Source organism: Phacochoerus africanus, chromosome 8, assembly GCF_016906955.1.
Source record: "Phacochoerus africanus isolate WHEZ1 chromosome 8, ROS_Pafr_v1, whole genome shotgun sequence".
Classification (NCBI taxonomy): Eukaryota; Metazoa; Chordata; class Mammalia; order Artiodactyla; family Suidae; genus Phacochoerus; species Phacochoerus africanus.
In genome coordinates, this window is record NC_062551.1 from 51,791,852 (window position 1) to 51,852,799 (window position 60,948).

The window sequence follows — 60,948 nt, forward strand, 5'->3', positions numbered from 1 at the left end:
TAAGGATCCGGCATTGCCATGAGCTGTGGTATAGGTTGCAGACGTGGCTCGGATCCCACGTTGCTGTGGCTCTGGTGTACGCCAGTGGCTACAGCTCTGATTCAACCCCCTAGCCTGGGAACCTCCATATGCTGCGGGAGCAGCCCTCAAAAGGCAAAAAGACAAAAAAAAAAAAAGTGAAACCATGCCCCTGTTCTCATTAAATTTTCTTTTTGTTTTGGAAAATACCATTGTTTTGAATTTTAAATATATTATTTATGTTCACCTAAAATTGGTTTTTAAAATTAATATTGCTTAAATTTCTCAGTTTTAACCTCTAATACAGTAGGTATGGATAAATATAATCCACATCAACAAAAAATCTTTAGAGTCAATAATTTTTTTTGGCCGTACCTATGGTATGCAAAAGTTTCTGGGCCAGGAATCGAATCCAAGTCATAGAAGTAACCCAAGCCACAGCAGTGACAACACTAGGTCCCTAACTACTAGGCCATCAGGGAACTCCTCTCATATTTTTTAAGAGCATAAGGGGACCTGAGACCAAAAAGGTTAAGAATCACTGAACTGGAGTTCCCAATGTGGCACCACAGGATCTGTGGCATCTCAACAGTGCCAGGACACAAGTTCAACCCCTGGCCCAGCACAGTGGGTTAAGGATCTGGCACTGCTGCATCAACTGTGGCTCAGATCTGATCCCTAGCCCGAATTCCATATGCCGAGTGGCAGGGAAAAAAGGGGAGAAAAAGATTATTGATTCTCTGAGTTTTTCTGCGAAATGGCAGTTTGGGTTTTGGGAGGTTTTTTGCGGGGGGCGGTGGGGGGGGAGGCGCGCACTCACGGCATAGGGAGGTTCCCAGGCTAGGGGTCAAATCAGAGCTGTAGCTGCTGGCCTGCACCACAGCCACAGCAACATGGGATTCTGTGACCTACACCACAGCTCACGGCAACACCAGATCCTTAATAACCCACTGAGCAAGGCCAGGGATCAAACCCGCAACCTCATGATTCCTAGGTGGATTCGTTAACCACTGAGCCATGACGGGAACTCCTATTTACTTATTTTCTCACCAGAGATAGAATTTGAGCCACAGCTACAAATTATGCCGTAGCTGTGGCAATGCTGGATGCTTAACCCATGGCCACTGCACAGGCTGGAAATTGAACCTACACCTTGGCATCGTCCCCAGCCACTGCAGAGACAATTTCCAGATCCTTAACCCACTGGGCTACAGTGGGAACTCTCAAGTTACAGGGTTTTGTTTTTGTTTTTGTTTTGTTTTGTTTTTGGCTTTTTAGGGCCACACCCGTGGCACATGGAGGTTCCCAGGCTAGGGGTCCATTCGGAGCTACAGCTGCCGGCCTACGCCACAGCCACAGCCACAGCAACACCAGATCCGAGCCACGTCTGCAACCTACACCAGGGCTCACGGCAATGCCGGATCCTCGACCCACTGAGCGAGGCCAGGGATCGAACCTGCAACCTCATGGTTCCTAGTCAGATTCATTTCTGTTGCGCCACGACAGGAACTCCAAGTTGCAGTTTCATCTCTTACCTTCCCATCTTTGCATCTCATTTATTTTGCTGGTTTTACGGCTTTGCAAAGACTGTTGGGACTATGTCAAATGGCAAAGTTGATTCTTATATACTCCCCATCACAGCCTTCTGAGATGTCTTGTCTTGTTGTCCCTATTTTATAGGAGAAACTGAGGCACAGAGAGGTTAGCCTCTTGACCAAAGCCACACAGCAAGTAAGCAAACTAACCAGGACTCCATCAAAAGCTTGTGTTCTCGAGCACGGCCTTAAAAGAAAACTCACTAAGTATCCTGTATTTTCTCAACAGGAAAACACCTTGCAAGTTCCCACAGTGACCCCGGGATCTTGGAGGAGGAGGTTCTGGGGACCTGAGTTCTGGTTCTGGCTCTGCTTTCTTTCTGAGCCTCACTTTCTTCGTGTGAGGAGACAGCATCTGAAAGACACAGGAACTCTGTCTTCAGGGTGGAAGGCGACGGGCCCCCAAACACTGTATTCATTTCCTGTGGCGGCCTAACAAGTTCCCACAAACGTGGTGGCTCAACACACCAGAAATATATTCCCTCTCTTCTGGAGGCCAGAAATATTAAATCAAGGTGGGGCCAGGGCCGCATCCCATGAAGCTTCTACAGGAAGAGCCTTCCTTGCCTCCTCCAGCCTCTGGGGGCTCCAGGTGGTCCTGGGCTCGTGGCCCCATCACTCCGGTCTCTGCCTCCATCTCACGTGGCCCCTTCCTCCGCCATCTGTGTTCCGTGTCCCTCTGCCTTCCTCTTATTAGGACACTTGCCATCGGGTTTAGGGCCCACCCGGATGATCCAAGGTGATATCACCCTTCTTCCAAATAAGTTCCCATTCACAGGTCTCAAGGGGGCTTCTCTGGGGAGGGACAGAGGTGCAACCCTCTACACAGATCAAAGCAGAAAAATGAGAACAGGACCACATGGGGCAGAGTTCGGGCCGGGAGGCATCCAGAGCTGGGTGATCGCACACGCCCCTTCCAGCAGAGAACGGTGAGGCACTTGCCCCTGAGAGCCCAGAGTGGTCTGTGTGTCCCACGCGTGGACACATGGCGGTTAGAAGTTGGGTGCGGCCCCCGTGTTCTGGACATCTTCCAGAACAAGGATGGCTTTTTTTTTCCTTTTCTGGTTGTACCCATGGCACTTGCAAGTTCCTGGGCCAGGGACTGAATCCAAGCCACAGCTCCAGCCTATGCCACAGCTGTGGCAATGCCATTGCACCAGGTCAGGGATCGAACCCACACCTCCACAGCGGGCCAAGCCACTGCAGTCAGATTCTTTATTATTATTATTATTATTTTTTTTTTTTGGTCTTTTTGCCATTTCTTGGGCCGCTCCCGCGGCATATGGAGGTTCCCAGGCTAGGGGTCGAATCAGAGCTGTAGCCACCGGCCTACGTCAGAGCCACAGCAACGAGGGATCCGAGCCGCGTCTGCAACCTACACCACAGCTCACGGCAATGCCGGATCGTTAACCCACTGAGCAAGGGCAGGGATCGAACCCACAACCTCATGGTTGCTAGTCGGATTCGTTAACAACTGCACCACGACGGGAACTCCAATTTTTTTTTCTTTTTTTTTTGGATTCTAACCTGCTGCGCCACAGCAGGAACTCCTACTTTCTTGACCTTAAGCCATGCTCTCCCCTGGAGGCACACCATCACATGTTAAATCTGGACTTCAAGGAAGCCACACTCCTAGATCCATGGTCAAGCCATTGTCCACTGCTCTGATGTCCAATGTGGCAGCCACTTGGCTACATGTGGCTTTCAAGCACTTGAAATGAGGCTGGTCCAAAGTGAGATGATGAGATGAGTCATGAGAATAAAATGCACACCAGATTTCACAGACTTAGTGTGATAAAAAGAACGTAAACTATCTCATTAAAAACTGCTGAGGAGGAGTTCCTGGTCGTGGCTCAGTGGAAACGAATCTGAGTAGCATCCATGAGGACACAGGTTGGATCCCTGGCCTTGCTCAGTGGGTTAAGGATCCAGCATTGCCGTGAGCTGTGGTGTAGGTTGCAGACCCAACTCGGATCCTGTGTTGCTGTGGCTATGGTGTAGGCCAGCAGTCCTAACTCCGATTTAACCCCTAGCCTGGGAACCTCCCTATGGAGGTTGGCCCTAAAAAGCAGAAAAAAAAAAAAAAAAAAAAAAAAAAAACCAAAAAAACATGGGAAGGTAAATTGGTGTAACCACTATGGAAAACAGGGTGGAGATTCCTCAAAACACTAAGCATAGAATTACCATATGACCAGCAATTCTACTCCTGGGCATCCATCCAGAGAAAACCACAACTCGAAAAGATACAGGTACCCCAATGTTCATTGCAGTACAATACACAATAGCCAGGACAGGGCACAACCCAAATGCCCATCAACAGAGGAGTGGATCAAGAAGATGTGGTACATATATGCCATGGAATATTACTCAGCCGTAAAAAAAAAATGAAATAATGACATTTGCAGCAGCAGCATGGATGGACCTAGAAAGTATCACGGTGAGTGAAGTTCGTCAGAGAGTCAGACAGACAAAGGTCACATGCCATCACTGATGTGTGGAACCTAAAAAAAGGATACGAATGAACTTATTTGCAGAACAGAAACGGGTTCACAGACTCTGAAAAACTTACGGTTACCAAAGGGGACAAGTGGGGGGAGGGAGGGGTGGACCAGGGGTTTGGGATGGAAACGTTCTAAAATTAGGCGATGATGATGGTTGTACAACTATAAATATAATAAAAATTCATTGGAGGATTTCCCATCGTGGCTCATTGATTAACGAACCCAACTGGTATCCATGAAGATGAGGGTTTGATCCCTGCTCTGGCTCTGGTGGGTTAAGGATCTGGCATTGCTGTGAGCTGTGGTGTAGGTCACAGATGCAGCTCGGATCCTGAGTTGCTGTGGCTCTGGTGCAGGGTGGCAGCTACAGCTGCAATTCGACAGACCCCTAGCCTGGGAACCTCCAAAGGCCACAAGGTGGCCCTAAAAAGACAAAAAAAAAATTCATTGGATTAAAAATAAAATAATAAACATTGTAAAAAAGAAAAAGAAAAGGAGTTCCCGTCGTGGCTCAGTGGTTAATGATCCGACCAGGAACCATGGGGTTGCGGGTTTGATCCCTGGCCTCGCTCAGTGGGTTAAGGATCCGGTGTTGCCGTGAGCTGTGGTGTAGGTTGCAAACGCGGCTCGGATCCCACGTTGCTGTGGCTCTGGTGTAGGCCGGCGGCTACAGCTCCAATTCGACCCCTAGCCTGGGAACCTCCACATGCTGCAGGAGCGGCCCAAGAAATGGCAAAAAAAAAAGGAAAAAAGAAAAAGAAAAATCAAACCAAACCCTAACAAAAACGTGGCCCTAAAGGATGCTCTGAAGCCCCTACGTCCATCAGGAGCAGGTGAAGAAGCTACTGAGCAGAGATCACAGGGCTGTGGAGAATCCTGTGGCCGCTTGTTATATGAAGTATATTTTTATTCACAAGTTATATACATGTGTGCCTCTATAGAGAAAATTATAAAATAAAAACTTACAAAATGGAGATAAAAATTCTCAAATAACTGGATGAGCCAGGCTGCATGAGATCACGAGTTCAAATCCTGACTCTGTCCGCTCCCTGGCTGTGATTCCTTCCCTGAGTCCCAGTTTCTTCATCAGGAAGCTGGACGTGTTTGTTCTTGTGCCCCGGGGGGCTGTTGGGGGAACTGCTGTGAGACCCAGCATTGGAAGGGCAGGGCTCACTGCCCGGCAGAGAATGAGCTCCAGCAGCAACCAGGTTTCTGGAGAGGCAGGGACCTGGTTTAGGTCGGCGGGAGTCACGCTAGGTTTCTCAGCAGACTGGATGGTTGTGTTGGACCTCAAAGCATGGAGAAATATTCACTAGGTGGAGAAGGATGGGAAAAGTGTTTGGGCGGAGGGAAGAGAATGTTCCCGTTGGGAAGTGCGCAGGAGCACGATGCGTTTGGGGAAAGGCAAGCTGATTGAGTACTGTTTGAGGGCACAGGGACCACGTGCTGGGGAAGGGGCGGGGCAAGAGATGGGGTTGAAGAGGCAGCAGCATTCAGGCCTGGAAGGTCATAGGACTGGAGCACTAGTCAGGAGAGCAGGCTTTCAGCAGGGGGAAGATCTGACAGGAGCAGGTCTGTGGTTTAGCCAGATCCTTCCAGATGGGAAGGGGCAGGAATGGGGTGGGAAACCAGGGAGGAGTGTAGGAAAGGGCTGTGTGGGGATAAGGGATGCAGGCGGCAGCCGGGCCAGAAGAGGGAGCGAGAAGAGGGAAAATATGAAAACTTCAGAAGAGAGAACGGAGAGAGTTCCCATTGTGGCTCAGTGGGTTAAGGATCCGACGTTGCTGTGGCGGTGGTGTGGGCCAGCAGTTGCAGCACTGGCTCAACCCCCAGCCCGGGAACCTCCTTAGGCTGCCATGAAGGTGCAGCCATGAAAAGAAAAAGAGAGACAAGATGGAGATGTGTGATGGGCTATGGGAGAAAAGGGGAGGAAGGTACCAGGATGAGGCCCAGAGCTCTGGGCCAGGAGGCATGGTCATTGTGGGACTGTGCCTGAGCTGGGGATCTGGAAGAAGGAGGCACCACTATGGCTGGCAGCTGTTGAGATCAGGGTGAAATTCTGTGGGCCATCCAGGAGGAGGCACCCAGGAGACTTCTAGACACGGGTTGAGAGAGTGCAAGAGATGGCCAGGCAGATGCTGGGAGGCCAGGAGAGCTCAGAGAGGGCTGAGATCCTGAGAGGGGGAGGCAGTGGGGGTGCATGAGGGTAACCTCACCATCAGCCAGCATCGGACAGCATCGAGTTCTCATCCCAGTCTATGCCTGGGGACAGGAAGTTGAGCAGACCCAGGGCCCCACAGGAGTGTCTGCCCAGTGGGAGGTGGGGGGGTCTAAATGTATACAAGGAGTCCAGGCCTCCATGGGGGCAGTGTGTAATGAATGGGGCTCCAGCGGGGCACAGTGATCCATTCCCAAGGACTGAGGGGCAGTGGAAAATGTCAGGATCAGTTCCTGGGCTGGGGTGGGGTCACGGATTGGAGGGGCAAGTGAATTGATTGGGAAGCTCTGGGGTTCAAATGGTTTAGGGAAATGTATTGGCTTCCATTTTCAAAAGGTCAAGGAGTAAAACTAGCTTCAGTCACAGCTTGATCCAGGAGCTCCAATAATGCTATGAAGTCATTGTTCCATCTCTGAGTTTCATATGTCTCTGATTTTTTCCTCAGGAAGCCTTTCTTTGAGACAGCAAAGATAGTCCCATTAGCTCTAGGCTCCCATCCCATCCTCTTAGTCAACTCAGAGAGAAGAAAGGGCTCCTGCCCAATGGTTCCGAGTGGGTCACATGCTCACCTCTGAACCAATCACCATCACCAAAGAATAGCCCAACTGGAATGCTCTGATTGCCTGAGCCCGGGTCTCTCTCTCTCTCACTCACACACACACACACACACACACACACACACACACACACACACACACGGAGGACTGGGTGAGCCCCAAGACGACCGGCAGAATTGAAATTGAGAAAGGGGTGGTTTCCCTGGAATTCTTGTTGTGGCTCAATGGGTTAAGAACCTGACATGCAGGTTTGATCCCTGGCCTCCCTCAGCAGGTGAAGGATTTGGCATTGCCGCAAGCTGCGATGTAGATAAAGACGCAGCTCAGATCCAGCGTTGCAATTTGACACCTAGCCTGGGAACGTCAAAATGCTGCAGGTGCAGCCCTAAAAAGATAAGTAGAGAAATAAATAAGACAAAAATCCCTGCTCTTTGTAAGAAGGAAGAAAGAAGCACCCCCCCCCAAAAAAAAAAGAGAGAGAGAAAGGGGTGGTTTCCCAAAGAACAAGGAAAAGGCCAGCAAAGCTTTAGATGCCCAGGTTGCTGGGAGAAAAGGGACATGGGAAACAGATTTTCTCATCTGCTCATGGGGCCTAGGAAGATTACCTCACCTTCAAGGGTTAGGGTGAGGATTCCATGAATTAATGCAGATATTTTGTAGGCTGCTTGACAAAGAGTAGGCCCTGGACAAAAGCTACCTATTATTTTAAAAACAGTAATCCAGTAATGGTGATGGGTGGTATCTATATGCTGGGAGGTAATGAGCTCCCAGGCTCAGGAGAAGACCAAGTGGAAGCTGAACAATCACACAGTGAAAACTCATGCAGTTTACATTGTTCACGTTCATTCCCAAGTGGTTCTTCTCCAGGCTTATGTCTCCACGTCTATGAAAGGGGATAAGGGGACAGCATGAAATCAGAAGGTCATTTTAGAGTGTCACCTCCTCAGAAGAAGCCCTTCCCTGACGACTCTTACCAAAGTATCCTCTTTATTATAATATCTTCTCCCATTCATTTTCCTTACAGTGCCCACCACAATCTGAAAGCATTTATTTACTGTTTGTCTCTCCCATTAGAAGATCAGAACCAAGGCAAAGATCTCTTGTCTGCCTTGTTCACTGCCGTGTCCCCATCACCCAGCCCAGTGCCTGGCCCACAGCAGGCCTTTGAAGAATACCTGTCGAACGACAAGACAAATTCTACCTATGAAGGCAAAAAGTGCCCCGTTTTCTAATAGGTAGTGAGTTCTCCATTGAGGGAGGTGTCCAAGCTAAAACAGAACGAGAGTACCTAACAATCCATGATGCAAAACCCTCAGCCCAGTGCCTTTCCCGCCTCAGATCCCTCATTTACAAAATGGGTGCGGGTGGGCCAGCGGGGGCCGCGCTGGGGAGAGAAGAGGGACGAACTCCTGGCCCAGCTCCTGCCTGCGATGCCCGCAGGGGCCACCAGGGGGCGCGACGCCTCTGCCCAAAAGTCGGCGCCCAGCCGCCGGAGCCCGGGTGGATGAGTCCCGATGGCCCTGGAATATTCTGAGCCGCGCGCTAGCTTCCAGGCGGCCTGGAACCCAAGAAGCTTGTGCCGATGGGAGAATGATCCGCGGCGGGCGCTCCTCACTGTGCTGGGGGGCGGGCAGGAGGGAGGGAGGGAGGTGACTCAGGCGCGCCCCCCCCCACCTCCCCCCAGTTCTCGCGAGGGAGCGCGCACGGCCTCGGGAACCCGCGCGGTGCTGCGTCCATTTTTACCCGAGCGCCGCTAAAAATAGTCCCCGCTCTCCGAGCTGAGCCCGAAATAGCGGCCCCCAGATAAGGCAGGACAACTCAGCGCTTCCGGGGAGCGGAAGGGGATGGCAGCGGGGAGCGGGGGGCGAGGGGGATGGGGATGGGCTCAGCTGGGCCTCGCAGCGCAGCCAGGGCCGGACGATCAGCCCACGCCGATCGGCACCCGCTGTCCCCACGCTGCCCCCAACTGCGACCCCAATCCGCTTCCTGTAACCTATCAGCAGCCTCCAATCAGCACCCCCTCTCCCCTCCATTCCCGCAATTCCCTGTCTCTTGGTCCCCACCCCATCCTCAGCCTCCCCTCCATCCTTTATCTCAGACCACTGACCACCTGCCCCTTTCCTATCAAAGTAATTCTTAGTCCTGCTGCCCCCCCTCCCTGTGTCCCCTTCCCCACCTCTCAACCTACCCGTCCCAAAGCCCTGTCCCTATTCTCCCTCCCCACCCACTGCAATCTGGTGCCTTTCTGAATCCCACCCTCCCCCAAGTCCTCAGCTCCTCTCCTGTGGGGGGAGGATGGGGAGGTCACAGGAAGTCACACCAGACCTGCAAGCAGAGGGCTGGGGATGAGGCTCTGACTTCTTGTTGAGTTTCTACAGTGGATCGAGTGGGTTTAGTCCTGGGTCTCAGTAGTCTCAGGGCTCATCTGTGCCCAGGGTCAGGGATTCAGGCCAGGGCCAGAGTTGGGACTCAGGATGGTGACAGGTCTGCGTCACCAAGGTTGGGGTCTCTGTGTCACCAGAGTCAGGGCTCAGCCTGGCACCCACTGTTTGGTACACCAAACCGAATTCTACCAGGATTCTTTCCTCCCTGGCAAGTCAGTGATGGGACACAACAGCTCCAGGCAGTGGCAACAGCCAGGAACCCTGCTCTCTCTGGATCTAGGTCTCCCCTTTGCACTTGGATCCTTTAAGGCATCTTCCCATTCTGATATCCTGTGACTGACTCTCTCAGTGCCTACTCCAAAAATCCCCACAAGGATCTTAAATATTTATATCACATTTACCTAAGGTTCAAAGTCTGCATCTTTCTAGTCTCTGAAACACCACAGAACAGAAACAGCCCTGTCCTGTGTGGCCCCAGGGAGAAGAGTGTAGTAGACAGATGTTGCCTCGGTGAAAATTCAGGCAGAACTCTTGGGCTGCAGATGGCCGGCAGCCTCAAGGAGTGATGATGTCCTGACCATAGAGGACAGCAGGTTTGAGCCAGGTAGTGTCTGACTGTCCTGCTGTCTGGACAGGACTCAACCACCAGGCAAAGGGATGAAGCTGGAGGCTCCTTTTATTCTTCTTCTTGATGCGGGATCGTAGTTCCCAGACCAGAAAGCAGGGGTGAAAGCACAGGGTCCCCCCACTAGACCACCACGAAACTCCCTGGAGCATCCTTTAAGACAAGAAGAATCATGTAGTTGGATCAAAGAATTAAGAGGCTGGAAAAGTCAGCAAGGACCTGCCAGAACTGGGCCAGATGGGCCATGGTGAGGAAGCTGGACTACTTCCCCAAGGGCACTGGGGCATCAATGGCAGGTTCTGAGCAGACGAGGGACATTGGTAGGTTTCTGCTTTATCAAGACCTTTCTGACCGCTTCCTGGGGGTAGACAGAGGAAGGGAGGGGGGGAGGAGGGGCCTGGATCCAGGTAGGAGGGAGAGGAGGAGAAAGAGGAGGAGAGAGCAGATTTGAGACAGTGAAGAGACAAGAAGGACCAGACTTGGTGGCTGAGAGGCTTTGAGGGCAAGAAGGCACCCACCATGAGGCCCAGATCTCTGCCCAAGTGGCAGGGACGGTGGTGGTGTCATCCCTGACATGAGGCCCAAGAGGAAGATGAGCAGGTATGGGTAGAGGGTGCCCAGGGAAGTTTTTAAGTTTCAAAGTCAGTCCAGAGATGGTAGTTTTTAAATTAAAAAAAATTTTTTTTTTTAATTTGGGGAACATGTATTGACAAATAGAAAAGAGTATACTTTGAAAAAGTAAATTTCCCTCCTCTTTCTGATCCCCACTTCTCACCGTCAACCATTCGTGTGTACCCTGGCCAGTAGGATTCATCGAGGTCTCACAATATCCCCAGCTTGGGCCAAGCCCATCACAGAGACTTTGCTCAAATCACTCACCACCCAGTATGTAGGCCAGGCAACACTGCTAGGCCCATTTTGGAGAAGTGAAAATTGAGGCGAGGGGAGGTACAAGGATGTATCCTTTCAAAGGCCTGGCTTTGAAAGCTTTTCACAATTGAAGTAGGTTAGCTCAGAAAGGGCAGAGTCCAGGAGCCAAGTTCCAGAGCCCAGGGAACTGGAGGGGGGTGGTAGGGGGTTCAAGGGGACTGCCTGGAGGAGGAGTGAGGGAAGCTAGGAAGTGCCTCCCAGAGCCTTCTGAGGATGGATTTGGACGGAAGTAAATGACTCCCTTTGGGGGGACTGAAGTACCCCGGCAGCAGGGCAGCATCCCCTCTACAGGCCCAGAGGTGTTCATAGGAGGAGACGGAGGCTGCTTGATGACATCTCAGGGACACAGCCGGCTGTTATGACGTCTGAGTGATTCGCCTGACTGCCTGTTACGACCAGCATCTCTAGTCATGCCCGGTGGGGGGGATGAGGATTAGGAGGAAGTGACAGGCCATGGGGGGTGGGGGTGACAGGGATGCAGTCATTCAGAGACCAGGGGCTTAGGAGCTGAGGGATGGGTTCTGCCCCCTGCACTAGGGAAGGGTCTCCCAGAGGTTGGGTGAGAGGATGCATGATCTGGGACTCTGAAGAAGGTCTAGTTTCCTTCCAAGAGGTCTAGCGGAGGGTGGAGTCGGTCTGGGCTCAGAATCACGGCTGCTGGGATCAGGGACTTCTGTTCGCTGCAGTGTCCCGATCGCCTGAGACCCTAACTGGCACACAGTAGGGGGTCAATACATCTCTGTAAATGACAATCAAGTGAAAGGGGTCCATGCTGGCTGGGACTCCGTTTACCCTTCTGCCCCACAGCCCTAGCCGTCAGGCCGCCTCAGCCAATGTCGCTGCTGGGGATTTTCCTCCCCACCCAGGGTCTCGGATCCTCGCTTCCCAGTGGGCTGGGGATGAGCTAGAAATCTGAGTTCCTGCCTCTGATGGACTCCGCCCACGTCTGATGTCACAAACCTCTCTGGGATCCCAACCCGTGTCCCTCCCTTGGGATGGGGTGTGGAGAGGAACCCGGGAGTCCTAACTTCCGCCCCTCCCCAGGGCCTGGCAGTGTTACATACCCCCCCACACACACACACACACGTCGTGTCCCCAGGGATGTCGCCGGACGTCCTGGCCAGGCGGGGGACAATGGGCGGGGAGAGGCCCTCCCAGCGGGAGCCTGGAAGTGGCAAGGGCACCCTCTCCTCTGATTCACCCTTGTTTCCGGTCCGTTTTAGCCTCCTCCTTCTCCCCAGGGATCCTCATCTCCCCCAAACTCTCTACCCTCAATTCTGGTACCCCCTAAATTTCAGCTCTTTACCCGAGCCTGCTAATATCTGTCTACACTCTGCCTCCCCAAACTCCTTGCCCTCACGCCAGTCCCTGGAGATTTCTGAATCCCCTAAACGTCCAGTTTCCCACGCCTTTCTTCAATCACCCATGCCGGGGGCCCCTCTACCGGGTCCTTCAAACTACCCTCCCCCTTTCTTACCTGGCCCCCTCCGCCCCCCCGATCTCCTCCTTGGCTCCCCCAAGCTTCCCCCTCCGTCTGTCTTCCCCAGACCCCTCCCCACCGCCCTCAAACTGACCCCTAATACTCCTTCCAGTCCCTATTCCCAGCCCCCTCGGGTCTCCCGGAAACTTCCCCAGTATCCCTACGACGTACTCCCCAGATCGGGTCCCCCATTCCACCTCGGCTCCAGACAGCCGCCGGGATCCCGGACCCCAAACCCTGGGCCGCCCGCGCCCCCCTCCCGGGCCCGCTCCCACGCCCGGCGCGGGTTCCCAGGCCACCCCCCCGCGATGGCCCAGAGACCCAGTTTGCGGCGGCAAAACATTGGTCTCCGGGCAACAGGCCCCGCCCGCGCCAGGGCGGCCCACCGCGAGCTCGCCGCGCCGGGGCGGGGCGGCGCATGGAGGCGGGGCGGGCGCACCGAGCGGGGCCCAGAGCCCACCGCGGCCCGGGGGGCGCAGAGACCCCGGGGGACAGCCGCGCGGAAGGAGAGATTCACTGCCCCGAAGCCAGAAACGCGGAGAAATTCGAGGAGTCTGAAGCCACGCGGCGCTGTCTGGAGCGCAGTGATAAAGAGAGACGGCGCGACAAACAAGGATCCCGCCCCCAAATAAACACGGGCTAGTGAGGTTACACATCGGGAACCCGCGGGTCCGCAGGGACGCCCCTGAAGGCAAGACAACCTACCTCGGATCTTCAGGGCCTCTGCGCGGCCCTCTCAGGGGCTTCCCTCTCTGACTGTTTCCATATCTGTAAAACGGGTAGCGCTTAGCACAGAGGACTGCTGTGACAATAGGGTTGTTGTAAGGATTCAATGAATTCACCGACCGAGAGCTCTCGGCACAATCCTGGCACATCCTATCCGTCATTCATTCATTCATTCATTCATTCATTCAACAGATATCTGTCGAGCACCCAATAGGTGCCAGGCGCTGTGGTAAATGATGGGTATTCAACAGTGACCAAGACAAAGATCCCTGACCTGCTGGGAGCTTTCACTCTGAGCATGGGAATGGGGTGATGAACAATATACAAACACAAATAAGCACACTGGAAAGTAGTAAGTGCTGGGGAAGTGGGGAGGGAGGGAGGGTTGGGGGTGCTTTTTTTTTTTTTTTTTTTTTTTGCCACCCATGCATATGGAGATCCCAGGCCAGGGATCAGATCTGAGCCGCGGGGGACTACGAACTAGGCCACAGCTGCTGCAATGCTGGATATACCTTAACCCACTGGGGATTGGATGCATCCCAGTGCTGTAGAGATGCCATCCATACCATTGTGCCAGAGTGGGAACTCCAGGAGTGCCATTTAAATAGGGTGGTCAGGAGTTCTCATCCTGGCTCAGCATCAATGAATCTGACTAGTATCCATGAGGATGCAAGTTCAATCCCTGGCCTCGCCCAGTGGGTTAAGGATCCAGCAATGCTGTGAGCTGTGATGTAGGTCGCAGACGCGGCTCAGATCCTGCGTTGCTGTGTGGGTGGCATAGACCAGGGGCTATAGCTCCAATTCCACCTCTAGCCTGGGAACCTCCATATGCCACAGGTTCGGACCTAAAAAGACAAAAAATAAATAATAAATAAATAAATATGGTGGTCAGAGAAGGCCTGCCTGAGAAGGTGATGCTTGATCAAAGACCAGAAGTTGGATCCCTGGCTCAGAAATTCCATATGCCAAGGAGCTGCCAAAATTTGGAAAAAACAAACAAAAAGCCAAAAAAAACCCCAGCAGTTGGTGAGAGAGAAGTGGTGCAGATATCTGGGCCAAGAGCATCCCAGTCAGAGGGAACAACAGATGCGAAGGCCTTTGGGTGGGAACCTACCTGGTGTGTTGGAGGAAGAGGAGGACGGCGGTGTGGCTGGATCAGAGGAAGCAAGGGTAGGGGAACGGCAGAGACAAGGGGCGTATGGGCCGTGGCGAGAGCTTTGACTTTGACTTTTCCTCTCGGTGAGTTAGGAGCCATGGTTCTGAGCAAAAAAGGGACATGAGGAGTTCCCGCTATGATGCAGTGAGTTAAGGATCCAGCATTGCTGCAGCTGTGGCATAGGTCAAAGGGTCAAAGCTGCTGCTCAGATTAAGACTGAAACTTCCGTGTGCCACGGGTGTGGCAAAAAAAAAAAAAAAGGGCATGAACTGATTTTGCTTTAGATGGCATCCCTCTGGCTGTATGTGGGGCATAGTCTTTGTTTGGGAGGCCAGGGTGGAGGCAGAGAGACCAGTGAGGAGCCCCAGGAGTTGGTCCAGGCAGGAAATGATGGTGCCTCGGACAAGGGGCGGCAGGGATCAGATGCTGGAGGTGTTCGAACATAGAGCTGCAGAATTTGCTGACAGGCACATTCATGGCAAGCCCTCAGTAGATGGCAGCAGTTACCATTATGTTAGGGGTGCTCACAACATCCTCAAAGAAGTCCTTGTCATCCCCATTTTACAGATGCAGAAACAGATCACAAGAGGTCATTCAACTTGCCCAAGATCTCACAGCTCAGTCTGGCTCCAAAGATGGTACCTCTCTATTAGGCTGGCTATTCCCACGTCCTCAATACTTTCAGGGGCCAGAGCTATACCCAAACTTATCCATGTGAGTCCTGGGACCCCTGGAGCTATGTCTCCATCAGCCGCACCCAGTGGGAGGGTGGAGAATGCTGCCTGACCGGTGTGCAGCTTGTCAGGCAGTCACTCGTGCTGGCCCGGGACACTTGCTTAAAGGCAGGCAGGTACACGTCGAGAGGGTCCACCCAGAACCTCCCAGCCCAGCATGTGCTTCCCACACTCCATCCCCGCACTGGACCCGGCACACCCCAGTGCTGCCTGCAGCGACCTGTTCAACACGTCACACATTCGCACGCAGACGGGTATGTGGCCCTCCACCGCAGAGGGGCATTTTCGGGCAGTGTGCAGAACAGGCCATTTCTGGCTTTCTCTCTTCATTGCTTTTGTGTCTCTCTGCCTCTCTGTGTTGCTATCGTCGTCTCTCTGTGTCTCCACCCTGACCCCCAGCTCGGTCTCTCTGACCCCTCCACCCTCAGGATCCTCTAGCTGCTGGTGAGGCTGCTCTGGTCCCCGTGTCTCCACAGAACCTCATTTCGTATGTGGCCTCAGAACCTGGCATCAGGACACATGTGGGGAGGCCTCAGTTCAGCTGCTCAGAATCGCTCAGGCAGGAGCTCACACGTCATAGTCTCTGCCACCTCTTTCTCTGAGATTCTGACCCACAGCGTTTGGGAGTGGGATTGGGGCAATCCACCTTTATCAAGCTCCCACAGTGATGGGGGTCCCCTGTCAGCTTGCACTTGTCACTCCATCCAATTTTGCACAAAGGAAAGAGCAAAGGCCCAGAGAGCAGAGGACCCAGGCCAACACCCCACAGCAGCCAGCTGTGAGGCTCGATGCTGTTCCAGAATCGATGGAATCCCTTTCGGAAACAAGTTTGGGAGTTAAATAATAAATTAAAAGGGAATCACAGAGACACAGAAAGAGACCTAGAAATGGATAGAGACACAGAGAAAGGGGAGTGGGAGGGAGGCAGAAACCCAGAAAGGGACTCTGGGAGCAGAGACAGTGAGTGACAGAAGTGCACAGAGATACTGTCACAGAGACAGAGAGACGCAGAGAAAAATTGCAGACACATTAAGAGGCAGAGATTGGGAGAAAGACAGCCATTAGGGGGATAGGGAAACCCCAAGAGGGGCATATTTTCAGTGAGACAGTGTACACACGGCCCAGCTTTTACAGGCTCTGCTTCCTAGAAGCAGCCAGTGCCATAGTTTGGCAACTGCAGGCTTACCAAGCCAGGTCCCCTCCCCAGACCTGACATGTAGGATGCACATTAAACAGGTTTATATAACCTGCCCTCTGTGCAGAATCTAGGAGCTTTACATAACATAGCCCCATGAGTCATGCTGCAGACATGGGGCAGTGACCTGACACACCCAACCAGAGGGGACCCCTCACCCAGGACCGTTACCTGCAAGTGACTCTGTGAGATGTGAGAGATCACAGGTTTCACTGAGGAGGAAGCAGAAGGTCAGAGAGGGCAAGGCACTTGCCCTGGGGTCACACAGCCAGAGTCCAGTAGGACAAGGATTCCAACCACGTCTGCCTGATTCCACAGCCCTTGCACCCCAAGGCACCAAGAGAGACAATGCCTGTCAATGCCCTTGGATGTGCTCCTTTACGGAGTGGAGGCAATAATAATAAAAACATGACGAGTAATACAATAACCCCGGGGTACTGAGCATGCTGTGCGGCAGTAAGTACTTTACAAAAACCCAGCAAGGTAGGGACAGAACCTAGTTATTAAATAACATAATTATACCTGTTATATATGGAGCACTTACTGTGTACTAAGTGCTTAACAAGACTTCATACGGCCACAGTTCTGCAGGAGGGTGATGTTATCACTCCTTTTTTCAGAAAGGAAAGAGGCTCAGAAAAAGGAAGTCACAGGCCAAGGACCCAGAGTGGGTTTTTGAACCCAGGTCTCACTCTATCGGTTTATCTCTGCCACCCACTCCCCCGTGGACGTGTGTGCCCACAAGCGTGCCTATGCACATGGGCAGTCAGTCTAACATCTAACGCTAATACCTCAAATATTAGTTTAAATATCAACAGCTCCTGTCTCATATTCTTTCTCTGCACCAGGGGGGCCTAACCCAGCCTCCAATTCCCCTAAACCTCCTCGACGCCTGAGGAGTGAACTCTCATCTCCCTGCAGCGCCTCTGTGCTGCCTCTATCCCGTCGCGCAGTCAGAGCAGGATCCAGTAAAATGTTCCTGCCCCTTTAAGAGAACGAACAGTCGGCCGGCGTTGCCCGGCAGCGCCGCGGCGGTTGCCAGGCAACGTCAACAAACGACTCCGTCGCCATCTCCGTGTGCTCCCCCCTCCCGCCCGCGCAGACGCGGTGACGCGACGGGCTGTGGAACGTCGTCGCCTAGCAACGTGAAGGTTGTTTGTCCCGGGCCGGGCCGCGCGGCCGCACAGGACGCAACCAGGACCGGCCCGGGCTGGCGGACGGGACGACTGGGAGCCCAGGGTGGGGGGGCGCTGCGGTGATGGGAGCGGGGGAGAACCAGGTCCCCAAATTGCCGGTTTCCCTTTAGACAGCCGCCGTCTGCTTGTCACCGGCTCCTCCTGTCTGACCTGGGACCGCCTCCGCTGAGTATCTGTCCGTCTGCGCCCCCTCCTCCCCAGCATGTCTGTCTGTCCTCCGTCTCCCGCGTCGTGGCTGTCTCATATTCCTCCAAATAATAACAACTAAAATAGATCCAAGCACACCTCCCTGGCCTGCTGCTTTTGCTTCGGACTCCCGGCTTTCTGGGTGCACTGCTGCATTTGGAGGGGGGGGGTCCCAACCGGTGGAGACAGACGCAAAGTAAACCACCTGTGTGGGCAGACACACAGACACATACACTCACTCGGAGCCACAGCCTGAGAGCTCCCTCCCGTTCCTCTGCCTGCTCCCCTCGAGTTCTCTTGCCTGTTTTGTTTGAGCCTCTCTCATCAGACAGGAAGCCCAAGGCCCTTCCATCCTGTCTGGGAAGCTGTCCCCAGCTGGGAGGTTTTAATAACATCCCTAACACACACACCCCCATACCCCCCATCCAGTAGCTTCATGTGACCAAGGCTGGGGTGAATCTCCAGGCAGAGAAGAAATTGGGTGTGTGACTGTGAATGGATGTGACTGTAGGTGAGTGATTCTGTTGGTGACAATGAAATCACTGGAATTTCCTGTGAAATGCTCATGAGGGCTTCGTTCATGTGTGAGAACAACTGTCAGACTGACAGGGTGGTTTCCCTAGTTTGCACTTGTGTATCTGGATGTACAGATATTTGAACCCTGCTGACTGTGTGTGTTTCCATGTGTGTACTTGTCTTTGTGTATGGTCCTATGTGAAACAGCAAGTAGGTAAGGACCTATGGATGTATACAGTTTTGCCTCTGGCTTGCATTTCTCATTGTGTGTGCCTATGTGTGTAGCTCTGGATCTCTGTGTATGGTCATCTGTGTGTAACTACGCAGGGAACTGTGTTTGTCAGATGATTGTCTCTCACGGTTCTTTCAACAGTGTTTATCACAATTTTTAAATATATATTTGTTTGTTTACTGTCTGTCTCCCCCACTGGACTGCATACCCCATGAGGGCAGGGCACAGGGCTATTATAGTCACTGCTGGGTCTCCAGCACTGCCCTGCACACAGTAGGAACTCAGTAATTATTCCTTGAATAAATGAATCAGTGACTCGTGTATGTCCACATCAAGCGCACACATCTGTGTGACTGTGTGAATGTTTCTGGACTTCTGGGTGGTGGTTTCCTATGTGTGTCTTCCAGTTTTGGGGGTCTTGGTAGTAGCTGCATCCAGCTGCATCCCGTAGCTCTAATTTCCATTGCTCACCACACTGCACTATGTGACATATAACAGGCGGCTTCAGTCAATATTTGTGGACTTGAACTGCAGTAGCATTAGGACCTCTATGTACCTCAGTTTTCGCATCTTCAAATGGGAATAAAAATTGTCCCCACTCATAGGACTATTGCAGGGAGTAAATGAGTTCATACAGAGAATGTTTGGAAGGTGCTTGGCGCAGAATAAACTTGTACAAAATACCACTTTTGGTCATCAGTAGTATTATTAATTACTTCCTCTCTGTGTGCCCCTGTAGGCATGTGTCCAGAATCTGAGTTACAGATTCAGAGGTTAGCTGTTCTGAGCTAGTGGGTACCACCATACTTCCGAATGTCAGTTTCCTTTCTATAAAATGGACATGGTAACAACGCATCCTCCAGGGATGGCTCTGACCAAATGAAGCCGTGTTTGTAAACCCTGACACTGCTGCAAGGACCGAGGGAGCGCTCAGTATCTGCAAAGCTAGATCACAATCATCCCTGTGAAACTCAGGGTCTGAGGAAGGCCATGGAGTGGAGTTTGGGGTGGAGAGAGCAGAGATTCACATCACTCAGTGGGGCTGGGAAAGAGGAAAGGGGACGAGGGAAGCAAAGGCACCTGCTGCAGCAGGCGAGGTGAAGGTCAAAATCCTGAAAGGACCTCCTCCAAGGGGACTGTTTGGGGGCTAAGAATTTAAAGAAGCCAGGACCGTTTGGAGAGCTGCCTGGAGGAACAGAAACCAGCTTGAGTCTTGCAGTCTGGGGAACTGGGGGAGGGGGTAGCAACAGCAATAAGAATACTGTACAATACTCAGGCTCTGATAGGGGCTTTGTGAGGAATTTCTGTCTTATTCCAGCTCTGTCCTTGGTGCCTTGAGAGCCTGACACAGAGGAGGGGCTGGGAAAATGTGTTTGAGGGGCTGACTGAGTGACTAAATGAATTTCAACCGGCTGTTCAACCTGTGTCCTGGTCTCTAGGGGAGGTGGGGAGGGCTGGGTGGGCTGCCAGGGCTGGCCTGGGGTCCTAGCCGCTGGGACCTCCTTACGGCTGTCCCCCAGCCCGCTGTTCCCACAGCTCAGGGCGTTGGAGGGCGTGGAGGGGGCCGGGAAGGGAGCGTCAGGTAGCCGGCCGGCCGCCCGCCCTGGATAACTGCCCAGAGTGTCTGCCGGAGGGAGAGGGTAACTCAGGCGCCTGAGTCACCTCGGAGAAACCCCGGCCCGCATACCTGGCCGCTGACATCACCGGCCAGGGCACCCCCGGCGGCCCAGACAAGCTGACTGAATCACAGGCGGAATTCAGCCATCCAGGGCGCGGGCACGTGGCCCGCTGTGACCCCCCACCACACCCCCGCGTGGCCGTCTGGCAGCTGGGGCCGGGCAGGCCGCACTCGGGTCAGTGAGGGGGCACGGGGCCTGACTCAGGGACTGGGCAGCTCCAGCCAGAGACCACCGGGCCGCAGGCCTCCTCAAGGTGCAGGAAGGGGCGCGGGGGGCGGGGGAGCGGGTGGGGAGGCCCCTGGGCGGCGAAGAGGAAGCCTGCGTGGGTGTGACCCGGAGGCTGTGGGTTGCGGCCAGCAGCTGGATGACCTGCTGGGGGTGGATGGGGTCTGAGTGTTTGCGCAGAGAACAATGGAACCACCGAACGTGCGCTCACGCACGCACGCACACACCCAGAGGCGAGCGGAGGCCCTGCCTCTGTGCACCCCAGGGCCGTGGAGCCTCAGGACCTGGGCGGGCACCAGCCTTCACTCCGCAGAAGGGCCGATCAGGCAAGTTCGCGAAGGGCGCCTGGCCTCGGTTTCCTTGACTGCTGAGTGGGGATAATAATTAGGGCCAGATAGCTGAGACTTACAGGTAAAGTCCTTTCTGCCAGGCACTGTTCTAGGCATTTTTTTTTTTCCTTCTTCCACCGCACTCAGCGGCGTATGGACGTCCCTAGGCCGGAGACCCAATCCCAGCGGCAGCTGCGAACTAGGGCACAGCTGCTGCTACGGCTGGATCCCTAAGCCTCTGTGCCACTGCAGGAACTCCTGTTCTGGGCCTTTTTTTGTTTGTTTGTTTGTTTGTTTGCTTTTTAGGGCTGCACTAGCGGCATGTGGAGGTTCCCAGGCCAGGGGTGGAACTGGAGCTACAGCTGCTGATCTACACCACAGCCACAGCAACGCCAGATCCGAGCCAAGTCTGCGACCTACACCACAGCTCACGGCAAGGAGGGATCCTTCACCCGCTGAGCTAGGCCAAGGATTGAACCCACAACCTCGTGGTCCCTAGTCGGACTCATTTCTGCTGCACTGCCACGGGAACCCCTCTGGGCATTTTTATGTACAAAGTCATTTACTCTTCAAAACCCTGAGGTGGTGGTGATGAAGGATAAATTAGGAGATTGATATCAACATATACATACTACTATGCATATAAAATAGTGGAGTTCCCCGGTGGCCTAGCAGTTGTCACTACTGTGGCCCGGGAGCTTCCACATCTGCTGTATACCACAGAGAATTCTACAGTATTCTGTAATGGCCTATATGGGAAAAGAGTCTGGCCATGAACTGCGGTGTAGGTTGCAGACGTGGCTTGGATCCTGCGTGGCTGTGGTGTAGGCTGGCAGCTACAGCTCTGATTGGACCCCTAGCCTGGAACCTCCATATGCTGCGGGTGCAGCCTTAAAAAGCAAACAAAAACAAAAACAACTCTGAAAAAGAATGATTCACTTCGCTGTATACCTGAAACTAAGACAACACTGTAAGTCAACTATACTCCAATAAAATTAAAAAACAAAAAAAAAAAACCGCTAGCGGGAGATGCTGGTATTGTTCTCATGTGACTGGTGAGGCAAGTGAGGTCTAGTGCACAGCCCGTGCCCCTCACGGCGGCGTGGGAAGAGTTCAACAGAGGCGACGCGGCGGAGCTGGAGGGTGCACCAGGCAGGTGGTTAGTTTCCTCCAATGCCTGCCAGCTGTATTATGAATGCTTCTCGTATTATTTTCATTCGAGGGCCAGCTGGAAAGGGCGCCAGACCCGTCATCCTCACCACCTTGGTCAAGTCGTTCCTTTTCGTTTCCCACAGTCTCTCCTGCTTCCTCTCCTCCGGCCTTGCCTGTCTGCAGGAAGCAAGTGCTGTCGGGGCTGTCTCCTCATCTAAATCTTTTCAGGATCTGACAGGAGTTGGCCAAATGCACCTCCACCAGGAAGTCCTCCTGACTTGCGCGGGTCTCCCTGAAACCTCCAGCCACCCAAAGCCTGGAGCAGTTACAGCCAGGGATACACCATCAGCGTGTGTGGGTCTGGGGTGGGGGCGGGTGAGAGGTTGGCCCCATGGTGAGGGGGTCCGCGGCACGCCCGGGCTAGGGCCTGAGACAAGCCAGCATCTGAGAGCAGCCTCTGCTTAACTGTGTCTGCATACCTGCTCCCTGAGACCGTGTATGTGCATGGCTATGAGTGTGCGTGGAAAGAGTGTGCACAGCAATGGGAGCTGGGCGCTGGGCTGCTGTGTATCCATGTGCCTTGGTCTATAGGCTTTTATGCACCTCAGAGCAAGTCTGTGGAGCCTCTTCTGCCCGGGTGACTGGGGAGGCAGGTGGAGAGCTAAGGAATTCTCTGAGTCCACAGCTCTGGGGGTCTCACTGTGTCAGTGGGGGTGCCTGGCTCTGCCAGTTTGTGTGTGTGGAGCTGTGTGCCTGTCGGGAGCTGTGTCGCTTGATGTGTGCATACCTCTGTGATGTGTGAGCACGACAGTGTGTGTCTGTCTCTGTGTGTGACCGTAGGTTTGCTGAGTTAGCCGTGTGTCTGGGTAGACAGAGGAGAGAGGTGTGTGCGGGTACAGCCGTGTTGCCTGCCTGGCTCTGTCTTTCTGTCTCTGGGGTTTGGATTCTGCAAACCATGCCTCCTCTTCTGCACCCCTGACACATAGGTGCACCCCACCCCTAGGAGGACCCAGGGTCACCAGCTCAGCCTGGTTCCTCTCTGGAAGAGGCAGGAAGAAGAGGGAGGCCACACTGTTTCTTAACACCTGGAGCCAGGCCCCAACATCCAGGGACCGCCTCCCTGCCTGTCACCTGGCCGGCAGCATCATCCCTCTTCAATCAAGGCGATGGCCAGGGAAGAGGGAGGCCCAGGTATGTTTCTGGCCCAGGCAGCCTGTCAGGGTTTATGAAAGAATAAAGGAGCGGAAGGTGAAGATTCATTTAATCAACACATATTTATGGAGCCCCTGCTGAGTGACAAGGACAGCCTCCGTCAGCACCTTAACAAGAATACATCCCCACGAGGCAGACCAGCCTGTGCCCAGACAGGCAAAGTGGGGAGCGGAGCTCGCAGGGGAAGGGGTTGGGGTCTGACCCAGGGAGGGCTTCCCAGAGGAGGGGATACAGCAGCTGAGACCTGGCAGAAGCGAGAATGAGCTAGCGGAAGGAAAAGGGGCTATGCTCCAGCCAGAGGAAAGAGCACCAGCAAAGACCTGAGGACCAGGGAGAGAGGGCACAGTGTCTGGAACCCGAAGCAGAGGAGGGGAGGGGAGACTGGGGTGGCTGGCCCAGGCCAGGTGATGCCCAACCTCACCAGGGGCTGAGGTGAGTGAGGAGTCTGACTGCAGGATGCAGGGGTACTGGGGGAGGGGGGGGGCAAGCTAAGAGTCCTCCATCTGAACTGTTCTGCTTCCCTGAAACTCCACAGATACCCCCTCCAGCAGGCCTCCAGGACTGCTCAGAAGGGAGCGGGCCCAGTCAGCCAGTAGCACTCAGTACTCAATGCTGGGCATGTCGGAGTCAGAAGTTACGAACCAGCGGGGCTCTACCCTCAGAGTCGCAGTCATGGCCACAGAACACACCCCCTCCTCCTGTGCCTCTGAAACTCACAGACCTTTCTTTTAGAGCCAGAGCCTTGGCATCACCCAGGGGCCACCTGAAAATGCAAAAGACTGCACCAGATGTGCACTGTAACCAGAGTCCCCGGCTGATTTGTGATAACAGTAACAGCTGAGAAGCCCTGCTCTCAGGCGGAACCTCCCTGCGCCCCGGTTTCCTACTCTCTACAACGGGGACAACAGCAGAAGCGACTTACAGGGCCGACACAGCGTGAGGGTGAATGGGGATAAGGCCCGGGAAAGCTCTGAGCGGAGCTAAGCCTTTATCTACAGAACCCTCCTCCTCATTTTTATGAATAAAATTCAGAACCAGAAAGAACTTCCAGAGCGCACCATCAACCTCCCTTCTCGCCCTATGGATGGGGAAACTGAGGAACAGAGTAGAAAGGGTTTTGCCAAAAGAATGGCAAGATGGGCTGAGGGCTCCCTTTGGCAGAATCGGGCCCCAGGACTGTTTACAGGATGCTGTGAGCAAAGAGCTGGCACTGCCCCCCCAGCCCCATCCTGTCGGGGCAGAAGCCCCCCCCCCCCACGCAGAACCAAGATCTCAGGAGACGGAGCAGGGGTCCTGCCCTCCCCCCACCCTCAAGTCCTCCTTGTCCTGGAAGCTCCCTGGGCTTGAGCCTCATGGGGAAAGACCTGCCTTGGCCACCCCATGCTCTGTGTGCGGGGTGTGCACGTCCATGTGTGTATTTGAGTGAGACTCTGTGTATGAGTGAGAGAGAGTGTGTGTGTGTGTGTGTGTATCTCCAGGGCCAATTTTTCCCTTCGGCACAAAGGGCATGGTACTAGGGCCCATCACAATGTTAAGGGTCCATGAAAATGTTTACTTTATTTATTTATTTATTTTTATTTTATTTTTTGGCTGCATTCCCAGGCCAATGAGTGAATTCCAGCCACAGCTGTGAACCACGCCACAGCAAGAACTCCTAATCTCTTAAAGTCAAAGAAAAACTGAACTCTGGGTCAAATAAAATGTTAGACTATAGGATATTTTTTAATACCAACACAGTGATGAAAAGTAATTTTAAAGATGTCTTTATGGAGAAAGAGGCCCACAAAGGCAAGAGTGCCCAGGACCCACGAAAGCTATAATGTGATCCTATGTGGCTCTGTGTCAGGTGACATGTTAGAAGGTCTACATCTGCAAAGGTCAGGGTGGCTTTGCTTTAAAAACCAAACAAGCCTCTACGATGTGCCAGGCACATCCCAGGAGCGTTATTTCACATAATGCTCCACCAACTCCATGAGTTGGGCACTATGCCCGCTCTCCTTTCCCAGACAAGGAAACTGAATCTCCAGACAGGACTAGCTCAAGTTCACCCAACTACTAAGTGGTGGGGCCAGCACATAAGGCCAGGCCACCTAGATTCTGGGTCTGCCTGTTTGACGGGGGCGGTGAATGCCCAGTGTCCGTATGAATGTGACCATCTGCATGTGAATGTATTGACATATGTAACTGATTTTACTTATTTATGTATTTAGTCTTTTTAGGGCCGCATACGCAGCATATGGAAGTTCCCAGGCTAGGGGTCGAGTCAGAGAATCGGAGCAGAGCTGCCAGCTTACGCCACAGTCACGGCAACATGGAATCTGAGCCGTGTCTGTGACCTATACCACAGCTCAGGGCAACTCGGGATCCTTAACCCGCTGAGCAAGGCCAAGGATCAAACCTGCATCCTCATGGATACTAGTTGGGTTCATAACCCGCTGAGCCACAACAGGAACTCTCATAACTTACTAAACAATAATTAAAAGCATGGGCTCTTAAGCCCCATAGGCTACATTTTTTTATCCCAGCTCCACCACTAATTTGCTGTGTGACTCTAGGCAAGTGACTTCACCTCTCTGGGTCTCCGTTTCCTTGCCTGAAAAATGATAGTTCCTACTTCAGAGTAGTGTTGTGAGAATTAAATAAGTTAATATGAGTGCTCGGAAGAACTAACTCTTGTAATTGTGTGTGAAGAGCACCCATGTGCATCTGTAGTGAGGATAGTGTCACATGTGTTGGGAACCACATGAAGTTGTGTGTGTGCGTGTGTGTGTGGAATCTATTTCTCCATGTGGCCGTGTGTGTGTTGCTGCCTGGAGGTGAATGTCTGAATGCCTGGGTGTGACCCTGTGAGTACGTGCTGGCTGCTGTGGGGACGCAGGGGCCACCTGGGCCAGGGCGTGAAGGCCTCCGGGGGGCCAGGGTAGGTACTGGTGTGTCTCCCTTATTCCGTGGGAGAGGAGATGAGGGGCTTGGATGGCACAGGAATGAGGGGTCACTCCCTGTCTGATGCTGGGGCCGAGTCACTGCCTGCTGGTGGTTGCTGTGTCATCTCCTCGTCCCTGTCCCTACTTCCAGACTGGTGACAGACAGAGGGGGCGTGGAGGAACAAGGTGTTTGAGGCTGGGCTTTTGTCTGGAAAACTCAACCTCCCTGTGCTGCCCCCATGCCCCTTTGGCCTTCCGCAGTCCCCCTCCCCACTACTGGGACAGGGAATCGAAACTGTCCTAGGAGTCAGGAACCACCCAAGCCCTCTTGCTCCGCTTCAGACCTGCTATGTGATGATGAGGCAGGCCCTCCCCATCTCTGGGCCTGTGGGAATTCCACAGTTTTAAAGTGCTTCTCCCTCTGTGCCCTGAGAGGGGAGTGCCAGGAACCCAGGTTTATGAAGCAGCTGGTGAGATCCGTACAGGCAGGTGCCTAAGAGATGGAGGCTGTGGTGTCTGAAATACCCTAATTAGACTCTTGAACCCATTTCCAAACTGGGTGGCCAGGTAAGCAATTTGCCCCTCTAAGCCTGTGTTATAACAGTGTACACTGTGAGCGGACAGGGGCAAGTTTGCAAGACTTGTAACTTCTATCAGCAGAAGCTGTTACTCAAACAATCCCAACACCCAGGTTTTTTTCAGGGCGTTTCACTGAACCAGGCAGTTCTCAGAACTCAGAAAGAGAATAGGAATTCTGGGTTTGCATTTCTTGCGATGGGATCTTGGGCAAGCTGCAACTTCTCTATCATTTTCTCTTTTATAAAATGAGGATTTTCTTCTCTTACCCATGCAAAGCTGTTTTAAGGACTGTAAATATTGTATTGAAAGGCTTAATACAGAGCTGGTTTGGTAATTCATGGCACCTATTAGCATCATGACTACTATTATTTATTATGCCCCCCCCCCCATTCTTTCTGATTGCAGACAGGATTATAAAGCAGAAAGGAGAGATTAATCACACCATCAGCAGCAGGGACACTTCTCCCTGAGTTTCATTACCCATCCTCTCCAAACCCGCGTATCTCCCAAATGCTGAACCTTGGCGGGGGCGGGACTGGCGGCAGGGTCCAAGACACACATCCTTTGCCCCCCACTCTGGGAAAAGTGAAGCTGAAGCTCCGAAAGGAAATCCATTTTTCAAGCGCGAACAACCAGTCGGGGCACAAGCTGGTAGGAGCCTCGGGACTCCACCCCCACCTCCACTTTCACCTGGAGCATCACAGCTCCTCCCTTCAGCTCTGGACTCAGTTTCCCCGCCTATGTGACCACACGACACTAGCCTGGGTCTCCCTTTAAAGAGCCGACCTTCCTCCCGAGAGAGGGCGCCGCACCACCATAAGTGGGAGCGGCAGCCAGAAGTGAAAGGGGACCTCCGCCCCGCCAGCTGGGGTCTGGGGTCTTCTCCGCCGGGGTCCTACCCAGGACCAGCCTAATAGCCTATTAATACCAGCCCCCAGGGCGGCGCCGCACTGCGCAGGCGCGGGTGGGTTCCGCAGGCGCGCGAGGCGAGCGCGAGCTAGCGAGGGATTCCCTCTGACGTAATTGCTAGGATACCAAACAAACACTCAGCCTCTCGCGCCGAGCTCCTTATATGGCTAATTGCGTCACAGGAACTTTGGGGAGACCAGGCCGGGATCCCCTCCCGCCGAGTGCTCCAGAACGCAGCCCCCAAGACCCCCAGGGCCACAAGGGTGATATAGGTGATCAGATCGAAGTTAGGGCAGACCTCTTACCGGTCGGTGCGGGGCTCGGCTCCCCAGGGCCGGAGATATTGAGAAGTTTGTGAAGTGCCGGACAGGTGACGTAAGCAGAGGGCCGGGCCCCGGGCATATAAATACAGGCTGCTCTGGGCTTCATTCATAAGACTGAGAGCTACGGCCAAGGCAGGGACACACGGAGCTGGGACTTGATTGTTGTGGTTCTTCTTCTTGGGGGCTGTGAAATTCGCTTTATTATTTTTTTTCCGGAAAGTTTTTGGACGGCTTCTTCTAGATAATTCTACATTTTCTTTTGGAGGATCGACTTATTTTTTTTCGTCTTCTTTATTACTCCCTTCCCCCTTGTGGGACCCGCCGGACGCGTGGAGGGGACCACTCCCGAAGCAGATTCTGTACAGCAGGACTGAGCTTTCCACCCCTGGGGGAGCGATCCCCCATCGCCCCTTGGTCCTACGGAGCCGGGACTTTCAGGAGGCACAGCGGCATCTTGTGGGGGCCTGGGCACCGCAAAGGAATTACACAGAAACTTTGCCATTGTTGGAGCGGGACGCTGCTCTCACCTCGAGTTTCCCCGGACAGCGCACTTTGGGGACGCGCTCGGCTCACCCCGGACTCGCACCTTTCTTCCCCCACCCGGCCATAGCCTTGGCTTCCCGGCGACCTCAGCGTGGTCACAGGGGCCCCCCTGTGCCCAGGGAAATGTTTCAAGCTTTCCCCGGAGACTACGACTCCGGCTCCCGGTGCAGCTCCTCACCCTCCGCCGAGTCTCAGTATCTGTCTTCGGTGGACTCCTTCGGCAGTCCACCCACCGCCGCCGCCTCTCAGGTAAGTTCTGGAGGGCTGAGGTGCTGCTTTGTGGTTTACAAATTTTTTGAAGTCAAGGGTGGAGGGGGCAATCAATTCCCTTTCCCCAGATAAGGGCGCGTCAAAACCTAAGATCGGAGAGGGAATAGCTTCGCGGAGCACTCTGCAAACTGCAGAGTCCGGACTTGCTTGCAATTGGTTGTGTGCGTGGAGCGTAGGAAGGGAATACAGAGGGGTAAGCTTTCGGGGTGGGGAGAGTGCAATGTTCAGTGCAACGTGTTTGCGGTAGCAGGGCTGAGAACTTTTAGCCGGCTTCGGGGCTGCCCCCCACTCCATCACCAACCTGAAGCTAGCGCGGTCAGGCAGGTGGGGGAAATCCCGGAGAAGCTTCCAGTAGCCTCCTTCCTTTTCCTCCTCCATCCGAGCGCCTACTCTGGCGCCGGGTCACCCTCGACCCAGCGGGAAGGCGGGCGGCAAAACCTCGGTGGCGCTGCCTCCGCCTCCTGCGCGGAGACGTAACGGGGGACCCGTGCGTAACGGCTGACGCGCTGGAATCCTCCGTCTGACGCGGGGCACGCACGGCGCGTGGCGCCCCCTTCGTCCGCCCCGCCCCTGACGTCCCGGGCGCGTTCTATTTTGGAACGCCAGGCCACGTTGCTAAGGGAGGGGGCAGCCCGGCATTCCGATTGGCCGCTGCGGCGCGTCCTTTGACCAATCAACTTTCCCTTCCTATTTGTAGGGTACAGTTTCCTTCCCCCAGTTCGTCCCCGGAACCCGTGGTGCTTCGGCGCCAGAGACTCTTTTACGGGCCTCTAGAGGCAGAGCGAGGGGATTCCTGTCGCAACAGATGCGACCCAATGAGTGCGCAAGGACCTTGCTGGGATCCTGTCCCTCCGCTCTCAGGGTCCGAGGGTGTCTGTTTGTGTGCCTGGGTTTCTCTGGGAGACATGATGACTGTCACCCACTTCTGGCAGACACAGACAGAGTCCCGCTCCCTCTGCTCCGAACGCCGGTCGTCTCTGGTGTGTCCGAAGACAGGACTAGAATCGCTAGCCCAAGGGGAGCCCAGCCAGGTGGTCTCCAGGAGCCCCGCCCCCTCCGGGTTTCCAAGACGCTGATTGGCCAGCGAGCCAGCCCATCCCTCACCACGCCCCCTGGGAGAGTAGTTAAGCCTTCCGAGCAGTTCTAGGGTTACATTTCGGGGTGGGGGGGGAGAAGAGCGCTGCTCCAGCTTGGGGTCTTAGGACCTACACCACTTCCCCTCCGTCACGGTCTGAGGGAGTCCGGCTCCTTACTTTCTCCTCTTGTCTGCCCATCGTAACCTGTCACTCGTCAGTCTCACTCTGGGGAGAGACAATTACTTGAAACGTTGTCCTAAACTCCTAGGCCCGTCCCCCAACATCCTTTTAACTGGGACCCCCCCCCAACCCTGCACGGAGGTCTCATGGACCCTCCAGTCCCTCATCCCCTCGCTCAGAGGGGTGTGTATACGTGTGTGAGTGCAGACGAAGGTTTGGCCTAAGGCCTCTCCCTCTCCCTCCCCTTGCCTCTGGGGTGGGGGTGGGGTGTTGTGGCTGTGTGTGTGGCTGTGACTCCATCCCGGGGGTTCTGTCACCCGGCTGTGTCCAGCCTCCTCCCCACCCCCCCACACCTAAGAGTCACCAACCCGGGGTGTGATTCACCACCCGCTGGAACCGTGCAACCTTTCCCCGAGGAAGAAGGAGGAGGTAGAAGCCAGTTGCACAGAAATCCTCTCATTAACCACTGCGTCACGGTGTAGTGAAAGGGTGGGTGTTGTGGCTTTTTGCCTGTGACACACACATCCACACCCGCTCGCCCTGTGCTCACTCACGGGGTCGGTGTGTGTATGTGTGTTGGGTGTGTGTGTGTCGGTGTCTCTGTTTGTGTGTCTACGCCTGTGTGTGTATGTGTCACCCCGTAGGAGTGCGCCGGTCTTGGGGAAATGCCCGGTTCCTTCGTGCCCACGGTCACCGCGATCACAACCAGCCAGGACCTCCAGTGGCTCGTGCAACCCACCCTCATCTCTTCCATGGCCCAGTCCCAGGGGCAGCCACTGGCCTCCCAGCCCCCAGCCGTCGACCCCTACGACATGCCAGGAACCAGTTACTCCACGCCGGGCATGAGTGGCTACAGCAGTGGTGGAGCTAGTGGCGGTGGTGGGCCTTCCACCAGCGGAACCACCAGTGGACCTGGGCCTGCCCGCCCAGCCCGAGCCCGGCCGAGGAGACCCCGAGAGGAGACGGTGAGTAAGGAGCAGCAGAGCTTGGGCTGGGGTAGTGCGGGAGGAAGCCAGAGAGGCAGAAACTTTCTCACTACTGGGATGAGGGACCGCCTGCAGCCTCAGTGCTGCAGAAACCCTGTCATCCTCACCAGTCTGTGAGGACCAGGGGGTCCTTTTCTAGCTCCTGGGGGGCTCTTGAGGAGGAGGTTGGGGATGGATGGGGAGGCACACCATGCCCCCAAATCTCATGGTCTCTCTCTCCCTGTCTCAGCTCACCCCAGAGGAGGAGGAGAAGAGAAGGGTTCGCCGAGAACGGAACAAACTGGCAGCAGCCAAGTGCAGGAACCGGCGGAGGGAGCTGACAGACCGACTCCAGGCGGTAAGGACAGTCCTGAGGGTGAGGTGAGGGGATGCTGAAGAGGGGCTCTCTCCCCACCTTCTGTTACCCACCACCACCCCACCTGAGCCCTTAGAGAACCAGAGGTTCCACCTGTGGAACTAGGTAGGGACGGGCTTGCCAGGCTCACACACACAGACCCTCGCGTCCTCCTGGCACCTGCCCTCCCCCCGCCACCACTTGCTTGGCCTTCACTTCATCCTAAGGGGCCATGTGAGCAACCTTTCATAGAGGAGGGTCCCCTCTGGGGACTTGGGGAAGCAATAACCCATTTGGCCTCAGTTTTTCCATCTCCTCAAGCCCTCGTCGAGTCTCCCAGGTTCCTTCTAGCTTTAACATCCTGGAGAGCCTTGTGAAACGAAATCCTTTAATCCTACATCAAGTCCCCCACCACCTGCCCCAGCCACCCGTAGTTCTCAGATCTTGGGCTGGTGGCCTTTGCCAAGGTGCCCTTCTGTTTTCACACCCTACCTTAGTCTGAGCATTTTCCACCTGAGGCTTTCAGGATGACCTGCTAACCCAAAGAAATCTTCTACTTGCCTGAACTACCTAATCTCGTCCCAGGGAGGCAGAGGGGGAAGGGTTCCAGGGGGTTTTAGAATAAGTGGCGTTAGAAACGGAATGATCGTTCAGTCATTCAACAAGCCTCTGAGTGCTTCTTGCAACCAGAGACTTCCCCTGGGTACCTAGCCCTTTCCCAACTATCCACTGGATATAGGGGGAAACTGAGGCGCCTCGATTCTTGCTCCAAGTCCCCTCGCACACGAGGCCTCCGTCTAAGGGGGTCTTTCAGTCCAGAACTGCCTTCCAGCCCTGGGCCTCAGCAGCCAGTCTAGGAGAGATGGTTTCAGCCATGACCCACCTTCTCTAGTCGCTCACAGCTTCTTTCTCCTTCCTTGCTCTCCTCTGCAACCTGGCCACCCGGGGCCTCAGGAGACAGACCAGTTGGAGGAAGAAAAGGCAGAGCTGGAGTCGGAGATCGCCGAGCTCCAAAAGGAGAAGGAGCGTCTGGAGTTTGTGCTGGTGGCCCACAAACCGGGTTGCAAGATCCCCTACGAAGAGGGGCCCGGGCCAGGCCCGCTGGCGGAGGTGAGAGATTTGCCGGGGTCAGCATCCACTAAGGAAGATGGTTTCAGCTGGCTGCTGCCGCCCCCGCCACCACCGCCCCTGCCCTTCCAGACCAGCCAAGACGCATCCCCCAACCTGACAGCTTCTCTCTTTACACACAGTGAAGTTCAAGTCCTCGGCGACCCTTTCCCCGTTGTTAACCCTTCGTACACTTCCTCGTTTGTCCTCACCTGCCCGGAGGTCTCCGCGTTCGCCGGCGCCCAACGCACCAGCGGCAGTGACCAGCCTTCCGACCCCCTGAACTCGCCCTCCCTTCTTGCTCTGTGAACTCATTAGACACAAAACAAACAAATACACAAGGGAGAGAGACTTGGAAGAGGAGGAGGAGAGAGAGGGGAAGAGACAAAGCGGGTGTGTGGCCTCCCTGCCTCTCCTGTCTGACCCTCGGCTGCCTCTGCCATCGGACAGGAGGACTTCCTTGTGTTTTGTGCCGCCTCTTGTTTCTGTGGCCCGGCGAGGCCAGAGAGCTGGTGACTTTGGGGGCAGGGGGTGGGGAGGGGATGGACACCCCCAGCTGCCTATCGGCCCTCTCACTTCAACCCAGTGGCTGGGGATGGGGGACGGGGGTGGGGATGATGCCCACCTTTGGGCTGGAGGGACTGGGGTGCTGGTGGTGGACTGTGGGGTGGGTGGAGTCCTCTCCAGAGAGGTCCAACAAGGAGAGGCCACAGAGCCCCCAGCAGGGTCTCCCACGCCCACCCTTCACGGGCTGACCGGGCTGGTTCTCCCAGCTCCCCCGACCTTAGCTTATTTATCCAACATTTCCGTGTGGTTAGATCCTCCTCTGAATTGAGCCCTCCTTGAAAGGGAAGCTGATGCTCCCCTCTGATAATCTCCTTCCCTCCACCTTTGACTTAGAAATGTGAACCTCCCTCCCTGACCGTCCAGCTGCTCCCTCCCAGCAAAACTGGCTCTGATTTGAATTTCCGGCCCCCTAAGGCTCGCCCCCTGTTCAGCCCCCAGCCCTGCCTTCGGATGACAGTATTATCCCCCGCCACCGCCACCGCCCCCCTCAGCCTCCCCTCCTGGCCTTCCTTGTTGGGCCTCTCTGATTCAGGCAGCAGGGGGCGCTGTGATGCCTGTCCTGCTGGAGTGTTTTATACTGTGAAATGAATTGGCCGGACTGTGGGGGGAGCCCCGGTGGGGACAGGACCCTTCCCATGCCCCCAAAGACTTTCCATGGTCTCCCTCCCCAATCTGCCTCCGTGCTCCCCCCAAAATGAGTTAGACTCAAGGGGGTGACAGAAGCGAGAAGGGGGGGGTGACAGTTATCTTATCCATCCGCGTGGCCTCTCTCCTCAGGAGCCCCCAGACCAAGCCCTGGCCTTTTCCGTTAAGGCCTGTCCCCCATCCCAGCCTAGGACGCCGACGTCTCCCTCCCCTTGGCCCCCACATCCCTTCTAACGAGGGAGCGCGGGGAGAGTGCCAGGGGACCCGACGTTTTTCCGGAGATTTCAAGGCTGAGGCTTCGGCCCCCGCCCCCTAGGGTTGCGGGCCTGGGGATGCCCACGGGGCTGGGCCCCCGCCCCCAATCTTGGTTTTGGCTCCCTCCCCCCGCCTTTCCCTGTGCTTCACCTCGAGGGAAGTTTCTCACGAGGCTAATGGATATTTTTTAATATCGGGTGGGTCCCGCCGCCCTCCGTGCTGCATGGAAAACATTCCACTGCCCCGTCCCGCGCGGCTCCCGCCCTGAACCCGGACCCCCGCCTCCCGCGGCTATTTATCCCTTTCCTGGTTTCCGAAAAGCACTTATATCTATTATGTATAAATAAATATATTATATATGGGTGTGCGTGTGTGCGCGTGAGTGTGTGAGAGCTTCTGCAACCTTGGCCTAGGTCACGTTCGTTGTCCCTCAAAGCCATGCCACTGAATTGGAAACACCGCTTCTGGAAACTTGGAGGCAGCCCGTCTCTGGCTGTCTCTGTCTTGAGCTGTCTCTCTTCTGACTGTCTCGGCCCCTCTGGTTGTTTCTGGCCTGTCTCTGGCCGCCTCCTTCCCGACTGTCTCTCCCCCTGTGTCTCTTCTCTGCCCGTTTTGGCCTGACCGTTTCCACCTGACTGTCCCTGGTCCTCCAGCTGTCTTCTGACTCTGGGTTCGGTTCGTTGGGGACGTGAGGTTTCCGTCTGGGGAGTGAGCCTAAGGGATTCGAGATGTTCATAGTTTGTATCTTGGAGAATTCTGGCTGTGAGTGTGAGGCTGTGAGCAGGGCCTGCCCCTGCGGACCCGCAATGTATTGAATCTCCAACCCCCCACCCTATGCTGTGTTTGTGGTTCTCTTTTTGTATTTTGCACCTGACCCCCAGGGGGGCTGGGGCTGGCTGGCACTGGGCGCTACCCTGCCCTTCGTGGTTCTGCACTGTCGCCAATAAAAAGCTCTTTAAAATGCATCCACCAAGTTTTGGGGTCTATTTGCTTCTGATACCCATCACCTGCCTTCTTTTAGCATGAGGGAGTGAGGTTAGATTGCTAGGGGACCCCCCCCCCACACACACACACACCGGAACACCTACCAGTGAATCAGCCAACAGCAGGAGGGAAGGAGTTTAGACAGTCAGAAGGATTTCCCACAGACATAGGCTGTGCCTCCTCCTTGAAGAAGTAATGAGACAAAATATTAGCCATGAGGTGTGTCATGGAGGCTCCCTAGTGAGCTGTATGCTTGATCCCGTGTGCTTCGGGGATGGCCTGAGCGAAAGTCAGGTGCAGCAAAGTCCAAACTGTTCAAGACTACCCAGGTACAAGGTCGGGAGTCCTCAGTCTCATATGAACGACAAAGTATGGGTCCCTTTGTAAACATGGGTTTCCTTTGACTTTTCACACAATCAGTCACTTCTGGATTGAGAACACACTGGGGACAACCCAGGACTGACTAAACCCAAAATACTGCCACTTTGGCCAAAGATACAGCTGAGCCATCGCTGCCGAAAGATCCAAGCCCACTCTCATCTGCATAGCAACAAGCACCCTGGGAATTGAAGTCACGGTCCAGAGGCCAGGTGTCTCAGTAAATGAGTAAGCAGGGGGATTTGTCATGATGGAACTACTTCACGGATTAATTAATTCAAAAATTTGCTAAATGCCTACTGTGTGCCCAATCCTGCGCTGGGCAGCACTGGGGACCCTGGGAGACTGAAACAGCTTCCAGGCTCTCCCCTCCTGCGGTTCACAATCCCATGGGGGACACAGACCTGTTCCCAGGCGTGGACGATCCAAAGTGGACAGGGTCGGGGGAATCCACGGGACTTGGGGGGCCCAGTGGGGACAACTAACCTCGTCTGGGAGTCAGGAAAGACTTCCTAGAGGAGAGGATGGCCGGGCTGCATCTTAAAGGAAGAACAGAGGGCAGAGAAGGGGATAGAAAAAGGCAGAATCTAATGAAAGAGTCAGTGCAAGTTATTGGGGAGAGGGCTTGATGTGCTGCGGTTCACGGTTCACCCGGTGGGGGTCAGTGGGGCTGGAACAAGAGGTGTGATGGGAGAGGGTAGCAGGAACCAGATTCTGTGGGCTAAGATTCCAGACTAAGAGTTTAGATTTTTCTCTCCAGGACATTGAGGAGCTATGGCAGGTTTTGAGCATAAGAAGTTCACCGATAAGATTGTGCTTTAAGAAGACTCCGAAAATGGTTGCAAACAATGGGCTCAATTGCCAAAATATTCAAAAAACTCACACGACTCAACGACAACAACAAAACAAACAACCCAATCGCAAAACGGGCAGAAGACCTAAATAGACACGTCTCCAAAGAGGACACACGCATGGCCAGCAGGCACATGAAAAAATGCTCAACACCACTCGTTATTAGAGAAATGCGAATCAAAACTACAATGAGGTAGCACCTTACACGGGTCAGAATTGCTATCATTAAGAAGCCTACAAATAACAAGTGCTGGCGAGGGTATGGAGAAAGGGAGCCCGCCTACACGGTTGGTGGGAAGGTAAATTGGTGCCGACGCTATGGAGAACAGTATGGAGGTTCCTCAAAAACCTAAATACAGAACTGCCACAGGATCAAGCAATCCCACTCCTGGGCATATATCCCGACAAAACTACACCCGTCTAGAGTAATGACAATGAAAACAAAAATAAACAAACGGGACCTAATTAAACACAAAAGTTTTTGCACAGCAAAGGAAGCCCTAAACAAAATGAAAAGACAACCCACAGAATGGGAGAAAACATTTGCAAATGAATCGACTGACAAGGGACTCATCTCCAAAATATATAAATACCTCCCGCAGCTCAATATCAAAAAAACAAAAAACCCCATCAAAAAATGGGCAGAAGATCTAAACAGACAATTCTCTAAAGGAGACATACAGACGGCCAAAAAACACATGAAAAGGTGTTCAACATCACTCATGATTAGAGAAATGCAAATCACAAGTGAGGTAAAAATGAGGTACCACCTTACACCAGCCAGACGGGCTATTATCAAAGAGCCTACAAACAATGTTGGAGAGGGTGTGGAGAAAAGGGAACCCTCTTACACTGTTGTCGAGAATGTAAATTGGTGCGACTATGGAAAAATGTATGGAAATTCCTCAATAAACTAAAAATAGCATTACCATATGATCCAGCAATCCTACTCCTGAGCATATATCTGAAGAAAACCATGACTTGAAAAGATACATGCACCCCAAGGTTCACTGATGCACTATATACAATAAGCAAGACATGGAAGCAACCAAAATGCCCATCCACAGAGGAGTGGATCAAGAAGATGTGGTACATACACACAATGGAATATGACTCAGCCACTAAAGAATGAACGGCATTTGCAGCAACATGGACGGACCTAGAAATTATCATGCTAAGTGAAGTTTGTGAGACACAAACATCATATGCCATCACTTATAGTGGAACCTAAAAAAAGGATACAAATGAACTTATTTGCAGAACAGAAACTGGTTTGCAGATTTTGAAAAACTTATAGTTACCAAAAGAGACCGGTTGGGGGTGGGGGAGGGATGGGTTGGGGGTTTGGGATGGAAAAGTTCTAAAATGAGGCTGTGATGATGGTTGTACAACTATAAATATAATAAAATTGGCTAAATTAATAAATAAATAAGAAAAAACAAGAAAAAAAATACTGTTAACAAAATAAAGCAACCACCGACCTCTGGTACTTCTATACAATGGAGTGTTACACCACAATAAAAAGTAATGAATTACTGATGTAAATAACAGAGATGAATCTCAAAGGCATTCAGCTAAATGAAAGAAGCTAGTTACAAAAGGCTACATATGGGAGGGGAGGGATAAGTTAGGAAGGTGGGGGAGTTCCCGGCTGTAGATCCGTGGTAACTAACCCAACCAGTATCCATGAGGATGCGAGTTCCATCCCTGGCCTCGCTCCGTGGGTTAAGGATCCGGCGTTGCCGTGAGCTGTGGTGTAGGTCACAGATGCGGCTTGGATCTGGCATTGCTGTGGCTGTGGTGTAGGCCAGCAGCTGTAGCTCTGATTGGACCCCTAGCCTGGGAACCTCCATATGCAGTGGGTGCGGCCCTAAAAAAGTTAAGAGGATGGGGGAGTTCCCGTCGTGGCGCAGTGGTTAACGAATCCGACTAGGAACCATGAGGTTGCGGGTTCGGTCCCTGGCCTCGCTCAGTGGGTTAACGATCCAGCGTTGCTGTGAGCTGTGGTGTAGGTTGCAGACACAGCTCGGATCCCACGTTGTTGTGGCTCTGGCGTAGGCCAGTGGCTACAGCTCCGATTGGACCCCCCTAGACTGGGAATCTCCATATGCCACGGGAGCGGCCCAAAAAATGGCAAAAAAGGACAAAAAAAAAAAGTTAAGAGGATAGGATTACCACATACACACTACTGTAGATAACATTGATAACTACAAGGACCTACTGTAGAGCGTAGGGAAATGTCCATATTCTGTGATAACCTTTATGGGAAAAAATTAGTGGATATTTGTATATGTATAACTGATTCAGTTTGCTGTACACCTGAAACTGATACAACACTGTAAGCCAACTATACTCCAATAAAATTTATTTTTATAAAAAACAGATGTAGGAGTTCCCCTCGTGGCTCAGTGGTTAACGAACCCAACTAGGAACCATGAGGTTGTGGGTTCGGTCCCTGCCCTTGCTCAGTGGGTTAACGATCCGGCGTTGCCGTGAGCTGTGGTGTAGGTTGCAGACGCAGCTTGGATCTGGCATTGCTGTGGCTGTGGTGTAGGCTCAACAGCTACAGCTCCGATTAGACCCCTAGCCTGGGAACCTCCATATGCCACCAGTGCAGCCCTAGAAAAGACAAAAAGACAAAACAAAAACAAAAACAAAAACAAAAACAAAACAGATGTAGTACACATATACAATCAAATACCATAAAAAAGAATGAAATGATGCCATTTGCAGCAACATGGATCCAACCAGAGATGACCATACTAAGTGAAGGAAGTCATAAAGAGAAAGACAAATACTATATGATATCACTTATATGTGGAATCTAAAAATATGGCACAGATTAACTTACCGACAGAACAGACTCACATAGAGAACAGACTTGTGGTTGCCAAGGGGGAAGGAGGAGAAAGTGGGATGGACTGGGAGTTTGGGGTTAGCAGATGCAAACTATTACATTTAGAATGGATAATCAAAAAAAAAAAAAAGGAAAGCAGAGAACACATTTATTATTTCAAACAAACAAACAAGTAAACAAACAAGAGAGAAAGAGAGAGGAGTTTCCATCCTGGCTCAGGAGAGACGAATCTGGCTAGTAACCATAAGGATGCAGGTTCGATCCCTGGCCTTGCTCAGTGGGTAGAGATCCGGCATTGGCGGTGAGCTGTGGTGTGGGTTGCAGACACAGCTTGGATCTGGCACAGCTGTGGTTGTGTGTAGGCCGGTGGCTGCAGCTCTGATTCAACCTCTAGAATGGGAACCTCCATATGCCATGGGTGGGGGCCTAAAAAGACAAAAATAGGTAAATACATTTTTTTTTTTCTTTTTAGGGCCGCACCCGCGGCATGTGGAAGTTCCCAGGCTAGGGGTCCAATTGGAGCTACAGATGCTGGCCTATGCCACAGCCACAGCAACGCCAGACCTGAGCCATATCTGGGACCTCATGGCAACACCAGATCCTTAACCCACTGAGCGAGGCCAGGGATCAAACCTGCAACCTCATGGTTCCTAATCGGATTCATTTCCGCTGTGCGACGATGGGAACTCCCATCAATACATTTTAAAAAATTAAAAAAAAAAAAGAATGTATAAGCAATGAGGTCCCACTGTATAACAGGGAATTACATCTAGACCATTGATGGACGATAATATAAGAAAGGGAACGTGTATGTGTGTGTGTGTATGACTGAATCACTTTGCTGTATAGCAGAAATTGGCACATTGTAAATCAACTGTACTTTCATTAAAAAATAAATACAATACAATACAATAAAATGAAATAAAAGACGCCAGGTTGAGGGCTGCTGGGAGAGAAAGGGGCAAGGCTAAGGCAGAAGACCAGGAGGAGGCTAGCATGAGGACACTGAGGTGCGAGGGGGAGCCTGGACCAGGGCCAGGGCAGTGGGATAGAGAAGCAGAAGGATCCGAAAGACTTTTAGGAGGCAGAACAGACGGGACTTGGGAGTAGCTGGCTTGGGGAAGAGAGCACAGGGCAGTGGTGCTGAGACCCTGGCACAGCACAGGGTCACACCAGCAGAGGCCAGAGGTCGGAGAGCCCTGGGGCTGGCGGCCTCCCAAAGCTGGGTGACCTTGGACGAGACTTCCTCTTTCTGAACAGCTGCAGAATGGGGCTGAGGGCAGTACGTTAGCTTCAACCCTGCCAGCGCTGAGCAGAGCAAAGTGCTGTCATCGCCATCCTCATTGCACTTCTTGGGGCCACCTTGATTCGCAACCTGTCATATTCCCCTCATCTGCTGGCTAATCCACTGGCACCCTCCTTTGGTATGCTTAGACGTTACCCTGACACCCTACCTGAAGTCAGGTCTCCTTATAAGATGTCCTCATATGTTCTGTACCTGCCCTTGCAGTAGTTTTCAATTTTGTCGTGGTTAATTAAATGTATAATGAATGACTGTTTAAAGTTTGTCTCCTCCACTAGCCTGGGAGCACCACGAGGTCAGGGTCAGTTTGTTGGCATCACTGTGTTCCGAGCATGGCTCGGTGCAGGGCTGGGCTTTGAGCAACCACTCAGCAGATATTTGCTGAATGAGTGAACGAATAAATGATCAAATGAAGACATATTTGATTAACAAGTGCAGGCATGATTCAATACAGGATTGAGTAAATGACTACGTGAGCAAGCGAAGGGGAGGAACCCAAGATAATTCTTAAACTGTCAATAGCCTAGAACTGAAAGGATAGACAAGCGTGTCTTCATTTTTTGGAGTTCTTTGAAATTCCCAGGAAAAAAAAATGCAATTATAGGAAGTGACACACGTGGCGAAAGGTAAACTGCGAAGCAGAGGACTGCAGCGACATCTTCATGCATGGCTCTGAGGCCAACCCTCAATTCCAATGTTTGCTTGGGAGAAAGAAAAGCTACTGTTAACTCGCTCCGCCCGAAAGGTGGAATTGAACCACTCTGTCGCTAGACAGCTACAGGTTTGAAGCCTGCACCCCAGACCACTGAGGATCATCCGGGCAAGAGACAGTAGTCTCAGCACAAGTATATAAAACCCAGAAATTCCTATCACTTTACAGCCATGGTTACGGGATTTGGGAGGGTGTGATACTGTTGACTTCAATATCTATAAAGTCTCCCCAGCTATGCATTAGGCAAGTATTCTTCCAAAATGTTGCCCTTGCCTATATGGTAGAATCATTGCCGCTTTGGAAACCGTCTCATTTGCATAATGCCGCGCATTCTGGGAAACGGCGTCGAGGCCCCAGCTCCCTTACCTCTAGTGCTTAAAGGACCAGAAGCCCCTTTTTCCAAGAGAGAAGACCATTTTTTAAGAGAAAAGACTCACAATTCGTCATTCAGAAGCCCTTTCCCTGAAAAATCCGGATTCGAGGGAGCAGGTTCGTGCTAGAGTGTAATTTAGCCCGTTCCCAGACGCTCGGGACTGGCGAGTATAGGGCCGGTGCGACACCTGCTGTTCTATTATGGAACTTCAGAGACCTACTGAGCCCCATAATTCAAACGTGTTATTTAGTGAGCGGCAATGAGTTCCAGACACAGACCTAGGGGGTGAGGATGACAGAACTTCTGTTCCCAACGAGCTTAGACCCTGGAGACCCTCGGTTTTTGCATCCGCATTTTATGGCCGAGGAAATCGAAACATAGAAACGAATAATATCGTACCCCAGTTCACATAGCCCATCCATTTGGGGGAATCGAACCTGCGCCATCATAACCATTATTTAAAAAAAAAAAAAAAAAAAAAGTGATCCTTCGAGTTCCTGCTGTGGCTCAGCGAGTTAAGAACCTGACTAGTATCCATGAGGACGCCGGTTTGATCCCTGGCCTCGCTCATCGGGTTAAGGATCCGGTGGCAGGGGTAGGTCGCAGAGGATGTGGTGTAGCTATGGCCGGCCGTGGTGTAGGCTGGCAGCTACAGCTCAGATTCGACCCCTAGCCTGGGAACCTACATATACAGCAGGTGTGGCTCTAAAACAAAACAAAAAAAAGTGATCCTTTTAAAACCCGAGTCAGTGATCCTTCCAAAAAATATCATTTTCCAACATGACGTCTTCCCATGGCTCCTATCTCAGAGTACAATCAAACTTCTTAACACGGCCTTATAATCCCAATGATCCAGGCTCTTTCACTCCTCTGACCCATCTCCTCCTCCTCTCTCCTCATATACGTGGCTTCTGGCACACAGATCTCTTGCTGTACCCACTGGGCATGCTCCCTTCTGAGGGCCTTTGCTTTTGTTGATCCCGCTGCCTTAAGCCTGAATTTCCCTTCCTCCACATGTTCACATGACTCACTGCCTCCCATCACTTTGGCCTCTGCTTAAATATCACCACTTAACGAGGCCTTCCCTGACCACCAAGTTAAACTAGCAAGACCTGTCACTCTATCCTCTTCCGAGGACAGACTTTTCTCCATCACCCTGATCACCGCCTGCCATGTAGGTCGCAGACACAGCTCGGATCCTGTGTGGCTGTGGCTGTGGCCGGCAGTTACAGCCCCAACTGGACCCCTAGTCTGGGAATCACATGTCTCGAGAGCGGCCCTGGAAAAGGCAAAAAGACAAAAAAAAAAAGTTTGAAGGATGAATGCAAGAAATATGATCACTATCCTTCTCTGAGTGTCAGTTTCCTCCTCTGGAAAACAAGATTAATGCAACTAAGAGGTCACAAAGAGCAGATGGATGTAAAAGCCTGGCATGCACCGCAACGGAATAAGAAATAGCTTGGCTCATCCTCGACAACGGCTCTGGCATGTGCAAAGCTGGCTTTGCTAGGGATGACGTCCCCCCAGGGCTGTGTTGCCTTCAGCATCGGCGCCGACGCACCAGGGCATCACGGTGGGTATGGGGTAGAAGGAGAGTTACGGGGGCGATGAGGGCCAGAGCAAAAAGCACGTTATCCTGATCCTCACGTACCCGGATCGACCTCGGTGTCATCACCGACTGGGACAACTTGGAGAAGATCGGCACCACACCTACAAAGAGCTGCACGTGGCCCCGGAGGGGCACCCGGGCTACTGACGGAGGCCCACCTGAACTCCAAGGCCAGCAGTGAGAAGATGACTCAGGTCTCACTCCAGACCTTTCAACACCCCGGCCACGTCCGTGGCCATCCAGGTTGTGCTCTCCCTGTACGCTTCCTGCCGCCGGGGACCGGGTCACCCACACGGTGCCCATCTACAGGGGTACGCCTTCCCCCACGCCACCCTGCGTCTGGACCTGTCCGGCCCGGACCCGACCGACTGACTACCTCATGAAGATCCTCAGCGGAGTGTGGCGACAGCTTGACCACCACGGCGGAGCTGGAAGCGGCGCGTGACGTCGGGGAGAAGCTCTGCCGTGTCACCCTGGACGTCGAGCAGGAGATGGCCACCGCGGCGTCCTCCTCTTCCCTGGAGAAGAGCTGCGAGCTGCCCGCTGGTCACGTGATCAACCCACCCACCCACCGACACCAGGCGCGCTTCCGGTGTCCCGCTTTCCCGGGTCTGGAGTCGGGTAGCAAGCACGAGACCACCTTCAACAGCATCGCCAAGAGGACGTCGCCATCCAGAAGGACCTGTGTGCCAACGTGGTGATGCTGTCCGGGGGGACCTCCATGTACCCCGGCATCGGCGACAGGATGCAGAGGGAGATCAGGGCTCCGACCCTCAGCACGATGAAGATCAAGATCATGGCTTCCTCTGGAGCGGGAGGACTCAGTGTGGAAGGGGCTCCATCCTGGCCTCGCTGTCCACCTTCCAGCTGATGTGGATCAGCAAGCAGAAGAATGACTAGCTGGCCAACCCCCCCCTCCCCCGTTGTCCACCACAAATGCTTCTAAACCGACCGAAAGCAGATCCGTGGCATTTGCTGCGAGTGAATTCACCTCTTCCTCACCTCCTGAGACTGGGATAAGCCTGTGAAAGGAAATTTTGTCCCTGAAGTTTGTATCTGATATCAGCACTGGATTGTGCCTGATTTTGACCTTGTATTCAAGTTAACTCTTGCCTTGGTATATGTTTAATACCCTGTGCATATCTTTTTTTTAATTAAAATTAAAAATTTGGAGTTCCCGTCGTGGCGCAGTGGTTAACGAATCCAACTAGGAACCATGAGGTTGCGGGTTCGGTCCCTGCCCTTGCTCAGTGGGTTAACGATCCGGCGTTGCTGTGAGCTGTGGTGTAGGTTGCAGACGCGGCTCGGATCCCGCGTTGCTGTGGCTCTGGCGTAGGCCAGTGGCTACAGCTCCAATTCAACCCCTAGCCTGGGAACCTCCATATGCTGCGGGATCGGCCCAAGAAATAGCAACAACAACAAAAAGACAAAAGACAAAAAAAAATTTCTTTATTTTATTTTTGCTGGTTAGGGCCACACTGGTGGCATATGGAGGTTCCCAAGCCAGGGGTTGAAATAGGAGTTACAGCTGCCAGCCTACACCACAGCCACAGCAACGCCAGAACCGAGGCAAGTCTGTGACCTACACCACAACCCACTGAGCAAGGCCAGGGATTGAACCCGCAACCTCATGGTTCCTATGGGATTCGTTTCCACTGCCCCACGACGGGAACTCCCCTGTGCATATCTTTGATCTAAATCCCCAGTTACGTGCAGCTCTGCCGTTTCATGACTGAGGTGAGAAGGTGTTTACTGAAGAGAAGTCTGTTGATGGGATGAGAATCTGGTAGACCACGAGTCTCTTGATCTGTGCAGGGTATTAATATGTAAAAGCTGCCTATTTCAGGATTTCTCTAGAAGCTGGCAAGAGTTTGAACTCGTTGTCATTTCTGTCTTGTTGGGTCTGACAGGGTTGGGAAGGTCCAATGGGACCTGTTTTCCTCTCTTACCCAAAGTTTTCCCGCCAGAACACCGTGGGTTGCTACTTGCCTTGAACTGGAAAAGGCATTCACACCTGTGAATGTACTCATCTTTTTAATTTATGGAAGGCTTTTGTACACAACTCTCAATTCTTTGAGAGGGGACAACAAATTTTGCCTTTTTACTGTCATTTGAGAACATTAGGCCCCAGCAACTCATCATTGTGAGCAATTAAAAGTATGGCAGTAAAGATAAATAAAATAAAATTAAATTAAAAGCCCAGCATGGCGCCAGGCAACCGGGAGTCACGCAATAAAGGCCATTTCCATCTCCAACCTGTTTCCTGTGTCCCGGGGGGAAGCCCTGCCCATCGTGGACCCAAATCTCAGCCAGTCCCTCTTTCTCTATCCTTTGATATGGACAAATGGACACTGTCCTATGGAGAGTGTGAATAAAAGAATCTTAGGAGGAGATCTTTTGTGGTGTACTGGGTTAAGGATCTGGCATTGTCACTGCAGTGCCTTGGGTCATTGTGGTGCACGTTTGAGCCCTGGTCGAGGAACTTCCTCATGTCACAGGCACAGGGCCCCCCCTCCCCCTGCCCGCAAAAAAAAAAAAAAAAATGACTCTTTAGGAAATGTTGCTATATATTTATTTGGAAGGCTTTTTTTTTTTTTTTTTTTAGGGCCACACCTGCAGCATATGGAAGTTCCCAGGCTAGGGGGTCAAGTCAGGGCTGCAGCCCCCGGCCTACACCACAACCACAGCAAGGCCAGATCCAAGCCACGCCTGCAACCTACATCACAGCTCACGGCAATGCTGGATCTTTAACCCACTGAGCAAGGCCAAGGATGGAACCTGCAACCTCGTGGATACTAGTTGGGTTTGTTACCACTGAGCCACGACAGGAACTCCTTTATTTATTTATTTTTTTAATAAAAATTTTTAAAGGAAAATATTAGGTAAATAGCAGAACAGGTGATATAAAGATCAAGGTCGTGAGGGAAGGACTGAGGTTTGGGCAATATCACAGCTAACAAGAGCCACTTCTGTTTACTGGAAGTTTATTCAGCGCTGAGGCCCTGTGACAAGGGCTTTACATGTAAGTAGCTTATGTCAACAACTTTCCATGAGGCTTCAAGAGGTGAGGTCCCTTGCTCAAGGTCATGCAGCCAAAAAGTAGTGAAGCTGATTCAGATCCAGGTCTGCAGGGCTTTAGACGCCAGTCTCCTGCCTCCTTCTCCCCATTTAGTTTTGGAATCAAGCCCTGTGCTTATTCCCAAGGCAGGTGGAACGGAGAGAAGTGAGTGATGGGAAAAGTTAGAGAGAGAAAGGACATGGCTTCCTGACAGATTAGATGTGGGGGGTGAGGGAGTAGGAGTCCAAGGAGGGCCATACCCAGGTCCCTGGCCAGGTGACAACGTGGGCAAGAGGGGACGTCCCTGAGTTGGAAATCAGGTGGGACCAGGGAAGCGTTTGGATATGTTTGCCAGAGCAGTGGTCCGGAAGGCAGCGGGATACATGGGTCTGGGACTCAGGTGAGATGGCTGCACAGCAGGCAGAGCGTGGGGATCGACTCGTGATGTCTGCCTGGCACTCAGGAAGGGTAAGAGGCTGTCAAGGCTTGGCTAGCCCTGGGGTCGGCCATGTCTCATGGCAGAGGGGAATTTTCTTCTTCCGCAGTGATGTAGAGAGTTCCTCGAGTATCCCTCAGGTGCTTTTCAGTGCAGGAAGGTGAAAGCCGGAGGGGGCTGGAAGCACAGGAAGCCTTGGGTTTTCCACAGAAGTCTTTATTACGGTGTAAATCCAAGCTCAGGCCTCCCCTGGGCCCCATGCAAAGCCCCAGCGTCAGGGCTAGTGGTGCCCAGGAGACACCAACCCCTCACTGCGCCTCCAGCGGCGAGGTTACGGAAGTGCGGGGCGGGCGCCCTATCTAGGCAACTACAAGCCCCAGTAGGCCCCGCGGCCAAGATGCCTCGCCTTTCCTGGACTCCTAGAGCAGAGCCTCTTGGGAAATGTAGTCCTGGCCGCTCAGGCAAGTTGCGCAAACTCCCTGGTGCGAGGGATCCTGGCACCCACCGGGAAACGGCTCGGGCTGAGGCGGGGAGAGGGTGGGGATAGAAGGGACACGGAGGGGGGCAGAGGGCTAAAGGGGGTGGGGGCAGGCGTCCCGCAGGCAGAGACACCCTTTTCATTCGGCTTTGGCTTTGGATCCGGAGACTGCGGCTGCTGCCGAGGCAAGGGCTCCGGTCCCTGGGATCTTAGCTCGGATCCTGGAGGAGAAACAGGTGGAGTCAAGGGGTGTGGCAAAAGACCGGAGAAGTATCAGAGAACTAAGAGCAAAACAGGATGGAGGAACAGCGTACCCAAAGCCAGCCCCTGCCCTCCACCTACTGGTCTCCGATGGAACTGACACTGACGTTTCTTGAAGGAGATAATCTGCCCTAGGAGATTTAGGGTCAGGCAAAATGGGGTGGGGTGGGAGGTAGGGGCGCCTGGGGGAAGCGTTCTCAAGTTTCCCCATTCCCCACCCATCCTTCTCCACCACATGCCCTTACTTAGCTTTGATGTGGCTCAACTGATTGGTCACCAATCCCACATACTGGTCAATCTGGGCCTGGGGAGACCAAGAAAGGGTGAAGGGAGAGAATGGAGGGGGTTCTCCCTAATTCATTAAGGAAGCTGCTTCCTCCCCAATCCCCACATCAGGAGCTGGGGGGAGTGGCCCACTCTGCCACCTTGAGACCTAATAAGATACGCTTGGAAGTCAGAAGTTCAAGTTGAAGTGTCAAGTCAGATGGGACCACGCTCTGTGTGGGAAGTGATGGCACGAGAATTTGCTAGCGAGTTTGTGTCCTGGGCACTGTTGTTAATTTTGAGTGGGTTGTGTGTGCATGTATGTGTGGGTGTGTTTAGGGGCAGCGGGAGAGCAGAGGGCATGAGTGTTGGTTGTCGAGTCGCTGAGTGGATTGGTTTAAATACTAGTTTGATTCACAGTATTACTTGATTTTGTGAGTCTTGCTGATTCCAGCACCTGAGGGAGTTAGTTAGGACTATCTCCCTGGCAGGGACGGGCAGCATTTGGCTCTCAGCTGTCAAAAATGGAATGTCAGTCCATCTGCCCATCTCTGAATAGAATATATGTCAGTTGGCCCTGGTTCTGTCAGTGATCTGGGTAGCAGACATCCCACCTGATTTAACTGAGATGTCAGTCCCTCGCAGTTTCAGGGAGTCAGGGCATCCTGATTGGCTGGGAAGGGTGTCAGTCAAACCCAGACTATGTGTAGGGATAGATGACATCAGTCTGTCTGTCTGTCTGCAAATGGAATATGTGTTTGTCAGTCTCTGGGGGTAGTATGAGGGGCAACAGGGGCTATCAGGGTATGAGGAGAAGGCATTCATCTGCCCACTGATTGCAGGCTAGCCTGAGTGTCAGGGACAGAAGACACCAGTCAGGCTGCCTGTCTGTAGCTAGGACATGTCAAGTCAGACCTTGGATCGTGGCTGGGGAGGAGCATCAGTTCGGCCACCTGCTTTGGGCTGGGGTGTGTTACTCAGATCCTGGCTGTCATGGGACACCAATCGAAATGGCTGTCTCTGGCTGTGGCGACACATTAAAGACTCTAGCTGCAGGGAGGAGGGGCAGTGGGCAGACCACCTGTGCCCCGCCAGGGCATGTGTCAGTCAGACCCTGGCTGTGGCGGGGTGGGAGCACCAGCTGGTCCTCCTGTCTCTGGCTGGGACATTTGTCATAGACCCTGGCAGGGGTGCGGGGGGCAGGGGGCAGTCAGATCACCCATGTTTGGCGGGACTAGCGCCACCTGAGTGCCTGTCGCACTCACCTGGTGCTGCCGGTACAGCAGAGGGACTGTGAATAAACCGATCACTCCTGCGGGCACAGAGATGGGGGTCAGGGTTCTCCCGGGAGATGAATGGGTCCATGCAGAGCCCTGTCCCCCCACCAAACCCCAGTGACCCACCTCCCCACCCCACCCCCACAGCCTTCCCAGCTCACCCAGAATGAGAAGAGTCAAACCATTGAAGACGGCACCCACGAAGGTCAAGATGTAGAAGAGAAGGGCCAGCTGAGGGAGAGGGTCAAGGTCGGCAGAGCCTCAAGGGTGCTCCCCAGGCTGGGAACATACCCAGCCATGGCCCTCCTCCCCCCCAGGGGCAGGGAGGTGGAAGTTGGGAGCCAGGAGGGCGGGGGGCTTCGGGGCACCTTGAGGGAGTCCACGAGGTCTTCGACCAGGAGGAAATGCCGCAGCTGTGTGGCCGCCGCGACCATGTGGGAGGCAATCTGCTGGGACAAGCGTTCCGTCTGCTCCCGAGTCAGGGTCAGGTCCACATCCAGGTAGGCCCTGAGAGAACAAAGGTGTGTGCCGTGTCCCAGCAGGTGGCAGGGGCCTGGGCCCAGGCCCAGGGGCATGGCTGGATTAAGGGCCAGACATGAGAGTCTGGGAGGAGGTCAGGAGAGAGGATCAAGGATTAAGGGTCAGAGGGTAGGGCCGGAGGTTGGGACTGGAAGGCTGGCGTCAGGAACAGGAGGAGCCAGGGTGAGAAGTCACGGTCATGGTCCTGACTTAGGGTCAGTGCTGGGGTCTGGGGCTGGGCTGGGGGTTCTCACTGGAAGGGGTTGGAGCCGTCCCCACGGTGCACGGCATGCAGCACTTTTCGATAAACCCTGAGAGAGATGGTGCCACAGAGCAGCAACAGGGCCACGTGGGCGGCCACAGACACGATGCTAAAATGCAGGAGGCTGAGCAGGGAGACCATGAGGCCCGTGAAGACTACTCCTGACGTCTTGGTGTCCTTCCAGTATAGCAGGTCCGCCACTGTGGAGGGAGGGGGCAGCGGTCAGGCTGGGGTTTGGAGCTGGCTCGGCTGACCTCTTGACCTTCTATGTCCTGTCTCAGAGCTGAACAAGGACCTCTTGGCACACCGTTGGAGCCTTAACTCAGCTTCCCGATTTCAAACTGTCTTCTTTTATTCCATGCTTGCCTCCTGGAAAACCCAGGTTAAGTGTCTAGCAAGACCCTGCAAGCTTACTCCTGCCCATGGATTATGTGTGGGCACAGTTCGGGGTGAAACTCACTCTTCTGCTTCATACATATCTCACCCTAATTTTTCCTCCTAGGATGCCCTCCTAGTCAACGGGAATGGCTCTTTTTCCTCTTATTATGGCCGCATCTGTGGCATGTGGAAGTTCCCAGGTTTGGGGGTCAAATCGGAGCTGCCGCTGCAGTCTACACCACAAACACGGCAACATGGGATCCGAGCCACATCTTCAACCCATGCCGCATGGCAATACTGGATCCTTAACCACTGAAGAGGCCAGGATTGAACCCACATCCTCACAGAAACAATGTTGGGTCCTTAACCCACTAGGCCACAGGGGAACTCCTAGAATAGCTTTTTTTTTTTTTTTTTTGGCTTCTTAGGGCCCAATCCTCAGGCTAGGGGTCCAATCAGAGCTACAGCTGCCAGCCTACACCCCAGCCACAGCAATATGGGATCCAAGCTGTGTCTGTGACCTACACGACAGCTCAAAGCAATGCTAGATCCTTAATCCACTAAGTGCGGCGAGGGATGGAACCCGCACCCCCGTGTATAATATTCGGATTTATTTCCAATGCGCTACAACAGGAATTCCCTGGAATAGCTCTTAAGTTAAGAACAGCTCTTCTTTTTAAGGGCTCTGCGATAGATGTTCTGTCGTGGGGCTATGCCATCATTCATTTTATTCAACCATGTATCTATTGCTGGGTTATTCGCTTTGTTTCCTCCCCCCATCCTCTTCCCTGACAGTACTGCAAGCACTAGCCTCCTACAGATATTCTTACCTCCAAGAGGTTCTATTTCTGAGATAGAATCCCAGGGGTGGAATTGCTGGGTGGGCTAATTATGTATTTTCAAATGCCATAAATATCATCTGATTGCTTACTAGCAAGACTCTAACAATCCTTATTTCCATGAGCAACGTGAAAGGAATCTTTCCACGGCATTCTGCCTGGCAATGGGTTTTATTGTTCTTTTTATTTTTCTGCACCCTGACAAGTGTAACGTGATACCTCGATACCCCCACCAACATATTTCCTAAATATATTAATAATACCTTCCTAGGCCCTAACTCAAATGTCTGCTCCCTTTCTGACCTTAAACTCATTTCCTAAGTCCAGCCTAAACCCTGTTCAGTGACCTCTGGACCCCCGCGGTTCACCTCACACACCTAAACTTTTCTTTTTTGGCCACGCCCATGGCCTAGGGAGACTCCAGAGCCAGGGACAGAACCCACAACCCGAGCCACAGCAGTGACTATGCCTGATCCTTAACCATACAGCCACCAGGGAACTCCCTGAACTGAGAGCCCAGGGCATTTCCATCTACCTCCAGACTGTCTCCATTCTCCCACTTTTAACTGCAATCAAACTGACCCATCTCAACCAGTCCCCTTCAGAGCCTGACTCCCCGTCACTTCTGTATCCTCCCTAAACACATCCTGCCCACAACATCCAGCTAGGGTAGACCTCCGCCCACCCTTCCTCTGCAGGCTCCCCCCCGAGTGGGGGAGGGGTCGGGTCGCCTGAGGCGGGGGCTAAGTTTAGGCACGCTGGGGGGAGGGAGCCTCACCCGCAGCTGTGCTGGCCTGTCCAGCTCCTGAGTGACAGCGCCGCCTGGGCCTGAGGCTGGGGGAGGGGCCCTCCCTGCTCTTGGGCCCCAAAGCTTCAGCTGGAGACAGAGGGGACCCCACACTCCCTCCACACCGTCCCTAGACACCCCCCGCAGCCCTTCAGCCCCAGCCTGCAGCTCCAGGGAATCTGGGACCAAAAGGACACATCCCCCAGATCTGAGGGCTAAAGGGGTGAATCTGGAAGCCTTTACGCGGTCCCCCAGCCCCGCGACCCAGCCTGTCCCGAAAGCCCACCTTTACTCCCCATCTCGGCTCAGAGCGAGAGGCTACGGACACCGCTTCTTCTCAGGGATTTTGCCCACTTCAGCGGAACCCGGAGGGAGGGAGTAAGGGGGCGGGGCCCCTTCGTACCCAGCCAATGGCCCTCCGTAGAGGTGGGAGCGATACCAAAACGGGGTGGCTCTCTTTATAAACAGCCAAAAGCAGGGATGTCTACAACCAACCCCTAGGAACCATGGAGGCTGAGCATGCTTTAAGGCAGGGCGGGGTCTAGTTACAACTGGTCAATGTATGTGATCAGGGAAGCAGAGAGTTTTTAAAAGGCTCGGAATTTACCTTTACAAGCCCCGTGGCCACATCCAGAAGAGAGCCTTATTTTTTCGGGGATTTGTCCTGTCCAAAATCAGCCTCTAGAGGGAGCACTCTAACAGAGGGAATTATTTTCTTAGCAATCAGCCAATCCCAATGCTCCAAGGAGGACTAACTTCTGAAGTGGGAGGGGGAACTATACAAAAGGAACCAATGGCAACCTTAGGTAACGGGAACATATATTTTTTTTAAAGGGTGGAGTTTATAACGTCTTGCCAATAGCAATACTTCCTCCCTACTCCACGCTCTGTTCCTCTGAGAGGTGGGTCCTTTTAAATTCCATTCAATCCTCCACCCTGGCTGTAGTCCAAGCAAGCACCTTCCCTCACACAGTTTACCTAGAAGGTGTGGTTCCAAAATGAATTCTGATTGGTCCGTGCTATCGAGGCACTGCCCCGTGATTGGCTCCCGCTCCTGCTGCCCCCAAGGCTCTTCCTCCTTCTCGTCCGGTGAGGGCTCAACCGGACTAGAGTTCGAGTTCGAATCCCGGGACTGAGGTGGGGATGGGGTATGCGCCTGGGGGTCCCCAGAGCCAAGGCTGGGCTGCAGAGTCAAGACTTCAGGCAGCGAGGACTGAGCAAGTCCAAGTTGGAGGTCCAACTCTGGTGCGTTAGAGAGAGAAGGCTGTAAGCTTTCACCTTGGAGGTGCCCTAAGTAGAGACCACCCACCCCTTATGGCTTCGGTCCCAGCACCGTGGACATCTCACCTTTCCTCGCCTCTCCAGCCTCTGATCCGTCCGGCTCATCTTCCAGCGGAGTAGAGCTACTGGTGGCAGAGTCCTCCCCGGACCCTACTCCCCGAGCCGCCCAGCCCAACTGGTCCAGGTGGAGCCCTAGGTCCTCCAGGGGGCGCTCGACCGTAGGGGCAGAATCCGGGTCACCACGGCGCCCGGGCTCTGGGGATTGGCTCAGGCTGGGGATGCTTTCCAAGCTGTCGCCCAGGCTAGGCTGAGGGGGTGGGTCTCGCGGCTCTGAGACGGAGCGACCCTGCGGTCGTGGGCGGCGGGCAGCTGAATCCCTGCGGGCCCCAGAGCCCACCACACCGTCGAAGGCAATGTAGGAGAAGGTCAGCTCCCGGGGAGTGCCCCAGTCCTGCGATGTGGTCTCTTCCTCGTCGTCCTCTGAGAACTCCCGGGCTGTGTGCAGCTCTCGAAAATCGGAGTCGTCGTTGCCTCCTGCCATGAGCAAAGGAGGCCATCAACTCTTCTGACCAAGCAAGACCTTGCCTCACCCTCCTTAACCCCCTTACTCAGCTGAGAGCCCCCTTCAAGTTCCACTCTCACATCCTCCCTCTCGACTTACCTTCTGTGGAGTCAGGAGTAGAGGAAGCTGTAGATGGAGCTTCTTCTGCAAGACGGAAAAAAATCGAAGACTCTTAGAAGTTTAGATGGCCCAAATTACAGAAGCAGTGTGCCAACCCTGGAAACTTGTCTGAACTAAGGAATCTGATCATTTTAACCAAAAGACCTTTAGGATATTCTGCATACAGACCATAAAACCTTAGTATCTCTGCAAGCAGAAACTCAGTTTTTTTTTTAATTTTTAATTTTTTGGCCGCACTCAGGGCACATGGAAATTCCCGGGCTAGGTATCAAACCCGTGCCACAGCAGCGACCTGAGGTGCTGCAGTGACAACGCCAAATCCTTAACCCGCTGTGGCACAAGGAAACTCTAGCTCAGTTTCAGAAAGGAGTTGCCTTGTGGCACAGCGGGTGAAGGGTCTCACATCGTTGCAGGCGGCTTGGGTCACTGCTGTGGCGCATGTTTTGCGAGGCCAAAGGGAAACAAAGAAGCTCAATTTTAAAAATTCAAATCCAGGGATCTTGATCTCAGAAGCATCATGTTAGGGATTTGAGGAGGCTTCCATTCATGAACTCTTTCAACAACCATTAATTGAGCACCTGATACATGCCTGGCACTGTTTTAGATGCTGAGGATACAATGGTGAACACAACATATTAAATCCCTACCCTCAAAGAGCTTACCCTCTATAGGGGACACAGACAATACACAATTACACTAGGGTGTTGGGTCTCAAGTGTGTGGATAAAAGTCAAGGTAAGGGGAGAGAAAGCAAAGGGGATGCTATTTCAGACAGGGTGGTGAGAAAGACTTCTCTAATGACATCTGAGCAGAAACCTGAATGATGCGAGGAAGCCATGAGGATATCTTGGTAAGAGTCTTTCAGGCAGAGGGAAAAGCCAGAGCCAAGGCCCTTAGACAAGCAATATGCTTTTCATACTCGAGAAACAGAGAAGCGTGCAGATGTGACTGGAGGAGCGACTTGAAGGCGAGAGGGATGGGAGACGAGGGCAGGGAATTGAGGGCAGGGAATTAAGGCCAGGGCGTGGGGTGGGGGGATAATGTAGGGCCTTCCTTTCCAAGCCCAGGTAAATACAAGATCTTACAATGTTAGGATAATACTCTACAATGTTAAAATAACAACTTCTCAGAATTTTGGCATCTGGACTCCCAAGACATGTAAGGGGCTTGGCCAGTGTTGAAATCTCCAGCTGTCAGAACCACAGGGGTGTGAGACAGAGAACGTTAGACAAGAGCTGTTAAGAGCCCTGGGCTCAGAGATCATGAGACTCAGACAAGGCATTTTCAATTGTAGAATCCAGCCCCTCAGAGATAACTTGGGGCTTTGCCTGCAGGAGGTGTCAATACTGCTTGGAAATTGCAATCAGATGCCTCCCCCCGCCCTGCCCCCACCTCGTTTCCTCAGCTGGGGATAGGAGGCCAGGAATCAGAGGCCTGGAGTGGAGTGGGTCTCCTCCAAGGTTACTATTAATCAGTGGTAAAACCTGCTAAGGACCTAGGAGTCCCAGCCCCAACTCAGGGATGGCTGTTTCCCCAGAATTTGGGCATTAGACAATTTGGGCAAGGTCGGGGCTTCCTTGGAGTCTGGGCAGAAAATGGAGGTGGGATGCAAAGATGGGTGATGGGATAGAGGGAGTCAGACCCCTCTTCTCCATTCTGGCTCTACCCCTCCTTTCAAGTCTCCTCGCCGCTGGCTGCGGCCAGCACCACGGCGAGGGGACAGCTCCTAGAGATCTTCCTCATCGCCGGGCGGAGCCCCGTGGCACATCTCAGCACCCAGCGCGCCCCCCGCTGGCTATCTCAGTGCCCCCCACCTCTGCCCCGAATCACTCAGGTTCTCTGGGTCAAGTCGCCCCCATCGCCGCTAAAACACGGGGGGAGGGGAGAGCTTCCTTTGTCTCCTTCACCTCTTCTCCCATCTCAGCTCTCCTGTGGTTAGTGTCGGAAGGGAAACCGGAGAGGAGCCCACCCGGGCCTCTGGGCCCCACACCAGGCCTGAGCCTCCCTCTACTCACTGCAGTGGGCGAAGACCGGCAGGACCTGCCCCATGGCCCTCCTCGGGCCTGCATCGGGACCCCCGCCCACTCCGGCCACGCCGCCCTGGGCCTGGGGCCGCGGGCGCTCATCTCCACCGCGCCCAGGACGCCGCCGCCGCCGCCATCCTCGCCGCCTCCTCCTCCCGGGCCGCTCCAGCAGCCGCCGCCGCCCTCAGCTCCGCTCCGCGGGGGCGGGCGGGGCCGCTGGGGGGGGGGGCACTGCAGCGCTGGGACCGGGGGCGGGGCCAGAGAACAGGAGGAGGGGCGGAACTTGAGGGAGGGCAAGAGGGGCGGGGAAACACCGGGAGGCTAGAGGTGGGTGTGTCCTTCCTAAAAGAGGGGCGGAGCTATGACGGTAGGCTACCGTCCGAGAAGGCGTGGAAGGCGGTCTGAAGGGCGGGGCCGTTAGGGAAAAAAGAGCAGGGCCTAGAGTAGGATGAGGGGCTCGGGGAGATAATGACGAAAGAACCTAGGCGCAAAGGATGGGGGCGTGGATCTCAGAGTGGGTTGGGGTGGAGCTAGAGGTGGCATTGCGGAGAGGGTATAAAGATTGCAGAGAGGTAAGGTATGAGCCTAGATTCTCAGAAGGAGTGGGAAAGGGAGCGGGAAGAAACTACTCAGAAAGTTTTGAGAAAAGAGGAGGAGCTCAAGCACAGGTGAATCTTAAGCCAATGTAGAATTATTCAGCGTTGGGCGGGGCTAGTCAGAGACAGAGGAGCTAGAGGCGTGGCCTACAGGGAATAGAGCAGAACAGGCAAAGAACAAGGCGGGCGTAACCAAGGGGGCGGGGCTATGCCTGTAGCTAAGAGGCGGAGCTAGAAGCAGATCTCGGACTGAGAACATCAGAAGCCTCTGAGGCTGGAGGCTTGAATGGATGGACCGGGTGTGGAAGGGAAGTGATTGAAATCCTGGGAGGAGATCGAGAGGGGAGGGATTGAACTAAAAATAATTTAAAGCCTTTGAAACCGGGTTGGGAATCACTGATGCGGGCGGAGCTTGACCAGATCAGAGCTGGGGACCCAAAGACCAGCGTTGAAAATGCGGATTCTAGAGATTGTTTCCCTGTAACACTTGTTTACATCTGTGACTCAGTTTCCTTTTCGGTAGATTGGAGATGATGATGTAAAATGGTGTGCAGTTCGCAGTGAGTGCTAGTTTGGTGCTCTGATCATTTTTTCCCTGACCCAAATTCCAAACCTCGCTTTGAAGGTGTGAAAGAGAGGAGATTGAAGAGTTCAATCCCTTCTAGTGACTCGAATGCAGGTCAAGGGCATAGGAAGATTTAGGTAGTTTAAAATCTCACAGTGTCGGGGATTAGCGGAGGTGCGGGTGGGGGGGGGGCTCAGTTAGCAGGTGCAGAGAGTGAAACCTTCCTGATCTCCAGGCTGAAAGATGGCGGTTCTTACCCGCCTGCTGGGACGTCTCTGGCCAGCTCGCAAGGAAGAGGAGGTGGAGGAGGACGAAGAGAGCAGGTCTCCAGGACGTGCCGCGTTGCGCCCAGCGGCCACACGGGGGTGCGGTAGCACCGTGGGGCCTGCGCTTCGGGGCGAGCGCAATGCAAGGCTGGCGCGCACACATGGAGGACGCGCATTGCGCTTGGCTGGCGCTACCCGGACTGCCCCCAGGCTGGGCTTTCTTCGCGGTCCTCGACGGCCACGGCGGGGCGCGAGCCGCCCTCTTCGGCGCGCGCCACTTGCCGGGCCACGTGCTCGAGGCGCTGGGCCCAGAGCCTGGCGAGCCCGAGGGCGTGTGCGGAGCGCTGCGCCGCGCCTTCCTGAATGCAGACGCACGCCTGCGCGCGCTCTGGCCCCGCGGCGAGCCGGGCGGCTCCACCGCTGTGGCGTTGCTGGTTTCCCCGCGCTTTCTGTACCTGGCGCACTGTGGTGACTCCCGCGCGGTGCTGAGTCGCGTGGGAGCCGTGGCCTTCAGCACCGAGGATCATCGGCCCCTCCGTCCCCGGGAACGAGAACGCATCCATGACGCGGGCGGTACTATCCGCCGCCGGCGCCTCGAGGGCTCTCTGGCAGTGTCACGAGCGCTGGGAGACTTTGCTTACAAAGAAGCTCCTGGAAGACCCCCGGAACTGCAGCTCGTTTCCGCGGAGCCTGAAGTGACCGCCCTGGCACACCGGGCAGAGGACGAGTTTGTGCTCCTGGCCTCTGACGGCGTGTGGGACACGATGTCTGGCTCTGCCCTGGCGGGACTGGTGGCATCGCGCCTCTGCCTGGGCTTGGCTCCAGAGCTTCTCTGCGCACAGCTGTTGGACACGTGTCTATGCAAGGTCCTGGGGGCGGGGCTTGAGATCTTTCGGGGAAGAACCTAAGGGATTTAGTGGGAAGGAGCTTTGATGGAGAAGCAGCAGGAAAACTAGAAAGGGAGGAGAGGGGCTCCACTAAGGGGTGGGTCTGTTGGAATAGGGCCGGCCAAAATATGCAGGGGGCAGAGACTGAGGAGAGGCTTGAGGCAATAAGCATAGTTCTAGATAAATGGGAGGGATTTAAGAGAAGGGGCGTGGTCTTTTGGAATGGGCCGGCCCTTGGATCTAGGAGCGGGTCCTGAGGTGTGATTCCAAGCAGAAGGAAGAGCAGCTAAACAACAGTGGGAGGAGCTTTGGAGAGGGGAGGTGGTTCTCTTTAACAGGATGGGGTTAGAACAGTGAGGCCTGGTTTAGACTGGCAGAAGGGTGGGACTTGAGAGAAATGGGCATAACCAGATGGGGAAGAGGGTCCTAGAACAGGGGAGTGTTGGGGTACTCTGCTTCCAAGGGCCTGGAGGCCATGCTGGGGTATTTTAACCAGGCTCGCTTTTCTCCACCTCCAGGGCAGCCTGGACAACATGACCTGCATCCTGGTCTGCTTCCCAGGGGCCCCCAGGCCTTGTGAGGAGGCCATCAGGAAGGAGCTAGTGCTGGACGCAGCCCTAGGACGCAGGGTTGCAGGTGAGCAGGCGCCAGGAGCCCAGGAGAAGGGGTGGTCGGCAAGCAGGGCATCCTCACAACCCTTGCCCCCTTCTCAGAGCTGTGTGCCTCTGCCCAGGAGACCCCTAGCCTGAACACAGTTTTCAGGACCCTGGCCTCTGAGGACATCCCGGATTTACCTCCTGGGGGAGGGCTCTACTGCAAGTGAGTTGGGGGGGGTAGGGTGGAATGGGAGGAGGGGGCGGTAGGAGGAGGATCCCCTCCTGAGGGCCTTCCTTGATCTCCAGGGCCACAGTCGTCGCTGAAGCTTACTCTCAGTTCTGCCAGGCCTTGGAAGAGCGCTGCGTGGTAAGGACCCTGTGTTCTTGAATGTTGCTTTTAGAAGGGTGCAATCCAGGGAGTTCCCTTTGTGGCTCAGTGGTTAATGAACCCGACTAGGAGCCATGAGGATCTGGGTTCGGTCATGTGGTGCCATGAACTGTGGTGTAGGTGGCAGATATGGCTCGGATCCCCTGTTGTTGTGGCTGTGGCATAGACCAGCAGCTACAGCTCCGATTGGAACCTAACCTGGGAACCTCCAAATGTCATGGATGCAGCCCTAAAAAGACAGAAGACCAAATAATAATAATAATAATAATAATAATAATAGGAGTTCCCAACATGGCTCAGTGGTTAACGAATCCGACTGCGAACCATGAGGTTGTGGGTTCAATCCCTGGCCTCGCTCAGTGGATTAAGGATCTGGTGTGGCCGTGAGCTGTGGTGTAGGTTGAAAATGCGGCTTGGATCCCATGTTGCTGTGTCTGTGGCGTAGGTAGGCGGCTGCAGCTCCGATTAAACCCCTAGCCTGGGAGCCTCCATATTCTGCACTTGTGGCCCTAGAAAAGACAAAATAATAATAATAATAATAGAAGCATGTAATCCAGCCTCCCACCTCACTTCCTAAACCTCACCTCCTGAAATGATGGGGAAATTGAGCCAGCAGGGACAAGGGACTTGCCTGATATATTAATAAATTCTCACACCTGGTCCTGAAGAATTGTGCTAACCATATTGGGGGGTGGGTGGGGTAGGAAATGCAGAAGCAGAGGAGAACAGATTGTGCTTCTCCTCCAGGAAATGTGCCCTCTACAGAACTCTGTGAAGCCCCATCACCCCCAAGCACCACCCCTCCAGCCAGGAATAAGGCAGAAAAATTTAGGGAATGTTGATGACCAATACCAAGGGCTGACTGCACTGCAGAGATCACCAGGACAACTCTGAGGGTGGTCCAGGTCTTAGAAGAGAGAGGGTGCAAATTAGGCTCAGAGAGCCCCTGGGTGATGTCCAAAGAGATGATGGGTGGAGCCACATAAATTAAGGTATAAGGTGGGAGTCCGGGAGGAAACGTGAGGGAGGAACCGGGAAGGCCTTTGGAGGGCAGCGAAGGGAGTTGGGTTATTACCAGTTGGAGGAGGGAGGATTGTTGATAGTTTCTCAGCAGCAGAAGGAAGTATTTGTCAGGATTCTTCTGAGTTGTGAGTGACAGAAACCCCATTCAACCTGGGGAGACAAACGAAGGGTTTTACTGGGCCATATAATTGAAGAGTTCAGGGACTTAAGGCATGACTGCATCCAGTTGTCAGAGGATGTCATCAAGAACTGTCTCTTAGTTTTACTTTCTCTGAGTTGACTTCATTCCCAGGCACAGTCTCTACATGAGGTAGCAGAGCTGCAGCAGGCTCACATCCAGGAGCCTACCATTCCCAGCGGAGGGAGCATGGCAGTTTCTCAGTAATTGCAGCCCTGATTCCGGAGCTGGTTCTCATTGGCTACACCAGATCACGTGCCTGACCAGTCACTGAGTCTCTGATTGGCCAGACCGGGGTTCCACGCCCACCTCTAGGGCTTAGCCTTGAGGTCCAGGCACCCAACACTGAGGGACTGAGATGGGGAATGCTGGCTCCTAGGAGGAATATCCCAGTGGTGCTTCCAGAATAGAGGGGAGTAAATGGCGACGGGCGAGAAGGGATTCCTATTCACCGTCTCCCACGTTTTGTGTTACAGAAGGGGCAGAGTGCGACTGGGAAGCCCGCTGGCACCCATTCAGGCTCTGCCTTGGACTTGGAGGCCTGACAGCTGTTGTCCTTTGGGGACCCTCTCCCCAGCTGGGCCCTCAATGGAATTAAGGAAGAAAACTCCCCCTCCCCAGCTATGCACACCAGCGGAAGGAAGACAGGCCAATGGAGGAACGCCAGAATATTTATTTCCCTTTCTCCTACTTCCCTCTCACAGAAGGTCTTATGAGAGGGGGAAATTCCACACACACACAAATTTTTTAAAAAATATTTAGAGCTGAAGAGTTCCTGTTACGGCGCAGTGGAAACGAATTTGACTAGTATCCGTGAGGATGCGGGTTCGATCCCTGGCCTCAATGGGTTAAGGATCTGAGCTGTGGTGTAGGTCCCAGACCTCCTGGCTCGGATCCTGCGTGGCCATGGAGGTGGTGCAGGCTGACAGCTGTAGTTCCAATTCGACCCCTAGCCTGGGAACTTCCATATACCTCGGGTGTGGCCCTAAAAAGAAGAAGGAGGAAAAAAAAGCTGAATGTACCCTGAGAAATCACCCAGTTCAATAACCTTTCTCTTCCGTTCATATTTTTCATCTATTTAGGGGGAAAGGAGGGAAAGTTTTTATGATTAAATTTTAATTACATAATTCAAAATGCCTTTTTTTGATGGGAAAAATTAAAACCACACACATTATTTGCCCAGTCATTTGGCAGACATGTAGTGGGCACTTGCTATGTGTTAGGCCATCAACCAGGCAGATCCATTGAGGTTCCTCCCCTCAGAACCCTGTAGTGTGTGGGGTGGGATAGG

General features: G+C 53.6%; 3 protein-coding genes, 2 long non-coding RNA genes, 1 other non-coding gene and 1 pseudogene across 10 annotated transcripts in view; 5 read left to right on the forward strand and 2 right to left on the reverse strand.

The window, feature by feature from the left end:
* Nucleotides 1-2,161, forward strand: part of LOC125132407 (uncharacterized) — a 4,116-nt gene extending 1,955 nt beyond the window's left edge. For both annotated transcript variants that reach the window (XR_007136239.1, XR_007136240.1), the window contains exon 2: nucleotides 1,843-2,161. This is a non-coding gene — a long non-coding RNA (uncharacterized LOC125132407). The remainder of the gene's footprint in view (nucleotides 1-1,842) is intronic.
* A 19,359-nt stretch (nucleotides 2,162-21,520) lies between these two features.
* On the forward strand, nucleotides 21,521-23,890 carry LOC125133462 (uncharacterized). Its single transcript, XR_007136444.1, has 2 exons — nucleotides 21,521-22,825; nucleotides 23,382-23,890. It is a non-coding gene; the product is annotated as an uncharacterized LOC125133462 (long non-coding RNA).
* Nucleotides 23,891-27,669: 3,779 nt separating this feature from the next.
* On the forward strand, nucleotides 27,670-34,509 carry FOSB (FosB proto-oncogene, AP-1 transcription factor subunit). 2 transcript variants are annotated; one of them, XM_047789972.1, is made up of 5 exons: nucleotides 27,670-28,373; nucleotides 30,295-30,615; nucleotides 30,866-30,973; nucleotides 31,925-32,080; nucleotides 32,221-34,509. In XM_047789972.1, exons 1-5 carry the CDS (start codon nucleotides 28,248-28,250, stop codon nucleotides 32,221-32,223), a joined length of 714 nt encoding a protein of 237 aa, XP_047645928.1. In that variant the 5' UTR covers nucleotides 27,670-28,247; the 3' UTR covers nucleotides 32,224-34,509. The 2 variants fall into 2 exon arrangements, with proteins under 2 accessions (XP_047645928.1, XP_047645927.1); XM_047789971.1 differs by having other exon boundaries at nucleotides 31,925-34,509.
* Nucleotides 34,510-35,523: 1,014 nt separating this feature from the next.
* LOC125132562 (actin, cytoplasmic 2-like) lies at nucleotides 35,524-43,558 on the forward strand (annotated as a pseudogene).
* Nucleotides 40,654-40,740, reverse strand: TRNASTOP-UCA (transfer RNA opal suppressor (anticodon UCA)). The gene has a single exon. It is a non-coding gene; the product is annotated as a tRNA-Sec (tRNA).
* Nucleotides 43,559-45,579: 2,021 nt separating the features above from the next.
* On the reverse strand, nucleotides 45,580-55,363 carry RTN2 (reticulon 2). 3 transcript variants are annotated; one of them, XM_047789627.1, is made up of 11 exons: nucleotides 55,150-55,292; nucleotides 53,114-53,158; nucleotides 52,519-52,986; nucleotides 52,150-52,413; nucleotides 49,160-49,367; nucleotides 48,755-48,893; nucleotides 48,548-48,617; nucleotides 48,375-48,421; nucleotides 47,091-47,149; nucleotides 46,927-46,976; nucleotides 45,580-46,805 (listed from the first exon to the last, which is right to left on the reverse strand). In XM_047789627.1, exons 1-11 carry the CDS (start codon nucleotides 55,181-55,183, stop codon nucleotides 46,564-46,566), a joined length of 1,626 nt encoding a protein of 541 aa, XP_047645583.1. In that variant the 5' UTR covers nucleotides 55,184-55,292; the 3' UTR covers nucleotides 45,580-46,563. The 3 variants fall into 3 exon arrangements, with proteins under 3 accessions (XP_047645583.1, XP_047645584.1, XP_047645585.1); XM_047789628.1 differs by lacking the exon at nucleotides 46,927-46,976 and having other exon boundaries at nucleotides 55,150-55,363; XM_047789629.1 differs by lacking the exons at nucleotides 46,927-46,976; nucleotides 52,150-52,413; nucleotides 52,519-52,986; nucleotides 53,114-53,158; nucleotides 55,150-55,292 and adding an exon at nucleotides 51,458-51,552.
* Nucleotides 55,364-55,496: 133 nt separating this feature from the next.
* Nucleotides 55,497-60,429, forward strand: PPM1N (protein phosphatase, Mg2+/Mn2+ dependent 1N (putative)). Its single transcript, XM_047789630.1, is given in 6 exon segments — nucleotides 55,497-56,654; nucleotides 56,656-57,451; nucleotides 57,991-58,108; nucleotides 58,186-58,291; nucleotides 58,375-58,435; nucleotides 60,134-60,429. Coding segments are annotated over 6 exon segments (1,242 nt in total). The 5' UTR covers nucleotides 55,497-56,562; the 3' UTR covers nucleotides 60,203-60,429.
* Nucleotides 60,430-60,948: the final 519 nt, after the last annotated feature.

Excerpts from the sequence above, each read along its gene's own strand:
- RTN2 (XM_047789627.1), bottom strand. The coding sequence starts at position 55,183 with ATGGGGCAGGTCCTGCCGGTCTTCGCCCACTGCA. Across the intron at positions 52,414-52,518 it reads GGCTGGAGAGGCGAGGAAAG|AGTTGGACCTCCAACTTGGA; the intron begins GTGAGATGTCCA and ends CTAACGCACCAG. Across the intron at positions 49,368-52,149 it reads TTTGGAACCACACCTTCTAG|TGGCGGACCTGCTATACTGG; the intron begins GTAAACTGTGTG and ends CTCCCTCCACAG.
- FOSB (XM_047789971.1), top strand. The coding sequence starts at position 28,248 with ATGTTTCAAGCTTTCCCCGGAGACTACGACTCCGGCTCCCGGTGCAGC. Across the intron at positions 30,616-30,865 it reads GGAGACCCCGAGAGGAGACG|CTCACCCCAGAGGAGGAGGA; the intron begins GTGAGTAAGGAG and ends TCCCTGTCTCAG. Across the intron at positions 30,974-31,924 it reads TGACAGACCGACTCCAGGCG|GAGACAGACCAGTTGGAGGA; the intron begins GTAAGGACAGTC and ends CCGGGGCCTCAG.